The following is a 72,089-nucleotide window of genomic DNA, read 5'->3' on the forward strand; positions in this document are numbered from 1 at the left end:
AAAATTGTGGGAATCATTTCTTATCACATATAACAATCTGTAGGATTTTTCTTCCAGGCATGTTGCTGAGGATTCTATAAAATTGGTTTATAATTATAAATATAGTAAAAGAGTATCTCTCTGTACATCTTTGAAGGGAATTGCGCAAGGGAGGTCATCTCATTAAATTTGATCTAGCCCAAAGGTATCTCAGCTTAAAAAAGAGAAGTGATTTTTACAAATCAGGGAAAATAGTAATGATGTGTGGCTCACAGATACTTCATTATTTGAAGAACAAATACAGTAAAAGAGGTCAAATGTTAACTACTGAGTTTACATGTAAGATAACTATATTACATGTAACTTTTGAATAATAAAATAGCTAGTCAGAACTTCTAAGATAAGATAAAATTATAGAGTGAGTAAAGCTTGGGATTTCTGCAGGATTGAGTTGTGACTATTTACCTGATTCTGATTCCAGCTTATTTTCAAGTAGGTATTTAAACTTCAGTTAAGTCAGTTTCTTGGTAGTGTGCATACAAAATATCTGTAGATGTCATTTTTCCTCTTCATGAGTTTGTAGGGGACATTGCAGATGAGAGACCCTATATTGCCCCTACAAATGTGATATGTCACTTCCTGTTCCATTTTTTCTTTTCTGTAACCATGATTACCTTCTATTTTCCTATGGGGCTTTTTCTAAAGGATGTATGTATTTGGGGGTGAAGAGGATAAAAAAGATGCTCTCTTTCACTTTAAATCTTTGCTAATTCAAGTCTTCTGATTTCATCAAGTCTGAAAAAAATTACCATTTCAGAGCACTCAGTGAAGAAAAATAAGTAGGTCAAGATATTATCAAAATTATTATTGTGGTAGGACATGACTCCCAGGATGTAAATCTCCCTGGCAATGTGGGAAATGAATCTCAGGGATGAGTGCAGACCCAGCACTGTGGTATTGAGAAAATCTTGACAAAAAGGGGGAAGATAATGAAACAAAATAAAATTTCAGTGGCTGAGAGATTTCAAATGGAGTTGAGAGGTCACTCTGGAGGGTATTCTTATGTACTATATAGATATCCCTTTTTAGTTTTTAGTGTATTGGAATAGCTATAAGGAAATACTTGAAACTGTGAACTCCAACCCAGTATCCTGCATTTTTGAAGATGATCAGATAACTACATAGCTTACATGGTGTTTCCATGTGATTGTGAAAACCTCATGACTCGCACTCGCTTTATCTAATATATGGACATATGAGTAGAAAAATGGGGACAAACAGTAAATGAATAATAGGGGTGGGGAGAGGTGGGGTATGAGATGTTTTGGGTATTCTTTTTTGCTTCTATTTTAATTTCTGTTCTTATTTTTATTTTTTTGAAGTAACGAGAATGTTCAAAAATTGTGGAGATGAATGTACAACTATATGATGATACTGTGAACAACTGATGGTACATTTCAGATGATTGTATGGTATGTGAATATACCTCAATAAAATTGCATTTAAAAAAAGAGAAAAAAATTATTATTGTGTTTCTTGCATTTTAGGTTTATTTTAGAATACGATTTACAAAGCAGTATCATTTTTTATTTTCTAAAATATATACATATCTTTGATTGGTAGTTACCATGTTCTTTGATTTGTTAGTTGCCATTAGGTAAAAATGGGTTGCTGAGGCAACAGGCCTTGATAACAACTTTCCTTCTTTTCCCATCCCACTACCCTTTCTACACACTCCTGTGTCCCTGGGATTTCACTCCCTAATAAAATAGTAGCATCCTCCATCTCAGGCTTTGCTTTAGGGAATCTATGTTAACACAGTGATAATAAAACACATTTTGTACTGTTCCATAGCCAAAATGAGTCAAAATAAGCATGGAAGAATTTTGCATAGTATACTTGGTATCATAATTAAACTCTTCTCTTTCATATTGAAAAGTTTCTTATCTAGATGATAATAAAACTGAATATATCACACTAGAGTAGCTACTACTTAAAAACATGGAAAATAACAAGCGTTGAAGAGGATGTGGAGAGATAAGAACATTCACACGTTGTTGATATGAATGTACAATGGTGCAGCCACTGTGGAAAACAGTTTGGTGATTCCTCAAAAAGTTATGTATAGAAATAACACATGACCCAGCAACCACTTTACTAGTTATATGCCCAAAATAATTGAAAGGAGGGACTTGAACAGACATCTGTCATTACTCACAATTGTTAAAAGGTGGAAGCAGCCTAAGAGTCCATCACCAGATGAATGGATAAACAAAATGTGGTATGTACATAAAATGGGATATTATTCACCCAGGAAAAGGAATGAAGTTCTGATACATGCTACAAGCTGGATGAATCTTGAAGACATCTTATTGAGTAAAATAAGACACCCAAGTGGACAAATACTGTATGATCTCAACTCACTTCTACTAAATATGCAGAATATGCATATTCATAAAGTCAGAAACTAGAAGGTAGGTTAGCAAAGGCCAAGTGAGGGGGGGAATATGGGGAACTGATCTTTAATTAGTGTGGAGTTTCTCTTTGGGGTGATGGAAAAGCTTTGGCAATGGATGAAGGGGATGGAGGTACAACTTCACGTATGTAATTAACATCACTGAATTGTATATTCTAAAAGTGAAAAGGGGGGAATTTTAGGTTGGGTACAAGTTATCACACATCCACATAAAATCCCATAGGACTGTACAGCACAATGAATGAACCCAAATGTAAACAGTGTGCAGAAGTTAATAGCATAATTATAATAATATTGCTTCATGAATTGTAACAAACATTCCACACTAATGCAAAATGTTAATAATAAGGAAAACTGTGTGTGTGAGAGGGTGGTATGTGGGAATTCTGTACTTCCTGCATAATGTTTCTGTAAACCTACAATTGCCCTAATAAAAAAAAATATATAAGAAAGCACTGAATATATGTTCCCACGAAGACAGAGACATTTATAACATTTGTCTGTCAACTTGCCAATCCTTGATTGCAAAAGGCAATAGAAGTACCTTACTGAGTACCAAAAGATGACATGAAATTTTGAAAGAGAAAACAGGATGGATTGATTGAGAAACAGTATTATCATAAAAGCTCAGTATCTTTAAAAATATCCAAGATTTTAACAGTCTTTTTAAAATATAAACACTTTTCCAGAGAATCATAGCAGATTACTGTAGAGCTTTGGGCACCCTAGGATAAAAGTAGAATATTGTGGTGTAGAAGACTGACTCCTAAATATTTAGCATTTCTCTGGGAGTCTCCAAAAAGCTCCATGTACACATCCAGAGACATCCGAAAAATTCGTGAAAGATGAAGCATTTTGCTTTCCCAGTCAACAGCCGCCTGTTAAAGAGAAGAAAGGGTCAAGCAAGGCAAGGAAGAGTACTCTAGAATCTGAGAGTGGCTGTGGCTGAGCAACCCACATTGCCCATAATGTCAAGCGCTCCTTCCTTTGTGCTGTGTCTGCTTTGAGAGGGTTCACCTGTTGCAACAGCCATGGCTAAATCCACTGTGGATTTCCCAATAAATGAAATGGCTACAATTTAAAAACCATAACAATATCTTTAGGCAAACACACTCTAAGGTTTTCCTTCCAGGCAAAGGTATAAATCTGTGTCAGCGTCATGGTAACTTTAAAGCACCTTACTGGGATTAGAGAAAGTTAGGTCCGATTGCTTCTAGAAGCACACTTGAATGTGCTAAGTGTTCAGAGTTGGCTTACCTACCACGAAGGTCTGTATTTTCCAAGGAAAACTGTTTGGCGGTTCTGGATTCTAGAAATTCAAAGGCTGCTCAAATGAAAATTTTCATGCAGCCTCTTCATTCATCACATGGTTAGGAAAGGTGAACTGCAGTAAGGTTTCTTCAGGAAAGTGGAAGGGAGAAGCCATTGACTGGATGATGAGACATAACAACCTGCTGAAATAAATGCAAAAGCCTGTATGTGCTAGATGTAATGATTCAAATATGGTGACATTTGGTGCATGGATAGATGCTGAGCATCAGAAAATGTAAATGATGGTTGCTTTTTTCCTTGCTTCATAATTTGTGAAGAGTAGCCAATTTTTGTTAGATGAGGGATAGATAAGGGTGGATATTTTGAGACACGCAAAATGTATTTTGTTGTTATGGGACAGGATTTATCAGTAGTGCCAAGATTTTGAGCAAAAGTGTAACAAGTGTTCCAAACTACCTAAGCCATTTTATGTTTTCTTATCTGTATTACAAAAATTAATGGCTATTTTCACATTTTGCCAAGTCAGTTCAATTTTCTACCAAGACTTTGTTGGTAATTTTTAGCTGCATTCAAAGGGTTATTGAAAAGAAAAACTAAAATGATGGTTGTGAACAAGTTTTGTAAAAATATGTATACTATATTAATGTCAATTACTGTTATCACTGTTAGAATAATAGTTTTGATTTTGCCCCAATCTTGAGGGGAAAATTTTAGAAAGTGAATTACAGTTATTCTTTCTAGTCTAACTAGGATTTGTGTGTTAGAGAAATCCCCTTTCAATCTCTTCTACTCAGTATTACTATTTAATACTTGGAAAATTGAGTTGAGAGTGTGCTAATTAGATTTGCTGGCATCCTCAGTCAAGAATAAATGCTTTAGAAGAGGATTACAGTATAACAGGGCTCTGATAAACTTTAAGAAATAGGCCAACTGTTCACCAAATGTGATTTCTTAAGACTGTCTACAAAGGCCAAATACATAAAAGAAAATAAAATGCCTAAGTAACAAAATGTGTTCATCTCTGAACAGTGTTACATACACGCACAATTACTGGATTTTTATCCTATGTTTCCTCTCTTCTGAATTAAAATTTGCTCTTTCATTACTCCTTTGTTTCCTCCTGTCTCTAGTATTTCTTCTCTGCCAAATTTCTCCCCTTGTTACTCCTTGCACCATTTGAGTTAAAATTTAATTCTGTGCAGATTGGATTAGTTAGCGTGAAGGAGTGCATTGGCTTTTTCTAGTAAAGCTGCCATGTAGTTCTGAATTTAGGGATACAAAAGGATCTCATGGAAATGTTTATGAAGGCCTTTCATGCATCATGTGGTCAGGAGAGGTCCATTACCTTGAGACATACTCAGTAAAGAGGGACAGAGAAGCCATCTAGCAAACTTCTTCATGTGGATTTTGGTCATTATGAGTGTCACTTCTGGAATCCTCTCTTGCTTTTCCACACTCCAAGATCGTCATTTATGTTTGAGTTGCTTCAAATACAGACATTTTTGAATCAATGTAAAATGCTGTCACTAAATATTTTGTCACAATCCTCCAGTATCCATTCCTAGAGCATTAAATGACTTTTACTTTTCTTTTATTTATTTTTTTTGGTGTTCTAGTGTATACTTTTGATCTCATAATATAACCACGTTCTCTACTGCTTTTAATGGCGATCTTTAAAGGACTTTTTATAATGGTTTCTAACATTTGCAATAATGAGACCATACACTCAGAAATGATCACTAAGTTTGTGTTCAATCTCTGCCTCCCTTTCCACTAAATGTGATAGGTGTTTCCTATAATTATCTAAAAGTAGTACTGATTGAAGTTGCTTTAGGCTCTGTGAGTTTTTCCCAAAGAAAACTTTGTTGTTGAAATAAATGAGAGAGGGTACCATAGACATGGAGTTGTGCCCCCTTCAACCCCCTTCAAGAAAGATCTTGTGACCTCTTCTGCCAGGAGCACTGCCACCGGAGAGTCTCCAGCTCAGTCCTCTACAGGGCTGAGTTTCTTGTGCCTAATTTCTGGATCTGAGCCAGTTTTCATACTTATTTTCAGGGGTCCCCAGGAGAAAGGAAACAGCAATCCCACGACAAGTGTTTAAAGTAATGACTGTCCTACCCTTCCCCAAAAGGCTCTAAGGCCATTTACTCAGGTAACTTTATACTGGAGGAACGGGAATATTGAAACTGAGGAATCCTGGAATCAAGGTCCAAGTTTATACTGATCTATGGAGACCTGAAGTATCCATATAATCCCTCTGTTAGCCTGGGAGAATATAGGGACCAGGTAACCAATGGAGTTCTGCCCAAGACCAGGATCATGGGTCAACTTGGTCTGCTCAGCCACTTAGTGACTGTTTTCCCCATCCTCAAATGCAAAGTTGCAATATGCATTCTTGGTATTTGGTAGAGCCCCCACATTAGATCACTTGCCTGTAGATCAAGAGTATGATAGCAGGAGGGCCAGGTGAAACCCCTGAAAGTAACCCCTCACCCTGCCAAAATAGCAAATTAAACTTGGTATTGTGCCCCAGGATGGGGAAGGAGAGGGCAGAAATTACTTCCTCCTTTAAGATCTGAAGGATGCACAGGTGGTTGTTCTCATCGTGTCTCTATTATTCAATAGTCTGACTCCAGAAACCAGAAGGATCATGAGGATGAAAGTAGACCACAAGTAGTAGCCCCAATTGTAGCCTCCATGACAAATGTTGTATCTTTGTTAGAAAGATTCATATGACCTAAAGTGCATGAAATGTGGCCTTTGCTTTGGTGAATGAGCTCTTTTTCTATCCCTATCAGAAAAGAGACTCAGAAACAGTTTGCATTCACATGCAAGGTACAAAAGAATACATTTGTGGTTTTGACCACTCTCCCTTTCCCTACCATAATATAACCTGCAGTGAACAGAACTGTCCGGATATCTTGCAGAATATCACGTTGATTCACTGTATCCTGCTTTACCAAATCAGATACACAAGAAGTGGCTAGCAGGTTAGAAGTCTTGTTAAGACATTTGGGCACCAAAGAAGGGAGATAAAGCTTATGAATATCCAGAATTCAGCCACATTCCTAAAAATTTAAGCACCTCATGGTCATGGGCATGCCAGGACGTATCATCCAAAGTAAAAGATAAATGATTGTGTATTGTTGCTCCCACCATGAAGAAGAAAATACAATACCTGGTAAGTCTCCTTGGGTTTTGGAAACAGCATATTACACACCTGGGAATACTGCTCTGGCACATACGCTGAATGATGGAAAGGATTTCCAGCTTACAGTGGGGACCAGTGAAGAAGTTCTGCATCTATGTCCAGACTCTGGTGTAAGCAGTCCTACCACTAGGGCCATGCAACCCAGCAGACCCTATGACATTAGAGGCCTCTGTGGTAGGAAAAGATGTCATGTGGAATATATGGTAAGGCCCAGTGAGAGAATCCAGTGCAGGCCCCTGAGTTTCTGGAGCATAGCCATGCCATCTACAGTGGGAAATTATAGATCTTTTGAAAAATAACTCTTGACATCTTACTGGGCCCTGATACAAACACCTGAGCATGGTACATCAAGTGTCCACGAGTCTGGAACGTCCTTCATAAGTGGGGTCAGGTTGGCCCAGAAGCAATCCATTGTGCAATGGAAGTAATACATTCAGGATCTAGCACGTGCAGAATCAGAGAGCACAGGCAAGTTGTACCAGCCGGTACTCCAGATCCCCATGTCATCCAGCACTGTGCAGCCATGCCCCTCTCTCACATCACCTTTATGGCCCCATGGGGGGAAATCCCTAGTGACTATGTGATAGGGGAGGAAAAAAAAATCCAAGGTTTACAAATGGATTGGCTCAGACTTTAAATGAAACTACATTCGGCTTTTGTAGGATAGCAATTACATTACAGCTTTTCTCAGGGATGGCCTTGAAAGACAGTGGAGAGAAAAAATCTCCCCCTGTGGGCAAACCTTCAGGCAGACAGAAAAATAGTCCAAGATTAGAATATATAGAGACTCATTTGAAAATAGGCTAGTGGTTGTTCAGAGACCTGGAAGGAGAAAGGTTGGAATATCAGGCATAAGGAAATCTGTGGTAAGGTCATGTACATGGTCAGGTGAAAGTAGACACAAAGTATGAAGATCTTTGTGGTATCACATATTAACACCCATGAGAGAACATCCACCACAGAAGAGACACTAAACAACCAAGTAAATAAAATGACTTGGCTAGTTGACATCCGTGAGCCTCTGTCAGTAGCCACCCCAGTCCTGGCACAAAGAGCACATGTACAAAGTGTTCACAGTGGCAGAAATAGAGATAAGGCATGGGCCCTAGACATGGGCTCCTACTCACCAAGGCTCATCTGCTATTGCTGATACTAAAATACCCAAATTTCTAGAAAGAGAAGTCGTGTGAAATCCCCAATAAGGCACCAGCTCTCAAGGAGACCACCTGGACCGTTGATGTCAACCTAAGTGCACTGGATCCCTTCCACCCTGGAAGGGTCAACAATTCATTATCACAGGAATAGACAAATTCCAAGCTTGAATTACCTTTCCTACTCCAAGGGCTTACAGAGTGTTTGATCTGTTGGCATGGGATCCCACACAGTATTGTATCAGATAACTGGACCCACTTTATATCAAAGGACGTCTAAGAGTGTAATACCATGGAATCCACTGATCATAACATACCTTACCACCCAGAAGTTGCCAATATGATAGCAATTGGATGTCCTGCTGAAGGCAGAGCTGAGGAACCAGCTCAGAGATGATACTCTATGAGGATAGGTCACAATTCTGCAAGACACAATATACCTCAAATCAAAGACTTTAGGTAGTACTGTACCTCAAGTAGGAATAACACATAGGAACCAAGAGTGACCCTGTTTATAGTTATCCTCCATGACCCATTTGGAGACTTTGAGCATCTCATCTTGGCAACTCTGGACTCTGCAAGGTTAGAGGTCCTAGTCTCCAGATGGGGAACACTTTTATCAGGGGACACAACAAATGTCTCACGAACTATAAGCCATAACTGCTTCCTGGGAACTTTGGTTTCCTGTGTCCAGAGATCAGAAGCTAAGAAAAGGAAACAACAATGTGGCAAAGATAATTGACTTCATCGTCAAGAGGATATAGGACTGCTGTTATACACAAAGGGGCTGGGAGGAATACATAAGGAACCCAGGTGATCCATTTGGGTTCTCTTTTTGTTCATCAGAGTTGAGGGTGCAATAGCACTTCCAAGTATGCTCAAAAGAGGTACAAGCAAAGGGTAACTAGATCTAGAATGGATAGTAGAGGAGAGAGATGATGAGTATAAGTTGTAGCGGCAGGGGCACTAACCATTGTTTTGTAAGTTTCCTCTAGGCAGAGGGCCATCAGAAACCTGTCGTACTGCTACCCAAATGTATATGAAGAAATAAATCTGAGTTGTCCTTCACAGTCAACCTATTGGAGCCAACTCTGCTTCCCAGAAAACCCAAAATGCAGCAGAGGATTTGTAACATGAGAGACCTAGTTACGTTTCAAACATAAGATGACTCCTTATTTTTTAAAGGGAATGTGAAAAATATCACTATTGGGGACTTGGGATATTTGAGCAACTTGGTCATCTATTGTAGAAGAATCTGTGACTCTCACAGGGTTGAACAGGGAAGATAGCACTGAGCAGGCAACCGTGAGTTGCCTGCCAATATCTCTTGGTTGCTATACCCCCAATGTTAGAGAATTTCTCTGTGTTTTGTCCCAAAATTTGGTGGTCCCTTGTAAATTTGATATAGAGCCCTTTAGATCCTTGAATGTGAACTGATAGAAAAAAACAACAAACTTGGAGTCATAAATTCTGGGTTTAAATCAATTCTGTCATTTATGATGGGGGGTATTCAATGTTTCCTCATTGGCAAAAAATAAATGATCCAATCAAAGCATTTTAAAGGAAGAGTTAATGAAAAAAAGTAGGTAAAAAACTACCTGTTGCTGTACTTGACATCCTAGAGCTAAATATCTACTAGTTTTCTAGGTGAATTTGAATTCTCCAACTTAAAACTACATTATTATTATTATTTTTGTCCTAGCTTTACTGTTTGTTTCCCAGTGATTTACTTACTTTTGCCACCTTAATATTTTATGTAACATCTAGATTGATGTAATATGAAAACCCCAACAGCCCCCGAAACTAGAAAATATCTTTGCAGCAAAAATTATAACATTCTGTTGAACAAACAATAAACATTTTTAAAGATATGATTACATTAAATGCCTTGACTTTTCATCTCTGCAAATACTTTAAATAATTTGCACAACAAAATCATGGGAATGATCTATGAATTTTACCACAGCATTCATCCCTCTCAGTGAATGTAGCAATTATGTATAATATTAATACTCTGATTAATAATATTATTGTTTTAAAATATTTCCTGCTCCTCCCTGGGTAGGGATTAAAATTAGGCTGTGTGATATGATTTATTTTAGCCAATGGAAAGTGTGTTTAAGTGATACATGTCAGTTCCAAGATGTGATGGTTAGGTTCATGTGTCAACTTGGCCAGGTGATGGTACCCAGGTGTCTGCTCAAGCAACCACTGGCCTAACCATTACTTCAAGGACATTTGTGGCTGGTTGACAAACCAGAAGGCTGGTTTATTAAATCGTCAGTCAATTGACTTCATCTGTGACTGATTACATCAATGAAGGGTGTATCTTCTGCAATGAGAGAATTCAATCAGCTAGATTTAATCCAATCAGTTGAAGACTTTTAAACTAGAAAGTTACAGGACCTTCACTTCTTTGGCTAGCCAGCAAAGCATTGCCTGAGGAGTTCATTGAACATCATTGGAGTGGCCAGTTTGCTGCCTGCCCTACGGAATTTGGACTCGTGCATACCCACAGTTGCGTGAGACACTTTAATAAAATCTTATCTTTATAGATATCTCTTGTTGATTCTGTTTCTCTAGAGAACCCTAACTAATACACAAGAGGAACCTTTAAAATCCATTGTGAGTTTCGCCATGTTCTTTTTTTTTTCTCTGCCACAAGTCCATCGATATTCTAGTTAGAGGTTGCTCCCTCATCCTGAATTTAGGAATGAAGAAGACATACAGAAGATCTGATTTTGAGCCAAATGGGTCATATAGCATGAACCAGAAATAAGCCTATGCTATTGTAAGTCAGTAAGATTTTGAGATTGTGTGTTAACTGTGGTATAACCTTGATTGATACCATTCTTTTCTATTCTTTCATATATTGAGGTCTCAATAGAATTAAAAATTTTTTATTGCTTTTGATAATATCATATTTCTATCATCTAACAGAATTTTAATTAAAAATTCAGTTTATTTATTTTTTGCCTTTAATCATGCTAGATATATGTGTCTTAGCAGTTAAAAACTTAGGTCATAAGGCTGTCTACATAACCCCATTCTTCAAGCTGAATTTATTTCAGCAATATTAATTTTTCAGTGCTCCGTGTTGAACAAAAAGAGTGCACTACAATTTTAAAACTGTGCTGTCATAAAATGTAACAAATATTCCACATGAATGCAAGGTGTTAATAATAGGGTAGGGTATGGGAATCCTGTATTTTATGCACTATTGTTCTGTAAGCCCACAACTTCTCTAATAATAAAAATAGTGTACTATCTATTATACAGCTTACCTTTTTTGCAAAAGCATATTACATCATCTGCTGATTTTGATTACAACCACGTTAGACTGCAAACTCCCAAAGAATCATGGCCTCTGTGCTAGTAAAATACATTTTTAGCTAACTTGGAGTTATGGGTAGAACATTTGTATCTAAGCTTGATTGATAGAATTTTATTCATTTCTTCCTATTCTCCCCGGATTTCAGGGGCAACTTATCATGAGCTTGTCTCTCTCTCTTTCTCTTGCTCTCTCACATACCCACACATGCATACACACATATGCACACATGTACATACAAAACATGCTGAAATTCTAATTCTCTTTAATAAATAGCCGTGCATGACTTGTTTTGTTACCGTGACCCCCTAATTATTGGGAGCTTTTCTCCAGTTCCTCCTTCTCTACCACTGGGCATTAACATTTAATACTGTCTTGCTCTCCCCTGTAACCATAACTCTATTCATTATTGGGAGCTGTGAGAGTCTGTGAATTAGGAAGGTTTGAATATACTGCTTCATCCATGAACTTTGCTAATAATCAGTATCTTGATCTACTATTTTATGGTAACAGATTGTGGTTAAAAAAATTAAAAACAACACAGAAATATACGTATAAGGAGATAAATGAAACGTACCTGTAATTCTACTCTCCAGTGGTATTGTACAGTATTAAATGTGTGGTATACATATTTTCCATTTTTTTCTGCACATATATTAGTATATTTTAAACGAAACTGGTATCATATAATTAATATAGTTCCATTTTTTTCCTTTATTTACCAATGCACTTTTTAAATAAAGACATTTATAAAACACTCATTTATACTAGTTAGGACTCTTGGGGGAAAAAAAACAAAACAGAAATTGACTCTGGTTAATTTATAGAGAAAAGGAAAATATTGGAAGGAAATTGGGAGGCTCAGAATTAGTCAAGATTTGAAACACAGGCCTGAGCAGGAACCAAGGAAGACAGCACCTAGAGCCTCAGTTCCTCAGGACTGCTGTAACAAAATACCACAAACAGTGGCTTAAAGTAACAAAGAATTTTCATCTCACAATCCTAGCCAGAAGTCTGAACTCGAGGTGTGGGCAAAGCCATGCTCCCTTGTAAGCCTGTAAAGGAGAATTTTTCTCTGCCTCTTCCCAGCTTCAGGCGATTTTCTGGCAATCCTTCGTGTTCCTTTGCTTGTGGCTGCAGCCCTTCTGTCTCTACGTCTGTGGTCGTATGGCCATCTTCTCGGTCATGTCTGTCTGTCTGTGTCTGGAATCTCGTATCTTCTTGTAAGAACATCAGTCATTTTGGTTTAAAGGTCACCCTAATCAGTTTGGGCTCATTTTAGCTAATCACATCTTAGAAGACCCTATTTCCAAATAAGTTCACATCCATGGGATGAGAATTAGGACTTGAGCATATCATTCTAGGGACACAATTCAACCTTAACATTCAGCTCGGATCATGTACTAAGACCCCACCGCCCTGATCACATGCTAAGACCTCACTGCTGGGATCACGTGCTGAGACGCCACTGCTGTCACTGTGCTGCTGTCCTTGGACCTTGATAGCTATATATGGACTCTTGACAGCACTTGGAAACGTGAGTCTTAATGAGTGGCCAAGTGGTGCTTATTGCATTCTCTCACAGAATAAGAAGAATTATGTTCTGGATATTAGAAGTGAATTACCTTTTCAACCATCTCTCAAGACATTTTAAGGACCTCTGCGCCGTGAGTGCTTCTAAATTTGTGGCAGTTTGGGGCAGCATGACCTTACTGCAAAATGGCGTTAAGTATGGGTAACCCATCAGTAATCACTGTTAGTTTTCTAGGTTATAAAGTGAAGCGGATCATGTAATCTGTATTCTATTTTTAGTCATTCTCTGGCCTAACCTTGGGGAGGGGGTGAGGGGTTCAAGGTAATTGAAAGTGAATCTTTACCTTAGGATAATTCACAAGGATGAGTTAGGAAAGATGCTGCTCAGCTACTAAGAAGAAAGCACTTAGCTCTGAGAGTTGGATATTTTTCTCTCAGGACTAATTTGATTCTGTGCTGTAAAACCCTATATTCATTATCAAGTAGCACCGGTGACACGTTCAAACGTGCACGGTGCTCTTCTGAGAACCACACTGAGAGAACTATCCTGCCTTGTAGGACCTTAAAATCAAAATCAGAAATTTATTACCTAATAGGTGTCATTTGGCACCCTGGATACGTTAGGAAGTGAGCACTCCAATCACTTAAGAATGCTCCTGAGCTTGTCTTTTAAGTCATGGAACTCTTCGGAAATTTTTTCTTCTGTGCTATTTAACCCCATAATTTGGGGATAGTACTGGGTTTTTAAAGTGTACACTATGATTTTATTTTCATAGAACATAATGCAAAAGAATCTTCACTTCTGTTGGTTATGAGCCACTATGATCTTGAGCAAATCACACCAGGCAGTTTTATATAGACACGGTGAATGCACAAAAGTGTTTCTGTGTGCCTTGTCTATTGTCACAGTCACAGCAGAGTTTTACCTAGTCTTTGACTCCCTGTCCTTTGTAAGTTATAAAAAGCAACCCTCCCCCCAAAGAAAATTCTCCATAAGCTCTTGCTCTATATACAATATCCATGGTGACCATATGCTCTGAGTATTTTGAAATGACCCTGGGTTATCTGGGGCACTTTCTTTTATTATAAGCCCCCATATACCATAATATTATTCTGGAAATCCCAGTATTTTGACCTTCAAGTCTCATTTGCCAAAAATTCTTTTCGTATTTAGAAGTGGCATAAAATTCTTCTTTAGATGAAACGTCCTAATTTTGGTTTAGTAATATAGATCTATAAACTGTGCCTTTACTATTATTCTTATTCCATAAATAGCCTCCCTCTATTCCATTGTCATCACAATAAAAGCCCAATCTTCAGAAAAATCAGTGCAGCCAAAGTAAGCATAAAAGAATAGGATTGACAAATTTCTGGCTACCCAAGGAAATTTCAGGGTGAGTCAGGAAAAATAACATTATAAGAGTTCAATAATTTGTGCCAAAAGTGAAACACTTTCCAGTGTTGTCGCTGCCCCTCCTGGGGAGATATTTTATCTTGTTTTTGTCATTGTGAAAGTTCTGTTCATTTCTCCTGTGTCTGGAGTGTGTCTCTGTTCAATCTTGCGGAAGTGGAGACAAGTACCTCACGGGGTGAGATTAGGGACATTTAGAATCATCTTTTGTTCTTCTGTCTCCCTAGGGAAGGTGCCTCTGGTTTTTTATCTTGTCTGAGTGGGAGGCTGGAGAGATCTTTGGGTTTAGTTAGCAAAACTAAATCCTGCTAAGAGACGAGCCTGAGCTATCTTGGCAAACAAAGTAGCAGAAACCATCGGGCAACTGGGGAGACAAATACTGCCCAGTATCTGAGAAGTCTAGCTATAACTTAGGTTTCAAGGAAGGCTGCTATTTTATTCCAGGTCACAGTCTCAGATTAAGGATTGTAGCCTTAAAGTAAGGACCATGGCTCATCATTACTCTAGCTTTAATATCTATAGTCAAGATTATAGTCTAGCTTGTCACTGACACCCAAGCTGCACATCCCTTCATGAATGAGAAGCAAACCTTCGTAGAGTAAAATCCTGAGACAGCACCACTCTCCAGCCTTTCCTGTTAGAGCAATGCTAAAAAGATTCACAGTAGTTAAAGGTACAGTAGAAATGTTTACTCCATCTTTAAGTTATACAGAGATGGATCACAAGGACTTGAGGGTTTGTGTAAACAGAGACAGAGACAACACAAGTAACAGACAGAAAACTTAAAGTTTGTAAATTGGATATATAAGAGAATTTAAAAGTTTAAAAACACCCAGTGGAGAATATTATGAAAATTTTTATTAAAATTATAAATTCTAATATACTTTACTTTTATTCCTGGAAATATGTTTTTCTCATATGAAATTGTAAATTGTCAGTCAGGGAGATTAACTTACCTACTCACTTTTCATTAAATTCCCCTCTCCTCCTTGGAAAGAATTTTAAGAGCATCTAGAGTATCAGTGTTTCTTTGAATCTTCTGAAATCTTCATAACTTGACTATTTACTTAACCATGCTGGACTATTTTTCTGTTAAAACTCACCTCGGATTTAAAGTTATCCAAAATATTGCTCTACTTTCGTTCATAGAAATCTTTCAAATTATGACCTTATCCTAAAACTCAGAAGGCATAACACAGACATTTACTTACTACTGTCAAGATGTATTTAAGGTGGGTTACAGTATATAGTAATATATTCTGAATTACTTAAAGGGTCCTTTACCTAGTAATTGATTTATCAGTTTTGAGCATCTAATACATGCCATGTATTCTGTAAAAGATGGGATGAAAAAACAACTAATAGAATGATGGCAGAGTGGCTACTATCAAATCAACCTCCCATTGCAAAAATATATTTTAAAATATCTTAAAAATATTGAAGTAACTGGAGAATGACCAACATCAGGTAGATAATGGAGGGACAATGACCCTAGAAAGAGGAGAACTGTACTGGGTGAGACTTGGATTTATGTAGTTTCTGTGCATTTTTGTGTCACTACCGTGTTCACACAGTTTGGGCATTGGAACTCAAACAAATAGCCATAGTTTACAGGCTTGAAGGAACAGGTAAGAGTTTGGCACTGTTATGAGTCCTCAAAAATGAGGTATGAATTTCCAGAAGAGAGCAGCAAAGGTGGGAGCTCAAATCTGCAGGTAAGCTCCTTCTAGATCCTCGGCTGATGCCTGAACCAGGTGTGTGCGGGAAAGACTCTCCGGGACGTGGCAGAGGCTGGAAGCACTGAGCAGAGATTTCAGCTGCTGCTCACCCCAGAGGAGACAAGGCTTGTTTAGACAGGTTAGCTGCCTGCTAGGGCAAAAATCAACATACAAGGAAGATAACAGAAAACAGAATCCTGAAATCTATTATTCATAACGTCTGGAATGAAACATTTGAAGAAACAAGAAAAAGAGACCCACAGTCAAGAGAAAAAAGAAAATAAAAACAGGCCTCAAGGTGACCAATATGTTAGTATTGGCAGATTAAACATTACACTATCTAGTATAAATTTGTTGAAGGACTTCAAGGGAAAATATGGTCTTGCTGAATAAACAGATGAGGAATCTGAGTTTTAGGTGTACATACCTTAGCTTTAGTTTTACTTTTTAGCTTTTAGTGATGTCTTCAAAGTAGCATACAGTTGGGTTTTATTTAATCCAATCTGAATCTGATTTTTAATTTATGAGTCTGGTCCATTTTTATTTTCTGTGATTATTGATAAATTTGGACTTCTTTGTGCTATCTGAGTTTTTGGCCTTTATTTGTCCCCCTTTTTCCTCCCTCTCTCTTTTATAACCTCTTGAGGAGTCAGAATTGATTTACTGAGTTTGTTGTTTGTTTTCAGTTGTTTGTTTTTTCTTACTCCATTTTCTCCTCTCTACATATTTGGAGTTATACTCCATGTTTCTATATATTTTTGACTTCAACATCGTTCTGCATGCTTTGCAAAATCTGAAGTTTTTATTTTAATCCCCTCCCAAACAATATTAACAATTTAGAACAATTTAATTCTGATCACTCTCCTTTAAATGACATTCCACTGATGTTCAGAAGTTTAGTTCAGTTTTTAACTCCACAACTTAAACATCATTATTATTATTACTATTTTGCACATAATTTTTTACACGTTTGCACATGTCTTTTTTCACCATTTCCTCTGTGTCTTAAACCTTCCTCTAGGACCATACTCCTTCTTAGAAGTTTTAAATGTACGTTGTAGTAACATCTCTTAACATTTTTGTTTGTTTGTTTACTGCTGTATTCTCAGTGCCTAGAGCCCTCAAAAATATTTATTGCATTAATGAACAAATGAAGACAGTGTATGCTCAAGCCACTAAAATAATGAGTTCCCTGCAAAACAATTCCCCACATGACTCAATTCTGCAATTTCCCTCAGTTTTAGTTGGTTCTCACTCAGCAAAAGGCAAGCCCTTCATGAGCATTGGACCTGATGTACCTCTGTAGCTAGGTTAATCCTATTGGCTTCCTCGCTAGGATTGGGGGTAAGACCAGTAAATTGCATACATCTTGTGCTGTAGTAGCAAGACATATGTTCCATGCTTTATCATGCTGATAATGCTCACTTTAAATTTATAATGACTAACTTCATGTAAGTTCTTAAGACGGCTCAGGGATTATGCTCTATTTTCCTGGTAGTTTCCCTTTTGTACTCAACTAGATGACTGTTTCATGCCCTGCACTTTCTCATCAAACCTCCAGGACCCCTTTCTCATCCTTGTGTTCATGTGATGACCTGGCTTCCTATTCCACTGATAAAAATAAGCCACCAGAAGAAACCTTCCTCAAGTTCTTTCCATCACACATACCCAGCCCTAGCATCTATCTGTTCTCTGCTTTCTCTCTTGTTGCTGAAATATTCATTCTGCTATTTAATGCCAACCCTACCACCCCTCTATTGGAGCACTGGAATATGAGTAAAGGAATTCTCCCCATGGTCTCTTGAAACAGCTTTTCTCCCTGTCTCTGCCAGATCATTTCCATCACAATGCATACTTGTTGGATTTCTTCTTTTTAAAACTAAAACCTTCTCTTGACCCCACTTTCTGCCCACATATTTATCTGCCCTTCTTCATAGCAACAACCCTGAAGGTTCTCTATTCTCCAAGCTTCCAATTGCTCTACTCCCTTTCCTCTTCAACTTAGTCCATCATATTTTATTTTTATCCCTAGTAGTTCATAAAAACTGCTTTTGTCAAGCTCACCACTGACATTTCTGTTGCCATGTCCTATGGTTAATTTGCAGTGGATCTGTCAGTAGCATTTGACACAACATCTTACACCTTAAGATGTTTTCCTCACTGGGCTTCCAAGACCCCATTCTGCCCTGGTTTTCTTTTCACCTCATTGGCCACTCTTTCTCAATCTCCTTTATCTCCAGGCCTTGTGAGTTTGGAGTGTTACAAATCTGGGTCTTGAATTTCTTTACTGTTCACATTTTCTTCTGTGATGATGGTATTAATCTCAAAGTTTTAAAAATATCTATATGCTGACCACTCCTAAATTTATACTTTTAACCTGGTCCTGCCCTGAGACTCCAAATTAATATATATAACTGCATTCTCTACATCTCCACTGATGGACTTCTCCATTTCAACATAACCAAAATTGACCTCCAATGTTATTTTCCTCCCACCCCCACAAAAACAAACAAATGAAACCTTGATCTACCCAGTCTTCCCATCTTAGTTGATAGCAATTTCATCCTTCTAGTTGCTTGGACCCCAAATCGTAGTCTCCCTAGACTCCTCTAATTCACTTACACATTTAATCCATTAGCAAACCCTCCCTGCCTATTTTCTCTTCAAAATATATCAAGAATCTGACCACTTCTCACCACTTCCATTAGTAGCATGCTGACCTCAAGGCACCATGATCTCTTATCTGGATTATTTTTATATCTTCCACCCACTCTTTTTCTTTAATTTTATTTTTTTCTGGTAACTATATACAACCTAAAATTTCCTGTTTTACCCACTTTTAGGTAACAGTTTGCTCTTGTTAATTACATTCACAATGTTGTGCCACCATCACCACCATCCATTACCAACACTTTTCCATCACCCCAAACAGAAACTCTGTACCCATTAAGCATCAATCCCTCATTCCCCATCCCCACCTGACCCCTGGTAACCTGCATTTTAGATTCTGACTTTATGAATTTGCATATTATAATCATTTCATATAAGTGAGATCATACAACATTTGTGCTTTTGTGTCTGGCTTATAAGCGTCAACATGCTGTCTTCAAGTCTCATCCGTGTTGTAGCATGTATCAGAACTTCATCTCTTTATATGGACAAATAATACTCCATTGTATGTATGTACCACATTTATTTATCCATTCATCTTTTTGGCTATTGTGAATAATGCCACTATAAACATTTGTGGGCAAATACCTGTTCAAGTCCCTACTTTCAATTCTTTTGGGTATATACCTAGAAGTGGGATTGCTGGGTCAGATGGTGGTATCTGAGGAACCACGAAGCTGTTTTCCGGAGCAGTGACACCATTTTACATTCCCACCAACAATATACAAATGTTCCTATTTCTTCACATCCTATCCAACACTTGTTATTTTGAATAGTAGCCGTTCTAGTGGATGTGAAATGGTACCTCATTGTGGTTTTGATTTGCATTTCCTTAATGGCTAATGATATGGAGCATCTTTTCATGTGCTTTTTGGCCCTTCCACCCACTCTTGCCTCCCTAAATTCTGTTCTCATAGCAGCCAGAGTAGCCCTGTTGAAACAAACAGGTCATGTCACTTCTCTGCTCAAAACCCTCTGATAATTCCACATCTCAGTAAAAAGTAACTAAAAGGCCTTCCATGATCTGATCCCATGTTGCCTCTTTGACTTCATCTCCTACTAGTTTGCTATCATTCTCTCTGTCTCAATCATACAGGACTGTTCCTTAATCATACTTAGCACATTCCTTGGGGCCTTAACACTGACTTATCCTCTGCTTTTTACAGTCTTTTTCTATATAATCACATCCACAACAGTAATTGCCATTATTTCAGCACCCAAATCTCAGCTTCTCGGTGAAGTTGACATTTTCTTGACCATACAAGCTAAAATTACCACTGCTCTTTTCACTTATGCTATCCCATTTCCCATAGCACTTATCACAATACAAAATAACTTTAAAAATACTATAGTTGATATTTATTTTATTTTATACCCTCCTCCTTCTACACCCCTCCCAACACTCCACCATACACACATAAATATATTTCTATGAAGGCAGAGAATGTATCTCTTTTGTTCACAGCTGCATCCCACAGTCTAGCTTAGTGGCTGACCATAATTAGTTCTCAATAAATATTTGTTGAATGTGGTATTATCACTTTTCCAAAGCATTACAGAATGAAATACACTAGTATTCTTACCATGGAATATTAATATAAATACAAAAATAAAACAATTTTCAGGAAGCAGGAAGTAGAATATATTTCTGAAATTCTACTTCTGACTTGATAAATTAAGGCTGATTAACAAAACTCTATCTATCTATCTATCTATCTATCTATCTATCTATCATCCATCTTCTACACATGTATTTGCATATAATTAGTTTCAGATAGCTATTTTAGTTTATATACAGACCTTTCCCATTTAGTTGATGTGGTAGTTTAGAGCCATGTACCCCAGAAAAACATGTTCTTAAACTAAATCCATTCCTGTGTGTGCAAATCCATGTTAGCAGGGCCTTTTTCTGAGGTTACTTCAGTTAAGGTGTGGAACAGGATGGGTCTTAATCCTATTATGGGAGTCCTTTATAAGCAGAATGACAAACAGATAGAGAGAAAGCCAGAGAAAGCAAGAAGCTGAAAGGAACAGAACCTGGAAAAGAAGGGAGAGACCAGGTGAGGTCACCATGTGCATTGCCAAGTGGCAGAGGAGCCCAGGACCAAGGATCACCAGCAGCTAGCCCCAGAACGCCACAGTCTTGGTGGAGAAGCCATCACCTTGGTGATGCCTTGATTTGGATTTTTTTCCTGACCTCATAACTGTAGGCCATTAAAGTCCCATTGTTTAAGCCAATCCATTGCATGGTATGTGCTTGAGCCGCTAAGGAAACTAAAACAGGTAGTAAAATAAATTATTGCTTAGGTGTTTATAATACTACTATGGGAATATTTTGTATCATTAGACTACATTTAAACTTCTTATCTTTATACACATTTCTTTCAAACTTTCTGATCTGAGTTAGAGATAAGCAGTTGATTTGTATTCAATTTAATTGCATTTCGTTGTCTTATTACAGTGTAAATTGCATATTATAATGCTTCTAAAGAACTTGGAATTAAATATTTATTAGTGTGCAAAAACCAACATAAACCTATATCTAAACAGTTTTTAACTTGAAAATACACCCCAAAATAACACAGAAATATGGCAATGAATTTAATGGAGGAACAGAGAAAAAATTGGGGGATAAGTATAATTAAAAGTATATATCATATTTCTATAATTGGTTTTTCAAAATATTTTGTTATGAATATTTCTAAAATGATTCAGATTTTAAGATGTTCATTATCACTGAAGATGTTAATTGCAGAATTAAAATATGTAATAATAGAGGATGCTAGTTTAACAAAATTATATAAAATCTTTTAATCTTTGCTAAGTATTGGAAATGTTAATAGTTTGATGTATTTGACAAAATTTTATTTCATTTCCCTAATATACTGAAACAAAATTTTATATAATTTTATTTTCTATTTATTCTTCATACCTGCCTTTCACTTTTCTAATTACTAATTTTTATTTAGTTATCATTGAGATGTAGAATTAATTCACAATCTACTAAAAAAATAAGCTTGTCTTGGTAGCCATTTGATAGCTATTTATTCTTTGTCATTCACTACAAGAGTAGTGGCTAAAGGAAGAATCTCACTGTGGCTCTCCTCTCTCTCTATACTTGACAACCCTACACCTGTGCTTTTTAATAGCACAAGGTTGCAATTTGGGACAGGTAATAAATGGATAGATATGCCTAATTTATTTTCCCTAAGCATTTTAGTCACTAGAATTTTTTTAATATGAAAGTATTTTCAGGGGTCAATAAACAAACTATTTGGAAGAAGATTCTGAGATTGCTTCTGTGTTCAGAAAAAAAAAACAAAAATCAGTTATTTTGTTTAATCATTTATTTTTAACTTTTCGTTATAGAAAATTTCAAACACATGCAAATATAGAATAGTGTAATGGAGGATTTTTTACAAAGACTGTTTTCCTATGAGTCATAAGGGTTGATTTTCCTCCAAGGGCTGAGTTCCTACCCTCACCACTCCATGTGCATCATTCTGCAGCTCTAGGCTCAAATGAAGAGAATGCTCTTCCAGATATATATAAATAGTCAGTTTTTAAATGTTTTGGAAATGCAGCATTATTTCATGTTTTAAAAATACCAGATAGCAGATAGTTTCTATTATCCAATTTAATGATACCAAAAAAAAAAAAAAAAAAAAAAATCTTAGATAGGTAAGGCATTAGGTATGGGGTAATGGGGTCTGAAATCTAAGAGTGTGAATATTTTGAAAAATACTCATGTTGGTGACTAAATAGAGGTAGCATGATATTGGTAAGAGACTCAACTATGTATTTTTATTTTTAAATGACCTGATAGATTAATAAGTAGATAGACATATTTAACATAAATAATATCATAGAAATATCAATAAAATATAATCATGTAGGGTATAAACTATAAAGATATTTTGAAAAATAATATGAATCCAGTGGGAGAGCTGAGATCTTTTTGGTTTTGGATCACTCATTCTTTCATCTAATTTGATTTCATACCCATTTATGAGACTACTTATTTGTGCATGGCATTGTGCTAACTGCAGAAGAGAGAAAGATGATGTGGTCTCTGACCTAAATAAGAACTTGAAAAAACTCTTCTTTGTTCTAACAAATTTTCTTCTTGAATTACAAAATCAACCTCACCAAGATAATTGCTACAAGACATAGCCCCCCTTAAGCTGGGGGGCTGCTGTGAATGTTGGGACTAGTTATCCACTGTGATGAACTATGGAGGCCAAGTGGAACTGTATTCATTTGCCAGAAATTTAAAATTTGAACTATGAGACATATTTAGTGTAAATTATAAGAAATATCTTAATCTTCCTAATCAAGGGAAAATCAAGGGGAATGTTGGTGAAATCTTTTGTCCAAAATAATATATGAGATCAATTTAGCTGAAGTGGTCTTCAAAAATTCTTTTGTTACAGATGGAGGCAATGAGACAGCCAGCAAGAAGCAAGCATCAAGTATGATAAAATAATTTATATTTTGAAAACTAGTTTTCAAACCCTCACTATGTATTAGTGGTAAAGTAGTTTGGTAAACTTGTTTACTAATGATCCCTTTCAACTTTCCAAAACTGTAAAAAAAAAAAAAAGAAACGTGAAAGCAGACACAAGCAAACAGTGTAGAATCTGATCTTGCTATATTGTGGTAGGAATTTCAAAATTGCTGAAAAAACAAATACTGGTAATGTGTAAAAAACACAAAGAAGGCAATTGGATATAACTGGTCCATTCAAATCTGGGAAAATCCAAATTTAGTCACCCATGTATAAGAGCTATGGGTTTGAATGTATAACTAGGTTGTCACTCATTAATGAAAAATCCTTTCTGGACATCCAAATCATTGCTCCGTTGATAATTGCATTCCTCCCAAGTTTAAAATTTTTCTTTTTTAATCTTTAACTATTCCTGAACAACATGCCTAGCTACCCTATAACTAACACATACATGCACACACACACGCACTCACATGCACACATACACGCACCCTAAAGTTTATATACCATTAAACATTCCAATCTGAAAGCAATGACCTGAATTAAAATTCTGGCTTTGCCCTTGGCCAGTTGTATGAAGGTGAATGAATAAATTAACCTCTCTTGACATTACTTCCTCATCTATAAAATAAGCATGTTGGACAAAGTTTATCCAAAATGGTAGTTTTAATACTGGACTGCTATACATGTATGTATGTATGTTTTATCAGGTCTGCAGTGGGGCCGACTGTATTTTCACAACTCCTTTGGTGATACTGATGTGAAAACTGAGATCCACTAATGTAGTTTACATATGACTTTTAAATTGGTAAAAACCTAAATACAATTGTAAGTAAAATAATTTTGGTTATCATGTATATGTTTATATAATTTATTCCAATCAACTGTAAGGACCTATAGTTGCATATAATACTGTAGTTATACTAAACTAAATATACTTAGTTACTAAAATATGTGAAGTATATGGTTACTGTAAGAAAAAATATTACTATGTATAATACAATCATATATAAAAGTAAAATGTTTACTATTGAAAATGAACAAACAAATAAAATGTTCAATAATAAAATAGCCTTAAAAATCAACAGCTTGTTCAGAATTTTTTCAGAGAATCTCTTCTCATTTGCTCCAAAACCAGCTTGACTTTTTTGTTACTGAACAAAATTTTAAAACATATGGGTGCTGTCAGTTTCCTGCAGCAATTCTATATGAGCTGATAGAAATAAGCAGTCCTTTGAATACAGAAATATACTCTCTGGTTTTTCATGTGGAAATTTGCTTAATAATTTAATGGGGATCATCTGCATGCCAGATACTATGTGATACATAATGATATGGAAATAAATAAAACAACATCCCTGGACTTAAGCCCCTTATCACCCGGCCCTACTGATACAATACCTTGGAATAAAATCTCCAGTATACCTGATTTTGAAATCTATGCTTGTTTATTGTAATCCATTGTAATTCAAATGATAACAATATAGGAAATTCCACCATTGTTTCCATAGTTAACTTAGTTTCACTGATGCCCAAATAATTTTCAGTGAAATAAAACCACATTAAAAACTAAAAACCCCACTAAGTGTGAGGATAAAACCAGCTATGCTCATAAATCAGCTCTTCCAGAGGGGAGAAAAGGTCTTCATACGTGGTGTTTGCCAGTTCTGTGGTGTAAATACTCCTACCCTGGTCAATTTCAAGCTATTAACAGTTTAACAAGCAGCTTGCAACATCCCTGGATATTTAAGATCAGCTCTCACAAACATATTAGCCAACTCCTGCAGACTAATGGATACAATATAAATAAGTTATAGCCTTCTCATCTTAGTGGGAAGAAACGAAGACATCTTACATGGCCATACTTTAGTAAAAGTTTTATGAGAACCCAAGAGGAAAGAATGATAAAGCCTAAGAAAGGTTTCAGAGAGGAGGTGATATTTGAACTGTAGCTTGATGTATGAGCAGGAGTTCCCCAGGTCAACGACAAAGGTTGGTATGTTGAGGCAGAATGGAGACACAGCGGAGGGGAAATCCTGACGGAAGAGGCGACACATTTTAAAGAACGGGAGGCAAAGAAATCATGGAATGCTTACATTTTGGAATAATCTGAGTGGTCAGAGAATGGGACGGAAAGTTCAATAAAGTATGGTAGGAGGTGGGGTTTTATGAGGGGCCTCATTATGAGGATATATTTGCATGCCATCTAAAAGACTTTAGAAGGCTTTGGTGATTGCCACAATTTAAACAATGAAGGGCCACCACCGGCTTTACATTTTTGAAAGAACATTCTGTAAACAGGATAAGGGATATTTTGGAGGTGATAATAGTGGTAGCAAGACAATTTAGTAGTTTATTTCAATATTCTATGAATAAAATAATGAAACCTTGAATAGAAATGTGGTTTGAGGTGCTTTTGAAGATCCTTTAATATTTCAAAAAAAAACAAAGGAAGAACAATAAGGAAACGTTGTTTTAATGAGTCATGTCAATGATTTTTAAGAACATAGTCATCCTTTCCTCAATCTGATTTCCCTTTTCGTTCTTGGACTTTATTTTTGGCAGACAAACTTATCTTCTCTTTCTTTGTATAATTAAGATTATATATTGTGTAGATTGTTCCTTTTCCTGTCATACTTCTTGTTTCAGTCAATTGAAATTCTATCTGATTCTAGATGTAGGAATTAAATGTGGGTGGGAGAGATGAACAAAAGAGCAGATCTGATTCAAGAGGACATTTCTGACTAGTCCAGTTAGAAATTTTATGGATATTTTATGGAAATGTAATGGTTTTGTCAAATATTTGTAGAGGAGTCTTAATCTTGCTTTAAGGGGCATGCTTATAAAAAAAGAACAATTGTTCTTCAAAAGCAGATTCAGTGTGCAAAGAATCTACATTCTTTTCTTATCATGCATTTGTCTCACCATCCACATCTCTCCCCCGCTACTTTTGAACTAACATTTATGTATTACCAGTACATTAACAATTCTTTATCCTCTATTTGAAATCCAGATTTTCATGGGCAACGATAATGTCAGCACACATATAAAGTTTCAAATTTAGGAATCCATTACATGACTATCATAGTCATGTAAGAGTGGTTGTAGTGGAGATTCCATGCAGAAATTTTACACTTCAGGCATTTGGTATTTTATTTCCTTATGGCATTCTATCAAACTCAAATAACAGCCACTGTTTCTTATGACATGTAAGCAAGGATATTAGTGGGTAAAAGAAACTGAAAACTATTGGTATTTGCCTGTTTGTAAAGTTGCTTTTCTGTTGAGAATAAAGAACATGTATTTTTTATTACAGGAAGGAAGTAAACAGAAAACCTTTATTTGATAAATTTTAAACCCAGGTAAAAATTACTTCAAGGCCAGGTCTATATTAAAGCAATTAAATTAATGAGGCAGTATATTATGATGCAGTCATAAACAGGTGATCCTCAGGGCAAATTCATCCCCTACTGTCCTTTCTCATGCAAACTTAAAGTTTAAAAAATTATTTTGCACACTCTTCAATAGGTAAAGCACTGTTTAGCCCCACTCCTTCCTGGACTTAAGGAAGTCTCTGAATTGCCTTCTGAATTTTCTGGCTGAGCCCTGCAGGCCTTCAAGTCAGCTGTCATTGGGAATGTACCCTCAGGAGTGCCAGGACTTAGGAATCAGACAGCATGGGATTCAAATCTTGACTCTTCTAATTGCCATCTTTGTAACTGCTCAGAGACTCATTTATTTACCTGTCATATGATATTAATATTGCTCCATTTATATAGATTTTGAGAAAACTTAATAAAATCACCACTATAAAATGTTTGGCACTTTGTGTGTCCTCAAAATGGTGCCTTACTTAGCAAGTATAATTATTAGTAAATTCTATATTGAATTGAAAGAAGTTGATTAGAAACCCCTGATATTTTCCAGTGGCTCACTTCTTATTTTGTTCTCTCAACCACAAATTCCCTGTCCTTTCTTTTTTTGTTCTCCTATTCTCTTCTTCTGTGAGGGTTATATGAGTCATTCTTTAATATGGGGAATCACACTTGAGGGGAATAATCTTTTGTGAGTTCTCCCATGTTCCGTGCTCGTAATGGAACAGTCTCCAGGCTCTAAATACAAACACTTCAAAAACCCACTGTGATGTCACATGTGGGATTTCATGGAGTAAGATACTCTCCAAAATTTTCAAACCACAATGAGGAAGAGATATCAAAATCGGAATGTCAAAAACCTTGTTTAGATAATGGAGCATGCAGCAAACTAATTTTCAAATGAGAAAGTTTATATATAAGAAACCATTAGAATGATTTAGAGGCTGATGGTCATTCTCTGTGTATTTTGAATACTCTTCTTCTGCCAGATAGTCTTCTTCCTAGCTCACAGGTGGAAATTCCACCTGCTTTTCCCAACTTGCCAACTTTCTTGCTTTTCCTTTTGGAACCAGTTTGCCTGGCACTCCTTTTCCCTATAGCAGGTATGGCTTTCTAAACTAATTTCTCTCACTTTTACACTTGAGATATTTGCCTGTCCCGTCTCATTTCTCTGCATGGTTCAGGGAATCCTTTCAATACACCTTATAAGGGTCAGGGACTCCAAGAACAATACTCACTTTTGTTTTCCACGAACTCCATCCTGCGTTCAAATAGTTCTAAAATATGTTGAACTTCAGGTTTACAAGGGGGCAGGGAAGAAGAAAGATTTGCAAGGAGATTTCAGTGCACAGGGCATGTAGGCAGAGGGTTAAGGAACCATAGCTCCTTACCTCCCAGCATGTATTAAAGTAAATACATAATTGATTTTACAATATTAATTAAATACCAGTAAGCTTCTGGCTTCTTCAATTCTAGACTGGGTATGTAGGGCTTTGATTCTAGTATCCCACATTCTTTTTTCTCTGTCAACATTGTATTTGGGCAGAGAAGACTTTACAGTATAAAACCGACTTACCCAGGAAACAGTTACAACAAAAGAAGTGTTCTATTTCTTTTAAACAATGGGTAGAATCAAGCGGAAGCCTGTTTGTGACTCTCACCTCCTCTCTTATCCTTCTCTTCTCTCTCAGGCATCGTGTTTCCATTAGACTTCTTTCTTGCTGACTGCTCATTGGGATATGAATTTTCCTTGCTCCCAACCCCAAGAGCATTTTATGTTTCTGTAATGATGTATTGACAGGACAAGATATAGGGCTTCCTTATGAATATCAGATCTTCAAAGATGGGTGGAATTTAATCACATTGTCTTTTTCCCATGACGGATACAAATTATTTGAGAGAAGGACTGAATCTTTTCATCTGTCTAACTCTCACCCCCAAGTACATAGCTCAGAGAATAGGAGATGTTCTATACATTTTAATTGAATTTAGTTTAATAGGACTGTAGCTTTTGCTTTGTTGAGAGGTAAGATTAATAGAAAGCTCAAAGCTATTGTGCCAATACTTCCACTGAAATTCCCATTTCCTTAAATAATTCCCACTATGGCATTAAGGCCAGTATTGTGGTAAAATTCCAGTCCTTGGAATCAGATGTTAAGGATTTAAATCTCAGAATTCAATAGGGCTTTAAGTCTCCCTGTCTGTGAAATGAGGTAAGGCCTTCTTCACAGAGATGCTGTGCAGAATGAAAGGGTTTCATGAACTAACATTTATCCAAATCCAAGGAGGATTTGTTTTTTGGAAGAGGAATCCAAAATAATGCATTTGCAACACAGGAATAATTCAAAGGGTGGGGTTTTATTCCAGAAATCCAGCTGGACCCCTCTCTTCTTCCATGTTTAAGCACTTGACTTCATTCCAAATTATTTTTTTCTTAGGTAACCAGAGATATTAATTGTACAAATAAAAAAAAAGTTCACAAATGATTCATAAGGGTATTTTTTACCAATGGAGGTAAAACCTAGCTTAATTGAAAAGAATCCAAGATTCATTCTCCATGAAATTTTCTGAGTGAAGTGCAAATAGCCAAGAAAAAAGATTTAATCACCGAAAATAAGATAAATCCCCTATCATCACTTATCCTTAATTTTTACAAACCAATAACATTTGACTAAAGTTATTTTATTTTGTATGCAGAGAATACTCAAGTAGTTCTCATTTCCTTTCAGAGAAGTCATTCCATTTTAAAAGAAAGCTAGGTTAAGAGTTATGTTAGCAAACAGACTAATGCCAGGATTTACACTTGACAATACTGATTTACAAAACCTATAGGAATATGTTTTTGTGTGATCATCACCTTATGTTTAAATGTGCTTTGATTGCCTGATGATGATGCTTTAAATTGTTTTAAGTACTTGAAAAAGATGTTAAAGTTTAAACAACAACCACAACAAATAACTAACAGGGTACTCTGTTGAACATAGAACAAACATCCAATCTAAATTCTCTGTTCCCAAGTTCTCAGCATTTTATTGTTTGTTTGTTTGTTTGTTTGTTTTAATATTCTTGTATATATTTATGTGATAGATAAGGGCAGGTTAAGTATATTAGTTCCTTGCCTTTGTAAATAACTCATTAAAAATGATTTGAGAAAATTAAGATACTTTCATATTTAAAGCAGTCTTAATATGATTGGGACTTTAAACTAAATTTACCCAGAAAGTTCTTTATAAGGAGACATTTGGGATTCTAATACAGACACTGAAAAGACTGTTAAATTAAGCTATAATCATATACTATATTTTGGTTTTGGATAATTTACTGAGTATTCCACCAGGGATTTTGGTGTATATGTAATCCCATTTTGTTTCCACTAACAATTTAGGTACTTTGGGAAACACAGTCACCATTTCAGGTCATTCAGGTAAACTTGCTGTAGTGATTCAGGAATAATTTTTTCTTTGAGAAAATTTGGTTGATTATTTTTGATTTTTCATTCTCTAAGAAGCTCTCTGCATGTAGTCTGATTCCAAATATTAATACCTCTGTATTTTTCTAGAATAAGTGATGTACTGCTTTTAAGATGCTAATTAAAATATCCTCATTTCTGAAAAAGCTCTTGGAATTGCACCTGGTCACAAAGCCTTTCCCAGCTCTCTGCAGGTGAGTGGTTGTTCCCTTTCTATTTCCTGTTTGTTTCTGAATTGTTAAGGAGCCTTTATTTCTCCTTTCAAAAAAACACTTGCTAGATCGCTTGTATCTTTCTTGGCTATTGGTTTGAATTTCCTTCATCTAAGTATATAAATATTTCTTTTATGCTTGAGTCAATGTTTCCTTAAACTATAAACTTTACAGAACAAACTCTATGACTAACATACTTAACTTCATGCCTTCAGAGCTTCCTGATGAGACTTTACATACTCGAGGCTAAATGGAAATATGAGCACATCCACTATTTCTGAAAGGCGGACAGGTTTGATTTCAAGTTTCAATCCTTTTAGACGTTTCTTTTAATTACCTTAAAAATAAACACACTTCTCTTTTGAGCTGTGTTTCTTCAATTGATGAAACAGGGTAGTGGTTATAGGACATTAGCTGCCCCTCAGTGACAGCAAGCAAACTGCAGAAACTACATCTGTAATTGGTTTTCTGATACAGCCTTAGCAAACACACCTAAGAATGAGGTTCATGGAGGGGATAAATGGATTTAGTTACCTTCACACACTATGTTCAAAGAGTGGTTTAATTATTTTTCTTTATAGCAGTTTCCCTTCCCCCAGCCTGTTAGGGCTTCTTGATTTATGATACAGTAATTGTGGTATTCCCAGTAAAGAGAGAGGATTTTCTTCTGTCAGAAAATGTGGCTCCCTGGTGATATGCTCTGTGAGAGTAAATGAGATTCTAATAGTCTCGGAATATCACTAAAGGCAGGGTCAGAGAAATAAGTTTTTTTCCTTTTAACTTCAGCATACCAATGAAGTCTCAAATTAATAAGTTAATTCACATAATTTACTGCTTAGTATATAGGAAAAAATTAATCATGAGGTATCAAAAGAAATGCTTCATGGTAATTTCACTTTTTTATAGCATTTAAGCCACTTTACAAGCCATATTATTTGTTATAATTAGGTAGACAAAGCACTTACATGAGTCAAAACAATATTTGAAGGCTCCAAGGGCCATTTGCTTCTGCAAATGGTGCACAATTTTCTCTTATTCAGTGTCTAGAATTTGCTTCCTTGGCCTAACAATGCCCAAATTCATTTGTATGAATCTGTTAGTATTTGTTGTCTGCACTGGGTATCAGAGCCTTCTCATTAAGTGTTTTTTTATCATTAATAAGTAAGTACATGCTACAGATCCTTACCCTTTAAAAAACTTTAATGCTTTTGAAATTTGTTTCCAATATTGTACCTTAAAGTTATTAATAAGACATCTGGTTAATAGCAGTAACCTTATGTGTGGAATACGAAGCTGAATAAGGCATAGAATCTGTTCCCAAGGAGCTCATGCTTTAAAAAGGGGAATCAACAAGGAAACAATTCATTGCAATGTAATGTAGCAAGTAGAATGATCTCTGTACGCACGTTCACAAAGCTATTGCAAAAGAAGGTGTGGCTTGTGAGGCTTGTTGCTGTAGAAGAGAGTCTAAGCCTACTTGTGATTGTGCTTGGGAGTCTCCCCAGGGAGCCTCTTTTGTTGCTCAGATTTGGCCTCTCTTCTCTGTAACCCACTTGGCGGGTAGGCTCACTGTCCTCCCCGCTACGTGGGACATGGCTCCCAGGAGTGTGAATCTCCCTGATGGCGCAGGTCATAGCTCCCGTGGATGAGCCTGGACCCGGCATCGTGGGGCTGGGGGGATCTTCTTGAGTAAAAGGAGGAGGAAAGGTGAGGCAAGATAGGGTTTAGGTAGCTGAGGGATTTGGGGTGGTGTTGAGAGGTCACTCTGGAGGATGTTCTTGTGTGCTATGTAGATGTCCGTTTTTGGTTTTTAGTGTTGGAGTAGCTGGGGGGAGGTGCCTGAGGCTGCCAGGCTGCAACCTGGTAGTCTTCGTACTTGAGGACAATTACATAGCTTTGTAGCTTACACAGCGTGACTGTGTGATTGTGAAAAACCTTGTGGCTCACACTCCCTTTGTCCAGTGTATGGACAGATGAGTAGAAAAATGGGAACAAAAACTAAATGAAACATAGGGTAGGATGGGGGGTGGTGGAATGTTTGGGGTGTTCTTTTTTACTATTATTTTTATTCCTATTTTTATTTTTATTTTTTATTTTTGGAGTAAGGAAAATGTTCAAAAATTGATTGGGGTGATGAATGCACAACTCTATGATGGCACTGTGAACAACTGATTGTACACTGTGGGTGATTGTATGGTATGTGAATACATCTCAATAAAACTGAATTTTTTAAAAAAAGAGGGTGTGAGCTTCTCTTTGACTAACATGTAGGTCAACACTTTCTATGTAATTTTTCATTTTATCACAAACTCCTTACTGCTGGTTGCTGGTGATGGACATCATTGGGAAAAGTTAGAGCTTTTACAGATGACTTCAAGAGCCATAGCACAGAACCAGGCTCTTGCCACTTCTGTGATCAGCAAAGCACCATGATCAGGTAATAATCATTATCAGGATTCCAACGGGGAAAAACAGACTCTCCTCTGAGTGAGTGAGTCTAGAAAGTGAAGATAGCTTTTGGCCTCTGTTGGGAAGGAAGGCACCTGGGCTACATACCACAGTTATATACATTTCCTTTCTAGTGGTACAAATGGCCCTGGATGATGTAACTACAACTTCTGTAAAAGATTGTTTCAATTTATAAATTTTCAATCAATTTACATGTCTCTCTACTACAATTTGTACACATTTTAAAATTATTTTTATTATTATGTATTTATTTTTATTAGAGAACTTGTAGGTTTACAGAAGTATCTTACAGAAAATACAGAGCTCCCATATACTTCCCCACTTTTAACATTAAGTGTACTTTTGTTACAATTGATGAGAGAATATTATAATTGTGCTATTAACTATTGTCCATAGTTTGCATTAGGGTTCATTGCTTGTGTGGTATATTCCTTTGGTCGTATTTTTAAAAACATTTTGTTCTATCAACATATATACCACCAAAAATTGTCCCTTCTATTCACATTCAGATATATAATTTGGTGGTGTTAATCACATTCACGATGCTGTATTACCATCACCTCTATACATTACCAAAACTTTTCTAGTACTCCAAACAGAAACTCTGCAACAATTAAGAATTAACTCCTCATTCACCATCACTGCAGCCCCTTGTAATCTGTATTCAAGTGTCTAACTCTATGAATTTGCTTATTCTAATGATTTCATATCAGTGATATCATAAAATATTTGCCTCTTGTGTCTGGCTTCTTTCACTCAACATGATGTCTTCAAGGTTCATCTGTGTTGTTGCAAATATCAGAACTTCTTTCATTTTCACATGTAGGACTTTCTTCTGTCATTTTTCTACATGGTCTTTGTAAGTCTTATACCTTCTTTGCCATGCCTTTCTTCCATTACTTCTTTCATATTTTTTTGAATTTTTTGTATTGTACCACTTTAAATACCTTTTCATTTCTTTCTGTACATATTTTCCATATATTTACTTTGTGGTTACCATGGGACTAAACTGTAACATCCAAAACCTATAATAGTCATGTTTGATTTGACATCAAATCAAACTTCAATGGCATATACCTACTCTTTTCCTACACGCCTCTGTTTCCCTAACTTTTTGTTGTACTTCTTGCAAATTGTGTATTTACACATTGTATTTCCCAAGCCATAGATTTATCATTACTACTTATGCATTTTCATTGTTCCTTCTCTAAGAAGTAGAAAGTGGAGTTACATACCATAAAATATAAGACAATTGTACTGGCATTTATAATTACCCATATGGTTACCTATACCATAGTCTTTATTTCTTGTCACTTTGCTCTGCTATCTAGTGTACTTTCCTTTCTATCTGAAGAACTTGATCATTTCTTGTAGGGCAGGTCTAGTTGTAACATACTCCACCAGCTTTTGTTTCTCTGGGATGTCTTAATCTCTCCCTCATTTTTGAAAGACAGTCTTGCCAGATATAAAATTCTTGGTTGAAAATTGTATTCTTTCTTTCAGTATTTCATCCACTGCCTTCTTACCTCCATAGTTTCTGATGAGAAAGCAGAACTTAATCTTATTGGGACTCCCTTGTACCTAACACATAGCTTTTCACGTGCAGCTTTCAGAACTCTCTCCTTGTCCATTGCATTCAACAGTTTGACTACTATGTGTCTGGGTGCACTATTTTCAGGTTTAACCTTTTTTGGTTTCTTTCTGCTTCTTGAATGTGTATATTCACATCGTTTGATAAGTTTGGGAAATTTTTTTCCATTATTTCTTTGAAAATTCCTTCTGTCTCTCTCCCTTTCTTCTCTTTCTGGGACTCTCATAATGTGTATATTAGTATGCTGGATGGTGTCCCACAGGTCTTCTAGGCTATTTTCACTTTTTATAACTCTTTTTCCTTTCTGCTCCCCAGCCAAACTTATTTAATTGTCTTTGAGTTCAGTGAATTTTTTCTTCTGCCAGCTGCAATCTGCTGTTGACACCCTTTAGGGAATTTTTCATTTCAGTTTTTGTGTGCTTCAGTTCCAGTATTTCTGTTTGGTTCCTTTTTCAAATTTCTATCTCTTTATTGAGATTCTCATATTTTGTTACTAACTGCTTTCCTGCTATCCTTTAGTTGTTTCTCTGCATTTTCCTTCACCTCCTTGAGTATATTGAGGGTCATTTTTTAAAAATTTCTTTGTCTGGTATGTCCAAAGTCTGGTCTTCTTTGTTGATGTTTTCTGGATTTTTATCCTCTTTCTTTAGATGGACCATTTCCTGTTTCTATGTTTGTCTTGAAATCTTTTGTTGCACACTGTTCATTTTAATATTTTAAAGTGTTAGCTCTGGGGTTTATTTCCTTAGATACCTGTTTAAGTTTGTACCCAGCTCTTGTTATGACAGGGATTTCATTGAGTGACAGGAACTAACTATACTGAACAAACCAATGAAAACAAACACCTTTCACAGTCTTTGCAAACTGCTTTGCATTGGTGGTACTCTCCTTCAGAGTTCAGCCCTCCTATCAAGAAAATCAGCCTGAGGCAAATGCAAAGTTCAAGGTCCTCCCTGTTTTTTTGAGCCTGTGTCTTTTCCTGGGTTGTACTTGCTAGTGGCCTTAGGAGTTCCTCTGTTTACAGGAATTTGACTGCCCCATATACTCCCTAGGAAATACACTTTCTCCCTTTCCTGGGTGCTCTATTGCAGGACTTAACTGTTTCTTATACTGCTCTAGCTATCTCAAGCTGCTTTTTCCTGGAGAGCAAATCGAGGGTTGGGGAGGTGAGGGGGGAAAGGGAGGTTGAGCCTGAGAGGAATCTTCTAGATCAGTCTTTCCCAGCTTGAAGAAGGCCAGGGGCCCACAGTGTGAGCACAGGCTGACTCCACACCTTGCTGGATAGGGGATGGGAGAGGTTCAGCAATGAGCTTCTTCTATGGCTTTTGAAGGTGCATTTTCTTGATTCAGCACTTGCCCAGTTAATGCAGCCCTTTAACTATTTTCCATAGTTTTGAGGAAGGGTACTATCTTTAAGACACCTCTGCTGCATTTGCTGGAAAGAGTTTGGAACAATGACTGCCCTCAGAGATGGGCCCCAATGATCTGAAGTAGCCGATTGAAAACAAAAATCAGTGATCTGACCACACACCACCAGGTGTTGCAGAACTAGCCTCTATATCCCACCCTGGCCCCAGCAAGCTGCACTGGAATCCAGGGCTGCAGCCCTCACCTCTGCCTACTAGGAGGCCGGGGGGTGGGGGATGGTAGCAATTGCATGGAGGGTGAAATTTATTGGTCTTTACCACAATTTACCAGGTTCTTCCTCCCACTTTTCCCTGGATGCTGAAAAGTGTTTTATTAGACTCCTGAGTTTCAAGCTAGTTAATTCAGCCCTTTCCTGCCATTTCACTATTTGTGCTGGTGGAGACACTGATTCCTGGAGTTCTGTATGCCTCCATTTCCCCACAATTATCTTGTGCACATTTTGTCATGCAATTTTACAAGATGATCTGATAAAAAGGAGAAGGCAGTGTGAACAGACCAAATATAATCAGGTAATCCAACCTAGAAAATGACTTCACTGATGTCTCAAAATTCCCTTTCTCCTACATACTCTATGATAGCAAGTTTGAAATTCCTTAAAAACAAAATATAAGCTCACCAAGGACTAGAGCAAATTCTTAGCTTGTTAAATTAGGTTTTATAATTGTATTTAGGGATATAAAAACAAAAGAATGAAACAAAGCTAGAGAACAAAGCCTCAACGTAAAACTTAGTTCTTAAAAGAGCTTTATGACATTCTTTTTAGCCCTGCAGAAACTGTCATCTGAAAGACCCACATTGCAAGTGACATGGAACTCATGCTTATACACATTAAAAAGATAAAGGCAGAGACAAGTAAAATATAGTCTAGGAGCCCAGGTATTTCATTCTCTGCAAATGAGAGCCAAACAGTTTTTATGCATTCTACATTCTTCCCCAGAGATTCATTTGGCTCTGAAGGAGAATGATACTCTATGCTTGAAATGATTGGCATTAATGTTGACTTTCAGACAGCAAAGAGATTTGATAGGTAATGGGGAAGGACTCGTGTGCTTCACATCATGTAGATATATTTGCTATTATATTTATTTAAGATACATTTGTTGAAAAATGCAAATTACCAAAATGAAATTTGGGAAATGTTTCAAGCAAACTTGAACATACATCTATGTTACCTGTTGCAGACATTTAAGATTGACAATGAGAGGGGACTTAAGAGAGCAAGTAGAAGAACAGAGCTTGTGACTTTCAGGATGACAAATTGAGGCACACTTAGTTCTACCAGTGTTTGATCTATTCTCTAGAAGCTGCTTAGAAATCCTGAAATGAATGCCCTTTACATAGTTATTCCATGGAGAAACAGAGCAAGAGAAATGGCTGAGAAAAGAAGGTTGATGATGTATAGATTAGTATACTGGCAGCATAGAATGCATATCTTTAATTTGAAGGCTGTGGATGTGCACATTTTTATATTGGGGTGAATGAGACCATAGAGATGGTTAATACCTTTCTTGAGATTTGATCTATATAAGAATACCCTTGGCTCCCTATATCTTTTTTTCTTGTTGTCCATTAGAGTCGTTTCTTTACATTTTCCTTTTTAAAACAAAAAATGGTTGTCTTTTCTTTTTTGATAAAAGAAATCTGGAAAATGAGTGTTTTGATGTGAAAACTTGTCATGACTAGATGCCAGAACACTGTAGTCATTTGGATTCTCATATTAAAGGCATACACATTTGTTTTCTGTTGCCAAAAAGACTATAGAAGCTGTTCTGATTTGCTAATTCTGTCATTATTCAAAATATCAGAAATGAACTGGCTTTTATAAAGGGGATTTATTTAGTTACAAATTTAGAGTCCTAATGCCATAAAAGTGTCCAAACTAAGGCATCAACAAGAGGATGCCTTCACTGAATATGGCCCATGGTGTCTGGAAAACCTCTGTTAGCTGAGAAAGCACGTGGCTGGCATCTGCTGAACTTTGCTCCTGGGTTCTGATTTCAAAATGGTTTTCTCCCAAATGTCTCTGGCTTGTCTCTCCTAGCTTCTCTGGAGCAAACTCTAGGCTAACATCTCCAAACATCTCCAAGCATCTCCAAGTTTCAGTGTCAGTGTCAGCTCTTAGCTTCTCTCCAAAATGTGCTCTCGGATGTGAACTCTCTTCTGTCCTTCTGTCTGTGAACTCTCTTATAGGACTCTAGTGATCTAATTTAAACCCACCCTGAAGGGGTGGGGTAATACCTCCATGGAAATAACTTAATCAAAGGTATCACCCACAGTTGGATGTGTCACATCTCTATGGAAACACTCAATCAAAATGTTCCACCCAACAAGACTGGATTAAAAGATCATGACTTTGTAGGGGACATAATGTATCCAAACTGGCATAAAAGTATAAAAGCACACCATGACTCTTGTAGTTAAGGGCTTGAATAATGGAAGGAGTGTTAGCACATTTGAAGAAAAGATTGTTTTCTCTTTTCTTTGTGAATACACATGCTTGCACCCCGACACACAGAAGATCGCCCATGTGATTTGCCATCCTTGCTATGTTCCTCCTCTATCTGAAGTTTGTAAAAAGCCGTTACTATGTTTATATTCCTATGGTAGATTGCACTATCATTTCCATTACTCTTTCCAATGCTCTACCCTCCTGTATTCACACCCTGTGCCATTTGATTGGAGAGGAGTGTATTTCTTGCTGTAATGATGTTGGGCTGGCCCATGTGATTTTCTTTGGAAAACGGACACTACATGGAACTTAGAGTATGCTAGTTCTGAGCCTCAGCCTTATGAGGCAACACATATTACTGCTACCCTTTTTAGTTCTTCTGGCCTTGAGTAGGCTGGTGGTCTGAAGGGAATGAGGGACAAATGGGGCACAGCTGCACCTAATCTGAACCTTGGAGCCAGCCCAGCTAGGGACTCAGTCTAGAACATCTGACCCTCTGATGACCTACAGATGTGTGTGAGAGCATGTTGATTGCTGTTTTAAGCCACTATGTTTGTGGTGGTTTGTTTTGTAGCATTATTGTTACAATAGCTAACAGATGGTCTTATGTACTAGCAGCAGTTATGGAATGTTTTTCTGCTCCATTTAGAATTGTGGACATAGATTTGAAAAAGTATTTGTTCTTCTCTGCTCTCAGGATATCATAAATGAGAGTAGCCTCTTGGATAAAAAAAAAAAAAAAGCTCTATGCTATTCCTTTTAATATAATGAACAACTATTCCAAGAATCTGCTGTCATAGTTAAATTGATTTATGTTGGTCTCCAATGGCTTTATTTACAAAACAGAGAATATAATACCTCTTCATTCTGCTTCCTGGAATTCACTTGTTCATTTACTTGCATATTCCATTAATAACTATTGAAAAGCTACTATTTTGCTAGATAATATGATGATAAATAAGATAAAGTGCCTGCTAATAAAGGCTTCTAATCTATTGTGATATAGAAAATGGAATAGTTACTTTTCAATATAATGAACACTGTAAGTTAAGCTCTTAGTAATATGGGTGTCCAGATAGAGGAAGCAATATTTGAGTTGAGCCTTAAATGAGTGGTGGAAGGGGACGGGAGCCAAGATTAGATACTCAGAAGCTGTATGCTTAAGTTCATGTGTCAGCTTCTCAGGATATCCAGTTATTTGATCAAGCAAGCACTGGACTGGTTGTTATTGTGAGGGTATTTCTGGATTTAAATCATAAGTTGATTGCATTTATGGCTGATTGCATCTACAATTAATTAAGGAGATTGTCTTCAGCAATGAAAGGAGTCTCACCCAATAAGATGAAGTCCTTAAAGGGAGAACTAATGATTTCACCCATCAGAAGGGAGACATTTGACCTCTATTTTAGCCAGCCAGCTTCTCATGGGGAGTTCATTGCAAACCTTTATCAGAGTTCCCAGCTTGCGGCCTGCCTTATGGAGTTTGGGTTTGCACTTCCCACAGCCTCATAAGCCAATTCCTATAATAAATCACATAATATTTATGCAATATTTACTCATAAACATACACACACACCTATATATATACATCTGTCAGTTCTGTTTGCCTGGAGCATTCTAATACAGAAGCTAAATAATTACAAGGAGAAAAAATAATCTTACAGTAGAGGAATCTATGAAAACAACTTTAACCAAGTGATCAAAGTTAATATAACCAGTAATGGGACAAGTCAGTTTCTTCTGCCTCTTGATATGGAGAAGAGCATAGAATCATTATGCGGTGTTTTTTTGTTTTTTTTTTTTTTTTGCTAAATATGCATTATCTGAGTCTAATCATGAGAAAACAGCTGACAAACAAAAATTGGTAGACACCTACAAAATAACGGACCTACAGTGATGGTAGAATTAAAGGCACAGGAAAAAGTAGGTCCCAAGTCATGGTTACATGATCAAGCATCCTTGGAAAAATATGTACAAAGTGGTCTTTCTTTTATGCATTTTAGATGCAGTATATCACTGTAGAATTAGGATAATAACTATTCTATGTAAGAATACATTTTTTTTCAACCTTATATTGATGTGAATGACTCCATATGCTGAAAATGTTACCTACATACAAGGTTAAGAATTTTCTTATTTATGTCAGTAAACCACTTTAACAATTTTTGGATTTAGTATGAAATTTCTAAGACCCGTTTCTCTATTATGCCTTTTAAAATGTTAAAGTTTATTTTGATTTGCTATGTAGCTAGGGCATCCAAATTTGCCTCAAGTGCCAAAAGATTTAATGTTTCTTAAAAGGCCCAATTAAATATAATAATAGTTACTTTTATTGACCAACTATGGTGCATCAGACATTTTTCATTCATTTATTCTCATTTATTCCTCACTATGGCCCTGAGAAGAGAAAACAGACAAACAAAAAACAAATAATAACTTAAAGAGGTTATTTGATTTGGTCATAGGGAACTAGTAAATAGAACTAGTAAATAGTAGATTAGAATATGAGCCCAGCATCTCTATGCCCATAGCTCTTATTCATTTTGTTAAGCTTGTCAGAGTGGCCTAATGATGGTTCTTTGTATGATACAAAACATCAGTACTTCTTAAGCTCAATTAAGAAATGGAGAACGTTCCAAGGATATTAAAGACTTTAATTCGATTTTTGATATTTGACTGCGGGCAAATTTAAGCGCCCCACTCGCCTCCCCCCTCCTCTTCTGCCCTACATCTGGGCAAACCAATAAGAAAGTTCAGGTTCTCTTTCCTTTGGCACGAGCTGGAAGTTCACACCCCTCAAGGGATCCCTCACCCTGCCCTACTTCCTACCCACCACAAAAATCCCTAACCCATCTCCTTTCCTAGCTCTCTGAAGCCATTTTTTGAACCTGTGTGAGAAGCCTGCCCTGACCCCCATAAAGTCTCATTATGTGAGTAATCAAACTTTTCATACCCTCTTGGTGTATTGTGGCATCATCATTCTCAACATTAGAAACATTTTTTGTGTGGGGGCTTCTCCATGGTGTCTACCATAATGATGAACCAGTGAAATGTTAAAATTTAAATAAGTATATTTTAAAAGAGTGTTTTAACCGTAATTACATGGAACTTTGAATAAGAAGTGAGACCTGTAGGTTTGCATAGGTTAGCGTGAAACGACAACACATCCCAAAATTATTTGGGCAGAGAATAAAAATACATATGCAGGGCCCCCCCTGAGGAGCTGGGGGAAAATGCAGAGGTGTTGGGCTTCCTCACCTGGATTGTTGCTGATGTTCTCACAAACATTGAGGACTGACGGTTTAGTATGCTGAGCCCTCTATTTTGGGACTTGCTCTTGTGGAACTCATTACTGCAAAGGAGAGGCTAAAACTGCTTATAATTGTGCCTAAGAGTCTCCCCCTGAGTGCCTCTTTGTTGTTCAGATGTGGCCCTCTCTCTCTGGCTAAGCCAACTCAGCAGGTGAACTCACTGCCCTTCCCCCTAGGTGGGACCCAACTCCCAGGGGTGTAAATCTCCCTGGCAATGCAGGATATGACTCCCTGGGATGAATCCAGACCTGACATTGTGGGATTGGGAACATCTTCTTGACCAAAAGGGGGGTGCCAAATGAAACAAAATAAAGTTTCAGTGGCTGGGAGATTTCAAATGGAGTCAAGGGGTCACTTTGGTGGACATTCTTATGCACTATATAGAGAACACTTTTTAGGAATAGCTAGAAGTAAATACCTGAAACTATCATACTCCCACCCAGTGGCCTTGACTCTTGAAGACTATTGTATAGCAATGTAGATTACAACGGGTGACAGTGTGATTGTGAAAACCTTGTGGATCGCATTCCCTTTATCCAGTGTATGGATGGATTAGAAAAATGGGGATAAAAACTAAATGAAAAATAGGGTGGGGGGATGATTTGGGTGTTCTTTTTTACTTTTATTTTCAATTCTGATTTTTACTTTTTCTGGTGTGAAGAAAATGTTCAAAAAATAGATTGGGGTGATGAATACACAACTATATGATGGTACTGTGAACAGTTGATTGTACACCATAGATGATTGCATGGTATGTATCTCAATAAAACTGAATTAAAAAAAAAAGATATAATAAAGAGAATGTGGTAGGGGTACCCACAGTATATATTAAGAGGTGACCTCCATGCTTTTGATCCCTACATTAGTTCCTTTGAGGAGTTAGCTAAACCCATAGCCAAACAGAGCCCTCTGTAGGATCAGTTAACAGATGATGACAATAAGCGTGGTTTATCAGAGGTAGTTTCTGTGTGAGGACCAGCACTCAGTCTGGAAAGCAGCACCTCTGTGATCATTTGATGATTGCATGTAAAATGAAAAGGCAAACAATAAATCTGGTTAATAGGCAAAAAAAAAAAAAGTATTTTAAATGTTTTGATATTAAAACTATAACATCTCTCAAATGGAGCCTAAAGTTAGTAGATATTTAATTACTATACATGTACCAAAACTCACTGTGTATATTCATGCTAATAATGCCTGTATTGCCCAGCAACTAGGCAATTTTCTTCTTTCATTCTCAAAGATGCAAAGATTTCTGGTTCACACAAGCAGATTGGAATGCTCTTCATGTGAGAATAACACAATTACAAAAACAAAAACGTATTTGATGTGTGTTTTCTCCTGGAGGGAATATATATTTCTTCAGGGAGCTTAGAAATGGTTATGAAAACAATATAAAATCTGTGTATTCTACTATGGCTCTATTTTATTCTTTCATTCTTGATAAATATTTTGCATTCTTTACTGACTTTTGATTATAGGTGTGACATAAAGAAAACATAAAATCATGAAGTGCTGGTTACAGTTTTCAGTTTAAAAGAGCTACTTTAATGTCCTTTGGAATAACATTTTCCGAATGAAAGTATCAATAAATTCAGATATTTTATTTTTGAATTAAAAAGTATACACTGTCAGAAAAACTAAGTTCTCACATATTTTAAGCAAAGACAAATAAACTTTTATACATTCCTTGCTTTGGCATTCTTATGAAAGTATACTTATTTATTTTAAAGAAAAAATCATCAGACATATTGAGAAAGTTTGTACAAAGTAAAAATTTTATACAGAAATATAACTGCACATGTAAGTATTAACAGATCTTGTAATAAATTTCCAATGCCATATTCAAATATCAATGCCAATAAAAAATACCAGTTTTCAGAAGCAGTATAATCTCCATCTGCTGTAATTTTGCTCTTGTAGTGAGTAACATTTTTGACTCTCTGTTCCTTATTCATATGAACTGACAAGTATGGTTGCTACTTGTCTATTCAAACACAGAATGGGAAAACCCCTGATGAAAATTTCTCACTAAGAGGAGCATGTAGCTGTGCATGAGAATTTAAATTAGTATCCTGCACTTATATTTTTGAAGGGCCCACATGCACAGTTCTCTGTATCAAGCAAGATAAATAGATTCAATCTACCCTCCAAGAATTTGTTATAAATCAGACCATATTCAAATATATATACGTTTAATGGTGGTAGATCAGCATGAAAACAGTCATAAAACATGTAAATACTGTTTATGTGGGTGGCAAATTTTAATGCTCTACTTCATCCTTTGCTGGACAACATTCCCCCTCAACAGGGCACTGTTATTTACACACAGCTAAAGCGTATCACACACAAAGAAGACAGGAATCATATAAAGTCAATTAGCACCATGAATAATTTCCATTTACTCATTTTAAATTTAATTAATTATTATTAATTTTTTAGATATTTGAAACTAAATGGGATACAAGTTTTCTGAGCTCAAAAAATATCCATCTAGAAGAGGAGGTAGACATCTGAACACATAACTACAATGATAGAGCTGTATAGCAGATGCAGTGGAACTAGCTTTGGCTTTTTTAACAGTTTTATTCAAACACCATACAATCCATCCAAAGCATACAATCAGTGGCTTTTGATATAATCACAGAGTTATACATTCATCACCGCAATTTGAGAACTTTCTCATATCTCCAGAAAAAAAAATCCCAAATCCCTTATACCCTCCTATTATTGACATTTAGCCTTGGTATAGTGCCTTTGTTACAATTGGTAAAAGAATATTACAATGTTACTATTAACTGTAGTCTTTAGTTTGCATTATTTCCATTTTCCCATACACAGCCCTATTATTAATACCTTGTAATAGTGACGTACATTCGTTCTAGTTCATGCAAGTTCTTTCTCACATTTGTACAATTAACCATCCATAGTCATCCACAATAGGTTTCGCCATGTTATACAGTCCCATGTTTTATCTTCTAGCTTTCTTTCTTGTGATATATGATCCTAGACTTCCCCTTTCAACCATGCTCACACTTAGCATTGTTAATTACCTTTAGGGTATTGTGCTACCATCCGTTCTATCCATTCTGAACATTCACAATCAACTTTATTAAACTTTCCATACATCTTAAGCATCATCTGCCCATTCTCTACCCTCTTTCTATCTCCTGCTAACCTATACTCTAGATTTTAACTCCCAGACTTTGCTCATTCTAATGATTTCATATTAGTGAGGCCACACAATATTTGTCCTTTTGTGCTTGGCTTATTTCACTCAATGTAATGCCCTCAAGATTTGTCCATGTTGTTGCATGCATCAGAACTTCATTCTTTCTTACAGCTGCATAATATTCCATAGTAAGTATATACCACAGTTTGTTTATCCACTCATCAGTTGATGGACATTTTGGGCTGTCTCTGTCTATTTGCAATCATGAATAATGCCGCTATAAACATCGGTGTGCACATGTCTATTTGCATCCCTGGTTTCAGTTTTAATGCCTCTAGGGAACTGAAGTAGACATTCAAGCTAGGAGTAGGAAAAAGAGAGTCAGGGAGGAAGTGAAAAGAAAACAGGGAGCACATTTCAGAGTAAATGACATGTCCAAAGCACAGAAAAATGGCAGAACTTGATAGACTCTGGATGGTATATGAAAAACAAACTCACTCACAAGGAACTGAGATTGCAGACACTGGTGGAGGCCTAATAGGGAAAAGTGGATCACGAGGACCCTTGTATATCATATTTTCTGTATAAGCAACAGGGGGAATACATCAGTCACGGTTTGGGGCAGGAACCCGAAACAACTCCAGATATTTTAAGCGGCAAGTAAAATAATACAGTGAATTAGATATTTACAAAATCTGTGGATGGTTTAAGGAGTAAGTTCTGGGTTTAGCATCTTGGAAAGATGCTCAAAAACAATACAGAGTGGAATAATAAAGCTCTTATCTCTGAGGCCATCACACTGGAGCTACACTGGAAATAAGAAGGTGGCACTGGCTCTTCTGCCACTCCTTCCTCTCAATATTCAGGAGTCTGCACAAAGGGCATTGGCTGGCTGCTGGAGAAAGACTGCTCATTTGCCAGCAGCACCATTTAAGATCTTCATGAAGATGGACTCTGTTCCCTCCTGACTTCCAAATTTCTCATGTGGGCATCACATCCAGAATCTTTGCATCAAAGATGTCTGGAAAGCATAACTCTAAGCTTTCCAATCTTCCCCAAAAGAGAAAACATGCAAGGGAGGTTAAGTGAGCCAAGACAGAGTATTCAGCAGAAATTAGTATTAAGAATTTTAAGCTAAGACATTTTTGCATATTTGAAAAAGTTAATTATTATGTCATGTTCAGTCAATATAGAAATATAGGCCTCCCAGCAAGTGCATAAATTAGAATAGAAAAGTTTTGCATGCACATTTCAGACTTGGTTGATTATTTGCAATATGTGATTTGGTTGCTAGGACAAAGAAGAGAAGAGAAATTATTATCTTATGTTTAATTGGGAATGCTTATGAAAGAGGGGAGATTCTGAGAGCTCTCTGAAGTAGGGAAAATAACCTTCTTTGCATGCAAAGAATAATAATTAATTTCAGCCCTGGGAAATGTATGAAGAAAAGAAAGGAGTTGAAATTGGGAATAGAACATTAAGGGAGTCATGAAAATAGACTTGCCTGGCTGAATTGTTATTTGAAAAGGCAAAGGAGTGGGAGGAAATTGGACAACCCACGTTGGATGAATTCTGTTGTGTGCAGGAGTCAGTGTTGTTCTCGCTTCACGAAGGTTAAATTATTTAAAGCAATCATTTGGGGAAGACAAAGGGTATCCTCCAGGTCCATGGGAAATGGGACATGGAAACAGAGTCAACATCATTTATTGAAAGAATATGCCAGCTGGAGGGGAATGATTAGCCTAGAAAAGAAGTAAAGCTTGTCAGCATGAGTTCAGCATGGTCTAAGCAGAAGTGACCCTGAATCCAGAGGCCATGAGCCCCCTCTCACCAGAGAAGTATTATCTCAATGCAGCAGGAATGCTGCCATCAACTTTCCCAAAACCTTGATGGCATACATGTACATCCTTTGTCTTCCTTTGCTCTGACTCCAAAGTCACTAAGCAGTCTTGATAAATAGTTCAGTTTTCCGGGTATCTTAATATCAGGACGCATATGCAATGGGTAATGGTGAGAAGAGGATATCCCCTATTATAAATATACACATTTGCATTCTACTTTACATGCCAAAATATCTGTTGTCTATGCTATGCAGTGTTCAAGTGTCCTTAAAAGGAAGCTGAGATTCTGCTACTGGAGCATGGCAAATGAACCTAGTGCTACTCCTGAAATCCTAACATGCAATCCAACCTGCATCTCCCACAACTATGAAACAGTCCGAAACAGACTAGAGGTATTGTGGTACCCCTTAAATAATATACAAATTATCCTACCATATGCTCTAACTAGGTAGGATTTACCCATATTCTTCATAGGAAAGAAAGTCTGGCAACTGTCTCCTGGAATAGAAACTGAGGTAAGCGGAGGAATCTCGTCTGTTAGTGTTCTCTTGGGCAACCTCCAAAGCACATCCACATATGAAGACATCTATTTCATCCCAAACACTCAGTGCTGATATTTTTTTCTTTGTGTCTTATTAGGCACATCTTGGAATATGAAGGATGGATCTCCACAAGGATCTGTTAGAGAAGTTTCATATGCATCTAGCAAAGGTGCATGAAACTAAGCATCATGTTCTCTGAATAATTGCATGTTCTTTATAGTTAATACCAAATTATTTCATTGCTTCATGAATGTTTCCTTCTATCAACCTCTTCCAGAAAATGCACTGATATTGTTCTATAGCATGGTTCCCCTGATATAGCCCATCCACATTTCATGCTATATACATTTTTTAAATGTTTACTGAGTTCCACTATGGATGAAGCACTGTGGGACACAAGTTTATGGGGTACACATGTACTAACAGCTAATAATTAATGAAAGATAATGAATGGCACTTAAGAAACCTAAGAACACTTTCCTGTTTTGAACCATGAAGAGTAGTTAACCTTTAGAGAGACACAGTTATGAGTATTAGTTGAGAATGATGAAGAGCATAAATGTTTTGTGGGGAATAGAGAATGAATTATTTAACTAATGTGTAGGGTGCAGGAAAAATAATCATGAAGTCTTTGGGGATGTTGACACATGGGTGTGTTTGTCACTATTTGTCCAGAGTACATAACTTTTTTTTGCATCATTTAATGATGTTTCAGTAAAATATTTTAAAGTATCCCAGTATAGAACCATTCAACTTCTGCCAGATAATCTTACCTAGTGTAAGAGGCATGTCCAAGCTAAATTCTTGTGCCAGTTCACTGCATCACTACAGTATTTGTATTGGCTGGGCCAATTCAAAGCTAGCTTTCTTTAAACTACAATTGACTTTAAATTGTGTCTGTAGCATTCATAGGCTGAAACTGAGTCATGGAGAGAGCCTTAGAGCAGTGAACAAGAGCAAGAGCTTGGAGGCAGACTGTCTGTATTTCAGCTCTGGCTTAACCTATTAGCTGTGTAGTCCTGAACAAGCCACTGACTTTCCCTGAGTCTCATCTGTAAAATGAGGGCAATAATACACTAATTCATAGTGTTGTTATGAGAAATAAATGAGTTAAAAAATATAAAGCATCTGGTGCACAGATAGCACCCAGTAAATATCAGCGATGGTGATGGTGATGCAGATAATATTGGTGTGTGCTAATAATGGGTGATGGTTGTTTGACAGACATTTCAAACAGATAGGAGCCACTACTGGGGATTGCAAACACAGCCATCTCAATTTTACTTCCAGAAGTTTCACCTAGATTAAATGCTGTCTCCTGAATTGTGAAAATCATTTCCCTCATTACTGTGCCCCTCCAGATGGCCTTCCAGACAACTTTGGAATAAAGACCCAAATCATTTCCAGGAGATGGATATCCTAATGAAGAACAGTAAGGATTGGTCCAAAGTTCAGTGGTTACAGTGGGGGTTGGTTGGTTGGTTTTACTTTAGGGGATCGAGGAAGCATTTTCTTTGCTTAGCTATCATTTAAATTCAAACTCAAAACTTCCCTTGATTCCTCATTTAGCATAGATATGCTAAAAATAAGAGTATTCATCCTTATTTTTTAATCAGTTGTGCAGAATTTCATTTTACGGGTATGCCATAAATTAATAGGTCCTCTTTTGATTGAGTTGTTTCCAGTCTTCAGCTGGCAACATTACAGTAGATAAATTGTACATGCATAAAAATGATTAAATTGGTCCTTAATCTTTGTAGAAAAGAATTTGTGTTGAAATGCATAGTACTTGAGACACAGGCAAGCAAGGAATATGTAGTTAATACTTTATTCCTTTTGTATTACCTTTTGAAAAGTTTGGAATATTCTTGTTATAGATGAAAAACACTGCTATTTTGCTATTTCTCTTCATCTTTAAGTGAAATTCTAATGATCTGTGAATGGAATAAATAAATAATTTGAAGATGAAGAAGCTCAGAAATAAAGTTTAGATAGGTTCCTGTTATTCTCACTGAGTGTTAAAGACTGTAACATGTGCCTTGTTCTTCTAACTGCAGCTTGCCTATGGGGAAGAGAAGGGGGCCCCAATCAAATGCCCCTTTTCTTCTTGAAGTTCAGTGCTCAGTCAATGGGGCACAAAGAAATTTGAGAACAGGGACAATGAATTGTAGTATGCTCTTTTGTCCCTGAATTAGAAGATTTAATGAAATCCCTTTTATCATTTGTCTACCAGTCATGTTAAACCACTATATTATTTTCTCTCAGTGATTATAAAACTGAGAATTATGGCATACAATATCTAGCTTGGGAATTTTTGACTGAAAAATGTATCAGGAGCTTATTACATGGATGAAGCAGTGAAAGTTGCTTCATCTAAATTGCTAAGAAGCTATGCACTACAGAGCTGAAGAACTTCCAAAAATTTTCACTGTCCTATTCAGTAACTTATGATTTACCATTTTTTGGAAAGGATGGATGTATAATATGCTTAAGGATTTCCTAAACCTTTAACGTCTTTTTAGTGGCAATTTGAAGTTTCTGGCAATTGTTCTAAAGACGTACAACAAAAGAAGAAACATTTACTCAGGGAAGTCTACTAAATCTTGGTCAGAACAGCAAGTCTGTAACACTTGGGCCATGATCTATTCTCACCCCTCTTCCAGCTCAGCATTACAGAAGTTACAGTCCAGGCAGATGCAGCCAAGGAGAAAGGGCTTTCTCCCCTCCAGATCTCCATCAAGGTTATGATATCTTCATGGGAGAGTCTGGGGCAAGCATTTTTCATCTTTCCCTCCTCTTCATCTCCAGGTTGCAGAGGCTAAATTACACTTAGTGCAATTGAGAGGTCAGATGCTGTCTTCCTCCACCCAACTCTTCCTCATAGCGCAGAGGATCTACCCCAAGTATGGTAAGGCAAGAATACTGGGGCTCTGCTAGTCCTTGCCCCAGCCTGCTCATATAGTGGAAGTGCCATGCCAGGAGAGCCTAATCAAGAAGACCAGAGCCTACTGCTCCACCCAGCACTCTGCTCATAAAGCAAGGGCATCACTACCAAAGAAGCAGACCACTGTCCGCCTCCTCAGCTCTGGAGAAGTGTCTCAGAGATTTTTCCCGGAAGGAGTGACAGGACATAAGAACAGAGAGCTCTGAGTTCTAAATAAAAGAACTAACTTTATTTAGAACAAAGTTGGAGTAGTCAAATCTAAGGGAACTCTCATAAACAATGGAGATTTTCATGGTAAGCAAGTAAAAGGAGGCTGGTAGCTCCATAAGAACAACGAGCTGAACTGTAGGCCAGTTCTAAAGGAATCAGGAAGAAACAGTTGAGGAAAGCCCTACTGGGTCAGAGCAAACTTCAGTGACCAGCCTCAAAATCTACCCCTGCAAAGGTGCTTGAATTTGATTGGATCATATATGTGATATGTATGTTACATATACATATATGTGTAACAATATGTGTGCCAGTTTGAAAGTATTATGTCCCCCAAAACGCCATTATCTTTGATGTAATCTTGTATGGGCAGACGTAACAGTGTTGATTAGATTGTAATTCCTTGAGTATTTCCATGGAGACGTGCCACAGCCAACTATGAGTGATGACTCTAACTGGATAATTTCCATGGAGGTGTTGGCCACCCATTCAGGGTGGGTCTGAGTTAAATTAATGGAGCACTATATAAGCTCAGACAGAAGGAACAAGCTTGGTACAGCCAAGAGGGACACTTTGAAGAACGCCCAGGAGCTGAGAGAAGAGCTGCAGATGAGAGACAGTTTGAAGATGGCTGTTGAAAGCAGACTCTTGTTCTGGAGAAACTAAGAGAGGACAAATGCCCCAAGAGCAACTGAGAGTGACATTTTGAAGAGGAGCTGTGGCCTAGAGAGGAATGTCCTGGGAGAAAACCTTTTTGAAACCAGAGCTTAGAGCAGACACCAGCCACGTGCCTTCCCAGCTAACAGACATTTTCCGGATACCACTGGCCATCCTCCAGTGAAGGTACCCGATTGTTGATGCATTACCTTGGACACTTTACGGCCTTAAGACTGTAACTGTGTAACCAAATAAACCCCCTATATAAAAGCCAATCCATTTCTGGTGTTTTGCATCCTGGCAGCATTAGTGAACTAGAACAATATGCAAGGGGGCATTGCTGAAACAATAGAGCAATCAGCCAGCAATTTGCAGAGTCTTAACACCTGTGTGTGGTGCCAACAGAGACAGGCAGCCTAATAGCAAGAGCAGTGAAAGAGACAACCAAAAGAGCCTGCTAAATACGGTGCTGATCCAGGGTGCAACCCTCTGATGAGCAACACTGTGGGGGAAACACCTTATTAAAATAGTCCAGCTAAGTCACTAAACCAATATACAAGCAAACATCAACAACAATCGCCAAGGAGAGTGGGTAATGGGGGATCAATATCCAGAACTGTTACGATATATTATCTAAACTGTAGCATTTTCAACAAAACTTATGAGACATACAAAGAAACAGGAATATGTGACCTATACACAGGAAAAAAAAAAAGTAATTGTCAGAAAATGTCTGTGAGAGGACCCAAATGTCAGACAAACAAAACAAACAAACAAAAGAAAACTGAAGGCAATGACTTCAAAGCACCTAGAACCTAACAAAACCAAACATTGCTTAAAGAATTAAAAAAAAAGTATGATGACAATGTCTCATCAAACAGAAAATATCAATGAGACAGAGATTATAAAAAAGAAGCAGCAAATGGAAATTGTGGAGTTGAAAATGACAAAATTGAAATGAAAATATTCACTGGAGGAGTTCAATAATAGATTTAAACTAGCAGAAGAAAGAATTAGCAAACTTCAAGATAGATTAATAAAGGTTATTCAAGTCACAGAACAGAGACTAAAAATGAATTAAAATGACCAGAGCCTCAGAGAAATGTGAGACACCATTAGACACACTAACATATATGTAATAGGATTTCCAGAAGGAGAGGAGAGAAAGGAACAGATAAAATATTCAAAGAAATAATGCCTAGAATTTTCCCAACTTTGATGAAAATAATCTATGTACCTAAGAAGACTAACAAACTCCTAGTAGTATAATCTAAAATAGGTATATATTCAGACATATCATAAGAAAAATGTTAAAAGACAAAAGCCTAGAAAAATTTTGAAAGCAGCAAGTGAAGAAAGTGCTCATCATGCAAAAAGGATTTCAAATGAACTTAACAGTTAATTTATCATCAGAAACAAAACTGGCAGGAAGGTCAGTGGGGTGATATATTCAAAGAGCTGAAGAAAACAAACTCAAATAATAATCTTATATCAAGAAAAACCAACTTTCAAAAATGAAGGCAAAATAAAGATATTGCTAGATAAAAACTGAAAGAACTCATTGCTACAATACCTGCCTTTCAAGAAATACGAAAGGAATTTTTCAGACTGAAAGCAAGTGACTCTAGATAACAATTTGACTCCACATGGAAAAACAAAAACAACCAGTAAAGGTAATTATCTAATTATAAAAAGCAGTATAAATGCATGTTTCTTCTCCTTTCTCAACTGATATAAAACGTGATCGTATAAAACAATATATATAATTGTATTGTTAGGCCTATAGCATTGTAGAAATGCTATATATTTGACAATGCAACACAAAGGAGGCGGTGGGAGCAAAACTATACTGGAATAGGGAAATGACACCAGATGGTAGAGTGATCCACAGGATTGAAGAAAACCAGAAATGATAAATAAGAAGGTTAATATAATAAACTCCATATATACTTTCAGCTTCTATAAAATACATAAAATTATATAAAAATAATTATAACAATGTATTGTTGGGTTTATAGGTTTGATATGTATACCAACAATAACAGGAGGAAGAGAGAATTAAGCTACATGGAAGTAATGTTTCTATATTTCACTGGAAATAAGTTAGTGTAAATCTGAACTTGATTCTGTAAGGTAAGATGTGCATGGTAAGGCACAAAGCAATGACACAGAAAATAACAAAAACATGGAGTAGAAGTTCATTAAAGGAACTAAAATATTTTACAAGAATATATTCACTTAATGCATAGACAAAAACAGCAAAGTAGAACACAAATACCTGAAATATATAAAACAAAAAGTTAAGTGGCAGAAATAAATCCAGGAATATCAATAATGCAATAACATTAAGTGTGAATGGATTTAAAGATCTAATCAAAAGGCAAAGATGCTAGGTTGGATAAAAAAAACATGATCAATGATAATACTGTCTAAGGAGACACACTTTAGATTCAAAGATACAAACAGGTTGAAAGTAAAAGGATGAAAAATATACCATGCAAACCACGACCTTAATAAAGCTGAAGCGGCTGTACTAACATCAGACAAAACAGATTTTAAAACCAAAAAACGTCATTAGAGATAGTGAGGGGGCATTTTATTATAATGAAAAGCTCAACCAATCAGGAAAATATAACGATTACAAACATATACACACCTAACATACAAAGCCCCAAAATACATTCAGGGAAGCTGACAGAATTGGATGGGAAACACAAAATTTAACAGTAATATTTAGAGATTTCAACAGCCCAAATACATATAGAAAAAACTAGGCTGAAAAATATCAAGGAAATAGAAAACTTGACCAACACTGTCTAGACCTAACAGACACCTATAGAAACTCCACCCAACAAGAACAGACTATATAGTCTTCTCAAGTGCACATGGAACATTCTTGTATCCTGCAGACTCAGTAGTTTTAATAGTTTCATAGTGGATTCCTTATGATTTTCTATATACAATTAGCCACCTGCAAATAGAGAGAGTTTTATTTCTTACTTTCCAATCTGTATGTATTTTATTTCAGGGAAATGCTGAATTGAAGTGGTGAGAGTAGACATCCTTGTCTTATTCTTGATCTTAGGAGGGAAACTATTCAGTCTTCTATTTTTAAATTTGATAGTAGCTAAAGGTTTATCATATATGTCATTTCTCAGGGTGAGGAAGTGCCCTTGTATTCTTGGTTTATTGACTGCTTTTATCATGAAGAAGTGTTGGGTTATGTTACAAATTTTTCTGCATCTATTAACATAACATGTGAGTTCTGTTTTTTATTCTATTGATATGGGGTATTACATTAATTGATTTTCAGGTGTTAAGCCAGCCTTGCATTCCTTAGATAATGCACATGGTCATAGCATATAATCCTTTTTATATGTGCCTGGATTACATCTCCCAGTATTTTATTGAGAATTTTTGTGTCTATATTCAAACAATATAGTTGGTCTATATTTTGCATTTCTTGTAATGTCATTTTTCATATCAGGGTATTCTGCTATCATAGAATGAGTTTGTAAGTATTCCCTCCTCTTCTATATTACGGAAGACTTTGTGGAAATTGGTCTTATTTCTTCTTTAAATGTTTGGTAGAAGTCACCAGTAATGCCTTCCTGGACCTGGGCTTTTCTTTGTGGGAAATTTTCAATTATTAGTTAAATCATTTCTTTTTAACTATATCTCTATTTAGATTTTCTGTTTCCTCTTGAGTCAGTTGTTGCCTAGGGCTTTATGAGTAGAAAGATGATAGTTAAAAGAAACAGAGTTTCTTTTGGGGGTAATGAAAATGCCCTGAAATTGATGATGGTTGTGGCTGCACAAATCTTTGGGTGCACTAAAAATCATTGAAATGCACACTTTAAATGAGTGCATTTTATGATATGTGAATTATATCTCCATAAAGCTGTTATGAAAAAACAAATAGGAGCAAAACTTGGAAAAACAAATATCTGAACACTATTCTCAAGAATTTGAAAGCTTATAGGTCATCAGATACCATATTTTACTTTAAAACATAATTTAAGAATCATAAAGCCTCAATAATCACACTTATTTCAGAAAATTCTGAGGACGGTTTTGCTAGTTTTGACAAATAAAGACCCCAAAATTTACATTGTAGTTGTCTTTTATACTACTTTTTTAGCTTATTCATTTGCTTTCTAGTTCACTTTTAACTGATCTCTCTACTTAGTGTTGAGAATCATTAAAATATTTTTAAGAATAATTTATCTATTGTCACCAAGTATCTTGGAAAAAAGTAATGTTTTCTTTATTCCTGAATATCTTTCACCATTGTTAACTTCAGATTCAGAAATTATTCTCATTCAGTTAGCAACAGGAAAAATCCAGGGACTGTATTTGAGTCAAATAGATTGTCATCCTGTGGGTATTGAAGGCTTTGAAACTATAGCCAGTGGTTATCTACCCTGCTGTTCTCAGCATCTTAAAATAATTCTTCCTCCATATTTTTCATCAGATTCATCCACCACAAGGAATATTTACTTGCAGACTTCCTCTATGGCATTTCACAACAGTAAGAGTAAATTACAGATTCTTAACATTTACACTTTTCACTTTTGGGAGTAGGACTAACAACTTTGTGAATATGGCTAGATTTTTTCTTATTCATTAGTTTTTATCTTAACCTTATTTTCACAGTGGATAATGGGAATTTTTCTCTTGTTCTGGAAAAGCCTTTCTAATGCATTTTGATCTTCTTGGTATAGTCAACCACTAGTGGTTCTCCTCAGATTCACTGATGAAGCTCATTTCTTTTACATCTGCCCTTTATTATGTCATGTGATAAAAGTTAAGCCAAAGGAGAGAACCCAAGATGGCAGCTATGTGAGACAGGGCAAAAAAACACTTCCTTGAAAAATACTAGATAAAAGCCAGAAAGTGAACCAGAACACCAGTTCCAGTGATGCACCAGCCAGACAAGGTCTGCTAAATCCACAGGGACCATGCATTTGGTGAAACCGGGAGTCTGCATTCTGAAACGAGTGAGTGAGCTGGCTGAAAGTCTGTCAGCCGTGCTGCAGTGTGGGGAAATGGTGGGTTGGCATTTGGAGATGGACTAGTTCTTAAAAAAAAAAAAAAAAAAAAGCAAAAAAACAGGGATTGTCTGCAGATATGGCGGTGAGAATCGTGCAGTGAAGCACGGCAGGAGCAGACTCTCCCAATGCCTCGGTGTCTGGCATGGAGGATAGCCCTACCCATACCCACTGCTGATTGTCTTGGGGCCAGGGGGCAGAGGGGAGCCAAAAGGAGAAAGAAACCACACCCCTTGCAGCCATTTCCCCGGCGGGCTGGGGACGCTCCTGCCCGGAGCTGGAGCCATAGCCCAGAGCCGCGTCAAGGGTCCCAGTGTGACAGTGTTTCCCGCAGCACTGCACACACGCCACAATATCAGCCATGGACAGTGGCCTTTAGTGTACCCACAGCTAATTGTCCCAGAGCTGGGACTGTGGAGCTGTGCGAAGAGGGGGAAATTAACACGCCCCATTCAACCATCTTTACAGCAGGCTGGGAATGCCCCTGCATGGCCCAGTGGCCCAGGGCTTCCCTGGCGGGCCGGCGCACACTTGTGATGTGGCGCAGCCTTCCCTCAGCAGGGGTCCTGGAGGAGCACGGCTGAGAAGGGGGACCCACTCGGAAATCCCACGGATGCTATGCCAGTGCCAGGGACTTGTGGGTCAGCGGCAGAGACAATCTGTGGCAGGACTGAGGTGAAGGCTTGGACTCTTGCAACAGCCTTAAATCTCCAGGAATGCATAGGAGGTTTGATTATTAAAGCTGCCCTGCCTCCCTAACCACCCAGACACATGCCCCACATTCAGGGTGGACAGCACCAAAAACACACCCAAACTTAGTGCCCCAATTGAACCCCACAAGAATCAGATCCCCAAACACCACAAAGACAGAGTTGGGGAGAGCTGACTTGAGAGGAATAGGTGACTCACGGATGCCATCTGCTGGTTAGTTAGAGAAAGTGTATGCCACCAAGCTGCAGATCTGACAAATTAGAGATTGGTATTTTTTAGATCCTGAAAGAACCCTATCAAGTAAAGCAAATACAAAGAGGCCAAAAACAACAGAAAATCTTAAAGCATATGATAAAACCAGATGATACGGAGAACCCAAACTCAAACATCCAAATCAAAAGGTCAGAAGAGACAGAGTACTTGGCACAATTAATCAAAGAGCTAAAGACAAACAATAAGAGCATGGTCCAGGATATAAAGGACATGAAGAAGAGCATGGCACAGGGTATAAATGACATGAAGAAGACCCTAGAAGAGCACAAAAAGAAATTGCAAGAATAAATAAAAAAATAGAAGATCTTATGGAAATAAAAGAAACTGTTGGCCAAATTAAAAAGACTCTGGATACTTATAATACAAGATGAGAGGAAGCTGAACAACAACTCAGTGTCCTCGATGACCACAGAATGGAAAATGAAAGAACAAAAGAAAGAATAGGGAAAAAAATTGAAATGGATCTCAGGGATATGCTCGAGAAAATAAAACATCCAAATTTAAGACTCATTGGTGTCCCAGAAGGGGAAGAGAAGGGTAAAGGTCTAGAAAGAGTATTGAAAGAAATCATTGGGGAAAACTTCCCAAACCTTCTACACAATATGAATACACAACGCATAAATGCCCAGTGAACTCCAAATAGAATAAATCCAAATAAACCCACTCCAAGACATATTCTGATCAGACTCTCAAATACTGAAGAGAAGGAGCAAGTTCTGAAAGCAACAAGAGAAAAGCAATTCACCACATACAAAGGAAACAACATAAGACTAAGTAGTGACTACTCAGCGGCCACCATGGAGGTGAGAAGGCAGTGGCATGACATATTTAAAATTCTGAGAGAGAAAAATTTCCAACCAAGATTACTTTATCCAGCAAAACTCTCCTTCAAATTTGAGGAGAGCTTAAATTTTTCACAGACAAACAAATGCTGAGAGACTTTGCTAATAGAAGACCTGACCTACTTCAGATACTAAAGAGAGCCCTACCAACAGAGAACAAAGAAAGGAGAGAGAGAAATAGAGAAATTTAACAGACATATATAGAACATTACATCCCAAATCACCAGGACACACATTCTTCTCTAGTGATCACAGATCTTTCTCCGGAATAGACCATAAGCTGGCACATAAAACAAGCCTCAATAAATTAAAAAAAAAAATGAATTTATTCAAAGCACATTCTCTGACCACAATGGAATACAAATAGAAGTCAATAACCATCAGAGACTTAGAAAATTCACAAACACCTGGAGGTTAAAAATGAGGGGGAGATGAAAATATTCCCAGATAATCAAAAGCTGAGGGACTTCATCACCAGTAGATCAGTCCTATAAGAAATGCTAAAGGGAATTGAGCAGGCTGAAAGGAAGGGACAATAAACAATTGACTGAAAGCACATGAAGAAATAAAGATTTCCAGTAAAGATCACATGGTAAATATAAATACCAATACTACTGTAGGTTTTTTTTTTTTTTAATTCAGTTTTATTGAAATATATTCACAAACCATACAGTCATCCATGGTATACAATCAACTGTTCACAGTATGATCATATAGTTATGCGTTCATCACCACAATCTATTTCTGAACATTTTCTTTACATCAGAAAGAATCAGAATAAGAATAAAAAATAAAAGTGAAAAGAGAATACCCAAACCATCCCCCCATCCCACCCTATTTGTCATTTAGTTTTTACTCCCATTTTTCTACTGATTTTTTTTCAATTTTTTAACTTTGTTTATCAAAAAATTAAAAACAAACAGGCAAACAACAACCAAAAAAACCCCACAACATTTCAAACAAAGCAATGGATTAAGGAAAACAAATAACCTAAAATAATTACTTTGCTTCCAATATGTTCCTACCATACCCCAAGAAAATTAATAAACCATGTCCAAACAGAGGAGTAAGAAAAACAAATAATCTAAAATAACTACATTGCTTCCAACATGTTCCTACCATACCCCAAGAAAATTAACAACCCCTAAGAAAACAAAGGAATAAGAGAAAAAAAAAACCTAAAATAACTCTATTGCTTCCATCATGATCTTACTATATCCAAGAAAGTTTACAAACCATAATCATTCCTGAGCATTCCCATAACATTGAGATTACCCTCCATAGTTTATCTATTCTTATTAGATTATCATTCCCCCTTCACTAATTGCTATCTCTAGGTCCCCTACATTCTACAGTATAAAACATTGTACATTTTTCACAGAATTCACATTAGTGGTAACATACAATATGTCTCTTTTTGTGCCTGGCTTATTTTGCTCAGCATTATGTCTTTTTTTTTTTTTTTTTTTTTTTTAATCTTCATTTTATTGAGATATATTCATATACCACGCAGTCATACAAAACAAATCGTACTTTCGATTGTTCACAGTACCATTACATAGTTGTACATTCATCACCCAAATCAATCCCTGACACCTTCATTAGCACACACACAAGAATAACAAGAATAATAATTAGAGTGAAAAAGAGCAATTGAAGTAAAAAAGAACACTGGGTACCTTTGTCTGTTTGTTTCCTTCCCCTATTTTTTCTACTCATCCATCCATAAACTAGACAAAGTGGAGTATGGTCCTTATGGCTTTCCCAATCCCCTTGTCACCCCTCATAAGCTACGTTTTTATACAACTGTCTTCGAGATTCATGGGTTCTGGGTTGTAGTTTGATAGTTTCAGGTATCCACCACCAGCTACCCCAATTCTTTAGAACCTAAAAAGGGTTGTCTAAAGTGTGCGTAAGAGTGCCCACCAGAGTGACCTCTCGGCTCCTTTTGGATTCTCTCTGCCACTGAAGCTTATTTCATTTCCTTTCACATCCCCCTTTTGGTCAAGAAGATGTTCTCTGTCCCACGATGCCAGGTCTACATTCCTCCCCGGGAGTCATATTCCACGTTGCCAGGGAGATTCACTCCCCTGGGTGTCTGATCCCACGTAGGGGGGAGGGCAGTGATTTCACCTTTCAAGTTGGCTTAGCTAGAGAGACAGGGCCATATCTGAGCAACAAAGAGGCATTCGGGAGGAGACTCTTAGGCACAACCATAGGGAGGCCTAGCCTCTCCTTTGCAGCAACAGTCTTCCCAAAGGTAAAACCTGTGGTAGAGGGCTCAACCCATCAAACCACCAGTCCTCTATGTCTGTGGTCATGTTAGCAACCATGGAGGTGGGGTAGGCGAATACCCCTGCATTCTCCACAGGCTCCTCAAGGGGGCACTGCATCTTTTTTTTTTTTCCTTGTTTTTTTTTTTTTTAACTTTCCCTTCTTTTTTAAATCAACTGTATGAAAAAAAAAGGTTAAAAAGAAAACAAACATACAATAAAAGAACATTTTAAAGAGACCATAACAAGGGAGTAAGAAAAAGACAACTAACCTAAGATAACTGCTTAACTTCCAACATGTTCCTACTATGCCCCAAGAAAGTTACCTAATATAGCAACATTTCTGTGAACTTGCTCCTACTATATCCATCAGAAATTAACAGACCATAGTCATTCCTGGGCATCCCCAGAACGTTAAATAGCTTATCTGTTCTTCTTGGATTATTGTTCCCCCTTCCTTAATTGCTCTCTATTGCTAGTTCCCCTACATTCTACATTATAAGCCATTTGTTTTATATTTTTCAAAGTTCACATTAGTGGTAGCATATAATATTTCTCTTTTTGTGCCTGGCTTATTTCGCTCAGCATTATGTCTTCAAGGTTCATCCATGTTGTGATATTTTTGACGAGATCGTTCCTTCTTACTGCCGCGTAGTATTCCATCGTGTGTATATACCACATTTTATTTATCCACTCATCTGTTGAAGGACATTTGGGTTGTTTCCATCTCTTGGGAATTGTGAATAATGCTGCTATGAACATTGGCGTGCAGATATCTGTTCGTGTCACTGCTTTCCGATCTTCCGGGTATATACCGAGAAGTGCAATCGCTGGGTCGAATGGTAACTCTATATCTAGTTTTCTAAGGAACTCCCAGACTGACTTCCAGAGTGGCTGAACCATTATACAGTTCCACCAACAGTGAATAAGAGTTCCAATTTCTCCACATCCCCTCCAGCATTTGTAGTTTCCTGTTTGTTTAATGGCAGCCATTCTAACTGGTGTTAGATGGCATCTCATTGTGGTCTTAATTTGCATCTCTCTAATAGCTAGTGAAGCTGAACATTTTTTCATGTGTTTCTTGGCCATTTGTATTTCCTCTTCAGAGAACTGTCTTTTCATATCTTTTGCCCATTTTATAATTGGGCCGACTGTACTATTGTCATTGAGTTGTAGGATTTCTTTATATATGCAAGATATCAGTCTTTTGTCAGATACATGGTTTCCAAAAATTTTTTCCCATTGAGTTGGCTGCCTCTTTACCTTTTTGAGAAATTCCTTTGAGGTGCAGAAACTTCTAAGCTTGAGGAGTTCCCATTTATCTATTTTCTCTTTTGTTGCTTGTGCTTTGGGTGTAAAGTCTAGGAAGTGGCCGCCTAATACAAGGTCTTGAAGATGTTTTCCTACATTATCTTCTAGGAGTTTTATGGTACTTTCTTTTATATTGAGATCTTTGGTCCATTTTGAGTTAATTTTTGTGTAGGGGGTGAGGTAGGGGTCCTCTTTCATTCTTTTGGATATGGATATCCAACCCTCGCAGCCCCATTTGTTGAAAAGACCATTATGACTCAGTTCAGTGACTTTGGGGGCCTTATCAAAGATCAGTCGGCCATAGATCTGAGGGTCTATCTCCGAATTCTCAATTCGATTCCATTGATCTATATGTCTATCTTTGTGCCAGTACCATGCTGTTTTGGCAACTGTGGCTTTATAATAAGCTTCAAAGTCAGGGAGTGTAAGTCCTCCCACTTCGTTTTTCTTTTTTAGAGTGTCTTTAGCAATTCGAGGCATCTTCCCTTTCCAAATAAATTTGATAACTAGCTTTTCCAAGTCTGCAAAGTAGGTTGTTGGAATTTTGATTGGGATTGCATTGAATCTGTAGATGAGTTTGGGTAGAATTGACATCTTAATGACATTTAGTCTTCCTATCCATGAACATGGAGTATTTTTCCATCTTTTAAGGTCCCCTTCTATTTCTTTTAGTAGAGTTATGTAGTTTTCTTTGTATAGGTCTTTTACATCTTTGGTTAAGTTTATTCCTAGGTACTTGATTTTTTTAGTTGCTATTGAAAATGGTATCTTTTTCTTGAGTGTCTCTTCAGTTTGTTCATTTCTAGCATATAGAAACATTACTGACTTATGTGCATTAACCTTGTATCCCGCTACTTTGCTAAATTTGTTTATTAGCTCTAGTAGCTGTATCGTTGATTTCTCAGGGTTTTCTAGATATAAGATCATATCATCTGCAAACAATGACAGTTTTACTTCTTCTTTTCTAATTTGGATGCCTTTTATTTCTTTGTCTTGCCGGATTGCCCTGGCTAGCACTTCCAGCACAATGTTGAATGACAGTGGTGATAGCGGGCATCCTTGTCTTGTTCCTGATCTTAGAGGGAAGGCTTTCAGTCTCTCTCCATTGAGTACTATGCTGGCTGTGGGTTTTTCATATATGCTCTTTATCATGTTGAGGAAGTTTCCTTCAATTCCTACCTTTTGAAGTGTTTTTATCAAAAAGGGATGTTGGATTTTGTCAAATGCTTTTTCAGCATCTATTGAGATGATCGATTGATTTTTTCCTTTTGACTTGTTAATGTGTTGTAATACATTGATTTTCTTATGTTGAACCATCCTTGCATGCCTGGAATGAACCCCACTTGGTCATGGTGTATGATTTTTTTAATGTGTCTTTGGATTCGATTTGCAAGTATTTTGTTGAGGATTTTTGCATCTATATTCATTAGGGAGATTGGCCAGTAGTTTTCCTTTTATGTAGCATCTTTGCCTGGTTTTGGTATTAGATTGATGTTAGCTTCATAAAATGAGTTAGGTAGTGTTCCATTGTCTTCAATGTTTTCAAAGAGTTTGAGTAAGATTGGTGTCAGTTCTTTCTGGAAAGTTTGGTAGAATTCCCCTGTGAAGCCATCTGGCCCTGGGCATTTATTTGTGGGAAGATTTTTGATGACTGATTGGATCTCTTTGCTTGTGATGGGTTGGTTGAGGTCTTCTATTTCTTCTCTGGTCAGTCTAGGTTGTTCATATGTTTCCAGGAAATTGTCCATTTCCTCTACATTATCCAGTTTGTTGCCATACAGTTGTTCATAGTATCCTCTTATAATTTTTTTAATTTCTTCAGGATCTGCAGTTATGTCACCTTTTTCATTCATTATTTTGTTTATATGTGTCTTCTCTCTTTTTGATTTTGTCAGTCTAGCTAGGGGCTTGTCAATCTTGTTGATCTTCTCAAAGAACCAACTTTTGGTGATATTTATCCTCTCTATTGTTTTTTTTGTTCTCTATGTCATTTATTTCTGCTTTAATCCTTGTTGTTTCTTTTCTTGTACTTGGTTTAGGATTGGTTTGCTGTTCATTTTCTAGCTTCTTCAGTTGATCCATTAGTTCTTTGATTTTGGCTCTTTCTTCCTTTTTAATATATGCGTTTAGTGCTATAAATTTCCCCCTTAGCACTGCTTTTGCTGCATCCCATAGGTTTTGGTATGTTGTGTTCTCATTTTCATTCGTCTCTATATATTTAGCAATTTCTCTTGCTATTTCTTCTTTAACCCATTGATTGTTTAGGAGTGTGTTGTTTAACCTCCAGGTATTTGTGAATTTTCTAAGTCTCTGATGGTTATTGACTTCTAATTGTATTCCATTGTGGTCAGAGAATGTGCTTTGAATAATTTCAATCTTTTTAAATTTATTGAGGCTTGTTTTATGTCCCAGCATATGATCTATTCTGGAGAAAGTTCCGTGAGCACTAGAAAAGTATGTGTATCCTGGTGATTTGGGATGTAATGTCCTGTATATGTCTGTTAAATCTAATTCATTTATCAGATTGTTTAGGTTTTCAATTTCCTTATTGGTCTTCTGTCTGGTTGATCTATCTATAGGAGAGAGTGATGTGTTGAAGTCTCCCACAATTATTGTGGAAACATCTATTGCTTCCTTTAGTTTTGCCAGTGTTTCTCTCATGTATTTTGTGGCACCTTGGTTGGGTGCATAGACATTTACGATTGTTATTTCTTCTTGCTGAATTGCCCCTTTTATTAGTACGTAGTGGCCTTCTTTGTCTCTCAAAACATCCCTGCATTTGAAGTCTATTTTATCTGAGATTAATATTGCTACACCTGCTTTCTTTTGGCTGTAGCTTGCATGAAATATTTTTTTTCCATCCTTTCACTTTCAGTTTCTTTGTGTCCCTGTGTCTAAGATGAGTCTCTTGTATGCAACATATTGATGGTTCATTTTTTTTAATCCATTCTGCGAATGCAACATATTGATGGTTCATTTTTTTTGATCCATTCTGCGAATCTATATCTTTTAATTGGGGAGTTTAATCCATTTACATTCAACGTTATAACCGTGAAGGCATTTCTTGAATCAACCATCTTATCCTTTGGTTTATGTTTGTCATATTTTTCCCCTCTGTCTATTAATATCCTTTATTGTACCCATACCGAATCTCTTTAGTACTGAACCTTTCTCCAAGTCTCTCTGTCCTTTCTTTGTTTCTCTGTCTGTAGGGCTCCCTTTAGTATCTCCAGTAGGGCAGGTCTCTTGTTAGCAAATTCTCTCAGCATTTGTTTGTCTGTGAAAAATTTAAGCTCTCCCTCAAATTTGAAGGAGAGCTTTGCTGGATAAAGTATTCTTGGCTGGAAATTTTTCTCACTCAGAATTTTAAATATATCGTGCCACTGCCTTCTTGCCTCCATGGTGGCTGCTGAGTAATCACTACTTAGTCTTATGCTATTTCCTTTGTATGTGGTGAATTGCTTTTCTCTTGCTGCTTTCAGAACTTGCTCCTTCTCTTCTGTGTTTGATAGTGTGATGAGTATATGTCTCGGAGTGGGTTTATTTGGATTTATTCTATTTGGGGTTCGCTGAGCATTTATGATTTGTGTATTTATGTTGTTTAGAAGATTTGGGAAGTTTTCCCCAACAATTTCTTTGAATACTCTTCCGAGACCTTTACCCTTTTCTTCCCCTTCTGGAACACCAATGAGTCTTATATTTGGAAGTTTCATATTATCTATCATATCCCTGAGGTCCATTTCGATTTTTTCAATTTTTTTCCCCATTCTTTCTTTTATGTTTTCATTTTCCATTCTGTCATCTTCTAGGTCACTGATTCGTTGTTCAACTTCCTCTAGTCTTGTACTATGAGTGTCCAGAATCTTTTTAATTTGGTCAACAGTTTCTTTAATTTCCATAAGATCATCCATTTTTTTATTTAGTCTTGCAATGTCTTCTTTATGCTCTTCTAGGGTCTTCTTGATTTCCTTTATCTCCCATACTATGGTCTCATTGTTCATCTTTAGTTCTTTGATTAGCTGCTCTAGGTGCTGTGTCTCTTCTGGTCTTTTGATTTGGGTGCTTGGGCTTGGGTTATCCATATCGTCTGGTTTTTTCATATGCTTTATAATTTTCTGTTGTTTTTGGCCTCGTGGCATTTGCTGAACTTGATAGGGTTCTTTTAGGATTTGTAGACCAATTGAAGTCCTTATCTCTAATTTATCAGATCTACAGCTTCGTGGAGTACACTTTCTCTAAGTAACCAGCAGGTGGCGTCCACGAACCACCTGTTCTCCACAAGCCAGTTCTCCCCTGCTTAGCCTTTTTGGTGAGTGGGGGAGTGAGTCTTGTGGGGTCCAATTGGTGTACCAAGCTTGCGTGTGTAGTTGGTGTTGCCTGCCCTGTATATGGGGCTTGTTTCTGGGCAGTCAGGGAGGGGGGGGTGGCTCTAACAATCAAATCTCCCTGGTGATCCTAGAGTTTTAAAGCTGCTGCAATAGTCTAATCCTTCAGTTCAGTCCTGCCACAGTTTGTCTCTGCCACTGACCCACAAGTCCTTGGTATTGGCGTATGGCTCCTGAGACTTGCAAGTGGGCCCCTCTTCCAGGCCGTGCACCCCGGGTCCTCTGTTGAGGGATGGCTGTGCTATGTCACAGGTGAGTGCCGTCCCCCAATGGCAGTTCTGGGCTGCTGGGCTGTGTAGGGAGGCTCCCAGTCTGCTGAAATGATGGCTGAATGGGGCTTTGTTAATCCACACTGCTCTACCTTCCCAACTCTGGGACAATCAGCTGAGGTTGCAGGGAAGGCTAATGTCCACGCCCAGTTTTGTGGTGTGTGCCTGTTATTTGAAGCACTTCCGTCACACTGGGTTGTCTGGGGCAGTTCTGGGCTATGGGGCTGGCGATGGGCAGGAGTGTTTCCTATCCACCAGGATGATGGCTGTGAGCGGACACCCCCCTTTTCTTGGGAAGTTGTGGTGTTTAGTGAATTTTCTCAGCCACTGGATTATTGCGTTTTGTCTCAGAGCTCTCCTAGTTCTGCTCTTGACTTGACCTGCCCAAATAGCAAGTCTTTGAAGCTTTCTGTATTGGGCTTCTTAGAGTAATTGTTTTAGAAAAAGAAAAAAGGATTAAAAAAAAAAAAAACGGGCCCTCCTCAGAGATCTAATGGGTTATTGAAATGCTAAGAGACAAAGCAACCAGGGCCATTAAGGAAAGGTCCACAGGGCAGAGAGATCAGCTTTTCTTCGGGATTTGCATATGCTCCTCAGGGCCCTTCCCCTTTCTGTGTTCACCAGAACTCCAAAAATCCTCCACTTTTATTTTGGAGTTTTTTGTGTTGTTTTTTTTTTCTATGCCTGTCTCCTCTCTGCTGGGCTGGCTGCTCTCAGATTCTCTGGTGTCTGGTCTCAGTCTATCTGTGGTTGGAGTTTGAATCAGTAGAATGAGTTTCCGATAAGGGCAGCCACTGCAGTTCTCCCTTCTCCTTCCCGGAGCTGACAGCCCCTCCTCCCCCGGGACTGAGCCTGGCAGGGAGGGGCGCGGGTCCCCTGGCCACAAAAACCCACAGATTTCGCTGATCTCAGCAGTTCCACGTTTTCATGAGTGTTGTATGAAGTATGCCCAAAGTCAGATTGCTCTGTGGTGTCCAGTCCACGCAGTTCCTGGCTTTCTACCTACTTTCCTGGAGGAGTAACTAAAACATACAGCTCACCAGTCTGCCATCTTGCCCCACCTCTCCTGTAGTTTTGATTTGTAACTCCACTATCTACTTCCTACAGGATCTAAAAGACATAAAGTGTAATGATAAATCAGTGGTTTTGGACTCAATGTAAAATATGTAATTTTTGACAAGAACTACATAAAGGTGGGGGAATGGAGGAGTATAGGAACATAATTTATGTGTCCTATTGAAGTTAAATTGATATCAAAGAAAAACAAGATTGTTATAGATTTAAGAGGTTAAATTTAAGCCCCACGGTAAACACAAAGAAAGTATCAGAGAATATGACCACAGAGATGAAAAGTAGAGTATGGGTTACAAGAAGTGGGGGAAGGGGCAATGGGGAGTTAAGAAATGAGTGTAGGGTTTCTGTCTGGGGTGAAGGGAAATTTCTAGTAATGGATGGTGGGAAGGTGATAATATTGCAACTTTCTAAATGTGATTAATCCCACTAATGGAATGCTAGGAAGGGGGTGGAATGGGAAGATTTAGGCTGTATATATGTTTCCAGAAGTGGGAAAAAAAAAAAAAAAAGACAGTCTAAATAGATAATGACAATTAAATGCCAAGGATAATCCTGGATGGGATCTGAGGATGGAGGAGAGGAGTCTCTACGGGACACAGTTGGGACATAAGGAAAAATAAAAGGAAATATAGAATGTAAGCTGTGCATCAATGTTGAATTTCTTGAACTTCTTAGCTGTGCTTAATGGGATTGCATAAAAGAATGTTCTTGTTCATGGGAAATGTATATGCGAATTATATTGTTTGTTCAAAGATATGTGCAGCCAGCTCACATATGTTTAGAAGACAGAGCAATAGATGATGGATGATAGACAGAGAGGGAGGGAGGGAGGGAGGGAGGGAAAGAAAGAAATGGTGGTGTGACAGGATGTTAAAGTTGGTGGATCGGGGTATCGGGGGAGGGGGGTCAGGGTATGCCAGAGTTCTGTGTATGGGTTTTGTATTGTTTTTGCAACTGTTCCTGTAAGTTTGAATTTATTTCAAAATAAAGTTAAAAAAAAAAAAGTTAAGCCAAAGTTCTCAATGAAGAGTAGCCAAAGTTGTCTTAAAAGCTGAGAACAAGCTATTCTCAGAATGCTTGAATTTCTGGAATGGATATCAAAAATAGCTAGTGTGTACATTACTGTGGAACTGCATTCATTGTAAGAACTTGCATTTTTAGAAAGAGTGCCCCTAACTAAAAATGGTATTTTTATCTAGTCTCCTGACAGTTGCCTCTCGCAGTTTTATGGATATTACACATGATTTGAAATCCTAGAATCCTAATTCTAAGTCCTTGTTCTGACAATTTCTATCAGTGTGACTTAGAGCAAATAACTTCAATTCTCCTCATCTTAGTTTCCTCACATAAAAAATGTGTATAAGATTACACACTTGATAGAGTTGTTGAGATAATTAATTGAAACAATGTATGTAAATTATATAGCAAAGTGCTGAGAAATGCTAAAATTGATGTTTAACAGTAGAATTAAGGATGCACAATGTCTTAAATATAGAAAATAGATAGCCGGTTATGTTTTTCCCCTGCTCCTTTACAGCCTGATCATATGTATTTAATAGATTATTTGCATAAGTCTAAGTATATATAGCACCAAATTGATCAATATAACCAAAAAGCTATCTTACATGATTATTTGAGAATGGCAATTATATGTTTTGTAGTAAAGAAGACAGCTTGCTTCCTTCTTTAGTGCAGTTTTGAGGAACAAATTACAAAATAAAACCATTGAATTTCAAGGCCAGCATAATAAACCTTCAGACAATCATAACAATGTGGATTTTATTAAAAAGAAATAATAAATATTTGATGAGATAAGAAGTAATTCTTAATATTAGCGTCATAGATTAACATGAATTACTAAAATTATAATATTAATTTACATCCTATCTTTCATGAAAATTTTTACACCTCTTAAGCAACGTCTAATTCATTCTATCAAGGTAATAAATATTTCAGCTCCTACTGTGTTCCAGACAGCATGTGTGGAATAAGCAGAGGTTGGATTTAACCAAGGCTACGGTTTTATCTTGAATAGTTAAAACTGGTGTATTAGGTTCCTATGGCTGCTGTAAAAAAATTACCATAAGCTTGGTAGATTAAAACAAAACAAGTTTATTCTCTCAGATGGAGGCTACAAGTCTTAAATTGGTATCACCAGTTTGAAATAAAAGTGCTTTATTTTTTGCCTGCTTCTGGTGGCTTCTGGGATTCCTTGGCTTGTGGCCACATCACTCAAATCTCTGCCTCTGTGATCACAGTGCCTCCCTCTCTTCTAAGTCATATCCCCCTGTGCCTCCCAGGGGTACATGTGATTGCATTTAGAGCCCACCTAATAATCCAGGATAATCTACCCATCTCAAGATCTTAAACTAAATCACATCTGTAAAGTCCTTTTTTTTCTGCCATATAAGATAAAATTCACAGATTCCAGGGATTGGGGCATTGATATCTTTTGAGGGCTCATTATTCAGCCCTTCAGACTGAGTAAAAGGCAAAGGAGTTGAGCATATATCCAAAGGATTATAATGATTGACTATGGAATTTAAGGTTTGTTAGAAGTCATATAATAGATCAAGTGAGCCCTAAAGATAGGAGGTGATGGTCAGAGAGTTTATTAAAAAGTGGAAAGTAAAGAGGGCTTTGTACTTGCTAGTAATCACAAGGTCTAATGCATGGCTGAGGTAGGGTGGAGGACAAGATGATTGGAGGAGACATCAAGAAACCAAGAAGTCAAACAGTTAGAAAGATTATCTGCTGTTATAATGAAATTGCCAAAAATTAAGAGAGAAGAAGGTAGATAAAATAAATAGATAGAAGTAGTAAATAGAAGAAGAGATGTAAATCTATACTACTCAGTCTTTATGTGATGTGTACATGTGTGTGTGTAAAATTCCCCAATTCATCTAATTCCCCAGATAGTTAAATGATGCTATTTCAGCTAAAAACTCTAACAAAATCCCATCATCATTGATGGAATTTTTTTTCTCACCTATATTTTATGCATGACTGTTTTCTTAGGCACAGTACATGTAGCCCAGAACCACCAATAAAGGTGTAAGTTTATTGTTTGAGTTAGTATGTAGTGATGCTCCTGGGGTCTATTGACATGTCTAGATATGTTTACTTTTCCCATTTTTGCAGATAGCTGTGTTTTTAAGTTCTTGTTTATTTATATTTTCTGTCACCTTTCTTGCTATTTGGCTGTCATCTGTCACTTAATTTTGCTGTTAGTGTGCTTTCAGACTATTGCATTCTAATTTGTAGTGTATGAGATGTCACAGGTAGGACAAATAGAGAGACAAGCTAATTATAATTGTGTTCTAAAAATAAGAAATGTGACTCTGAATGAGATACTCCGCTTCTGAATAAACCTTTAGACTACAAAGTCTATGAACAGATGCATCCATCTTGTATGGCTATTTCTCATTTTCACTTGTGTTATAGATATCTGCAAATTTGCTATTGGATGTCTATTCAGATATTATATGTATGAAAGCTAATACATCACCATGGAAATTAAAGTACTGTACATCAATGTTTATGGACATTATGCAAAAAAGAATGTTTGTATGGGTCAGGATCCTGTCTGGGAACAGATGACTCACTCAACTTTGGGTAATTTTAGGAGATTTTAATAAACAACTATTTATAAAGTTGTAGACAGGGTTTGGGAAAGCAACAAGGGATGGTGAGATAGCCTGGGGTTAGTAACCGGGTGTTGTTACCAGAGGACAAGGAGAGTTAGCAAAATCTGGAGAGACTCTCCTAAGGAGAAGGTTGCTTTAGAAGAGCTGTGGTCTTCACTGGAGGGAGAAAGGCAGCCCAAGATATCTGGCAGGGAGAAAACCTGACTTCACTATCTTTCCACAGTCATTTCCTACTGATGCATCCCATCAGCTACACTCAACAGGAAGTCAGAGGGTAAGCAGAGCTCACTGAATAAACTTGTATTACTTGGACTCAGGAGCAGAAAGCAGGTAGAGCTGAGTGGAGAGTAGATATGGAGGAGCAAATGGAAGACATCCAGCACAATATATAAACTCTTAATAGTAAACATCTGAACCAGCACCAGCAAAAGAGTGGTATATTAAAATATTATATGTAGTAATTTAAACAGTGTTGTTTTTTCATCAGTGGTATTTAAATATGCAAACAATATAGTGATGATGCCATATCATCTTTCTTGGAAGTTCTCACAAACAAATTATCTGTGTATCTTAGAAACAGTGTCAGAAAGAAGGTAGTAACAAAATATTTTGATGGCACTTGTTTTGGTTTGCTAAAGCTGCCAGAATGCAATATACCAGAAATGGATTGGCTTTACAATGGAGATTTATTAGTTCACAAATTTGAAGTTCTAAAGCCACGAAAATGTCCAAATAAAGGTATTAAAAGGAAGATACCTTCTCTGGAGACAGGCTGCTGTCATCCAGGATTCTATGAACAAATATATCCATCTTGCATAGCTGTTTCTCCTGGGAAAGCATGTGACTGGTGTCTGCTGGTCCTTCACTCCCAGTTTCATTGCTTTCAGCTTCTGATTCCTGTGACTTCTCTCTGAGCATCTGTAGGTCCTCTCAGCATCTCTGTGGCTTTTCTCTCCAAGCTTTCTGGATCTTTCTATCTGGGTTTTTTCTGCCTTCTATTCTCTTCATAAAGGACTCCAGTAAAAGGATTAAGACCCACCTTGAATGGGCTGGGTTGCATCTCAATTAAACAACTTAATCAAAAGGTCTCACCCACAATAGGTCTGCCCCCATGTGAATGGATTAACAGAACATGGCATTTTCTGGGGTACATAACAGTTTCAAATCAGCACAGTGCTAATCCTTAATTCAAGGTGAAAAGTTAAGATTATTCTTTTACTACCTATAACATTACCTAAGAAAACACCAAACTCAACAGATAGACTTTTCCCAATATCAAAGAACAATTATTTTGATTAGTCATTTTTCATATGGAATTTATGAAAGGT

This window comes from Choloepus didactylus, chromosome 3 (genome assembly GCF_015220235.1).
Source record: "Choloepus didactylus isolate mChoDid1 chromosome 3, mChoDid1.pri, whole genome shotgun sequence".
Classification (NCBI taxonomy): Eukaryota; Metazoa; Chordata; class Mammalia; order Pilosa; family Megalonychidae; genus Choloepus; species Choloepus didactylus.